This window comes from Miniopterus schreibersii (assembly GCF_964146895.1).
Source record: "Miniopterus schreibersii genome assembly, chromosome: X".
Taxonomy (NCBI): Eukaryota; Metazoa; Chordata; class Mammalia; order Chiroptera; family Miniopteridae; genus Miniopterus; species Miniopterus schreibersii.
The window spans coordinates 49,343,813-49,409,959 of record NC_138104.1 but is presented as its reverse complement, the minus strand read 5'-3'; the positions used below and the strand labels follow the sequence as shown (position 1 = coordinate 49,409,959).

Sequence of the window (66,147 nt, the reverse complement as noted above, 5' to 3'; positions counted from 1 at the left end):
ACAAATATTCCAAAAATGTACTTAAACCACAAAAGACCCCGAACAGCCACAGAAACCTTGAGAAAATAGAACACAACATTAGAAGTATCACACTACCTGATATCAAATTATACTACAAAGCCACTGTAATCAAAACAACCTGGTACTGGCATAAGAACAGGCATATTGATAAATTGAATAAAACAGAGAACTGAGAAATAAACCCAAACCTTTATGGTCAATTAATATTTGGTAAAGGATGAGCAAACATACAATTTGGTAAAGATAGTCTATTCAATAAACGGTGTTGGGGAAATTGGACAGATATGTGCAAAAAATTAAAACTAAACAATTTTCTTACACCATACACAAGAAAACACTAAAAATGGGTTAAAGACTTACATGTAAGACTCAAAACCATAAAAGTCTTAGATGAAAACATAGGCAGTAAAATCTCAAACATTTCTCATAGCAATATTTTTTTCTGATATATCTCCTTGGGCAAGGGAAACAAAAGAAAAATAAACAGATGAGACTACATCAAACTAAAAGTTTTTTCACAGCAAAAGAAACCATCAACAAAATAAAAAGACAAGCCATTGAATGAGAGAACATATTCTCCAATAAGACATCTGTTAAGCGGTTAATTTCCAAAATTTATAAAGAATGTATACAACTCAACACCAAGACAAACAATCCAATTTAAAAATGAGCAAAGAACCTGAACAGACACTTCTCCAAAGAGGAAATACGGATGGCCAATAGACATATGAAAAGTGCACAAAGTCACTAATCATCAGAGAAATGCAAATTAAAACCACAGAAAGATATCACTTAATGCCTGTCAGAATGGCTATAATCAACAAACAAGCGCTGGTGAGAAAGTGGAGAAAAGGGAATCCTCTCATGCACTGTTGGTGAGAATGCAGATTGGTGCAGTCACTCTGGAAAACAACATGGAATTTCCTCAAAAAATTAAAAATGGAACTGCCTATGACCCAGCAATTCTACTTCTGGGAACCCAAAGGAACCCAAAACACTGATTCAAAAAAATATATGTACCCCTATGTTCATTGCAGCACTATTCCAATAGTCAAGATTTGGAAGCAGGTGAAGTGGCCATCAATATATTAGTGGATTAAAAAGGCTGTGTTCTATTTACACAATAGGATACTACTCAGCTGTAAAAAAGGAAATCTTACCTTTTTCGACAGCATGAATGGACCTGGAGCATATTTTGCTAAGTGGAATAAGCTAGTCAGAGAAAGACAAATAACATATAATTTCACTTATATATAGAATCTAGTGGACAAAATGAACAAACAAAATAGAAACTGAATCATAGATACAAAGAATAGACTGGCCACTGCCAGAGGAGAAGGGGATTGAGGTACTGATTGAAAAAGTTGAAGGGATTAAACAAACAAACAAACAAAAACACTTAGACACAGACAACAGTACAGTAATTACCAGAGGGAAAGTGGGTGGAGGAAGGTAGAAGAGAGTAAAGAGGGAATAATGGGGTGAAAGAAATGTTGGTGGTGAAAAGGCACCAGGTGTTAGAGCAGTGGAGTCAGATCAGACCTTGGTTTAGAAACCTTTGTACTTGAGTTTTGGCTAAGAAAGAATTCAGAAGTTAAGACTCAAAGTATAAGAGAAAGTTTATATAGGATGTCACAGAGGTAGAAGTGAGATGTAGAAGAAATGGGCTCAGGAAACAAATTACAGAGGCAAAAAAAGGGCCCTTGGAGCTTTGGAGAAAGAGAGAGGCAAGGAAAATGCACCTGGGGGTGGGGGAAGGCATGGGTGTGTTCCATAGAGAGAACTGCACTAGATCCTCTGTCTTATGGGTATTTATCTGGAGGTCTGAGGGTAAGATCCCAATAGAATATTCATCAGATTTCCACCTGTGTCCTTTCAGGGTCATGGTCTCTACTGATTGGTTGGTGCCAGGAAGGAGGGTCATTAGTCAATGCAGATGTCAGCCATGTCATTCCTTGTCTGGTTTTGCTGGTTTTCTGGGCCTGAGCTGAAACACAGCTGAGGCCTAGATGTTATCCCTAGGGATTAATGCTTCAGGGAATGGTTCTGCAAGGGCCCACATGGAAGTTGCATGAGGCCACTGTTTGTCCCCTTGTTCCTCCTCCAAGGGGGTCTATTTCATGACTAGTGACATGCCATGAGAGGAAAGGTCAGTGTCTTGGCAATGGAATTCATGTTTTTTCACAGGATCTCAGAGAAAACTTTCCAGGGACCCATATATGGGAGATTGTGGCATGGTAAGATTTATTTGTGGTGTCAGATGCAAAATTAAATGAGTGCCCCTGGGTTTCCAATATCTTATCTCTGTCCATCCCTTGCCTTCATCAGGCCCGGAAATAGGGCCAATGTCTAGAGATTCTGTGCCATATTAAAGGTTAGTCTTTGTAGCCCACACGGTCTGCCATGGGCCACAGGCAGCTGCTAGACCCACATGGCTACTATGAAACGAGTGAATGCTCAAAGCGAATATGTGTTAGTGATGCCATTATAATAATCTGGAATGATACCATTATAATAATCTGGTTATTATTTAACAGAAAGGAGTAAAGGGAAGACTAAATAATATAGGCGTACCATCTGTACAGCTTTGCTAGAAAGCTGTAATTTAACACTGAGAGTCAGTCCCTACCCAATTGATGGAGGAAGGGATTGGAAAAAGGCAATTAAGACGCATGCCCAGTAAAGTCTGAATGATGTGGGAAAGTGCTTACTTCTCAGTTACCCTGGGAACAAGTCCGTGTCCAGCATAGGTGTGCCACTGCAAGGGCATGAAACTTGAATATTTAAACTCCTGGACAAAGGAGCACTGTCTCTTGGCTCTTGGCCCTCTAGCTTTCTTGGGACTCCTGTTGCAGGGGACACATTTCCCTGTATTCACCCATGTGGCTCATGAATATGTTATACTCCAAACGTGGACTGATGGACTTTAATTAGCTTGATACTGAACTGGACCCCATTGCAACATGGAACAGAAGCTCTAGACACTGGCTTTGCTTTTGGCTCTATTGAAACCTCAGCTGCATGCACCTCTTTCAGGACTGGCTTAAGGTACATGGGACTTTGCCACCCAAGAAATGTAACTACACACATATTGTCTTTTACCACATCTCATTCTCCCATGGGAGCTTCTGAAAATGCTTATTTCAGCTATATCCCAAGAACACACTCCCACAAGTGATGGGGAAATCTGGCCCACTAATTTCTCCAGCAACATTACCAGGCAAGAGAGGGAGTTTCTTTGTTAAGCTTAGGAAGAATATCAGGCTTGGGAAGAATCTGGAGGTTTTTCAAAATAACCAATCAACTTCCCAACCTTTTGCAGGATTTTGATATGTCTACCTCCTAACCAATCTATTTTGTACATCTTTCAGGGTTTTGTCTCTTAACCAATCTTATCCTTTCCCCGGGTTAGATTGATGGGCCTCTATGGTCGCCATCTTTGCTCCTGTTGGGCATTACCTCCAACTTCATTGTTTTATCCCTTCTCCCAGTGATCTGTGGAGAACACACCAGTGGTTCCCTGGGGAGTGTGTGAAGCTGTAACTTTCTGGTAAAGCAAGCAGGCTTGTGCTCCCTAGTTTATTATGCTTAATGATATTAGATGGGTCAGGTACAAAAGCCAGGTACAGAAACTAGGGTACAGAAACTCACCAGGGCAGGAATCCCCAGATGTCTAACAAGGGGGGAAACTGGGAAGATAAGAACCTTGTCCCCAGGGTAATCTATCCTCCCATAGCATATCACTGGTCACACTGTTTCAGACCCTCTGAATGTTCCTCCCTAAAGATAAGATCTAGGCCTAGATTGTCATATTTCAGCTCCAGGCCCAGATAAGTGGTGAAACCAGGCCAGAGGCACCCTGGCTTACTCAGGACCATACACATGACCTCCTTCCCGGGCATTGACCATTCAGTGGAGACCGCAATGCAGCAAGAGCACACCTGGAAAGCTGGTGAATATTCTATTGAGACACTCTCCTGAGACCTCCCCTCAGATTCCCAGCTGCAGGAAAGAGAAAAATACGCTCAGGACAAAGGATCCAGTCCAGAGCCATCTCCATCCCTCCAAGGGAACCCCATGAAACTTTCAAAATGGGAGCAATGGGCATCAGCAGCTTATCTGGGCTTACCCCCTGGACCTGTCTGTATGGTCCCAGAACCTACTTCCAAGGTCCCCTTCTCTCTCTCTGACTTCTCAGTGAGCCAAAACAGCCAGGACTAAGCTCTCCTGTTACTTCTTTCTTGTTTCACTGTCCCAAGTGTATATTTGCTGTCATCATGGACCCAATACCCTTTGGCTCAGTGCTGTGTAGTCCTTCCTTTTGGATATCCCCATCCCTTTTTAATAAATTTAATTTTTCTTTATTCACCTGTCTGCGACGGCTACTTAGCCTACCCATGCACCACCAACATTAACTTCTCAAATGTCTGATTTCCTTTGCTCCCTTCTTTAGTAATACTTAGCTACCTATGCTAACAAGGGGAGGGTCTGAGCCTCATGACCAGCAACATGCTATGGGAGGAAAGGTTACCCTGGGGGCAAGGTCCTTGTTTTCCCAGTTGCTAGGCACCCGGGGCTTTCCACTCTGGTGACCCCCAGTACCTGGCCTATCATTCCTTACTCTGCTCATGTCTGTTAACTGCCTACCACAGGAGACTTGACTTTGTGTGGTAAACACATGATACAATATATGGATGATGTATTATAGAATTGTACACTTGAAACCTATATAATTTTATTAACCAATGTCACCCCAATAAACTCAATAAATAAAAGAAAAAAATAAGTGAATTTCTTGCAAGACTGTGAAGCAGGAAGAAGTCATGGTAAGGAACAACACACTTGGATAAACAGTGGGGAATAATTATACAAATTAACATTTAATGTTCTCTTTTTAAAAAAGATCAGTATCTTAAAGTCATTAAATTTTAAAGACATTTTAAAGCATTTTAAAGAAATTACATTTAACAAATATTATAACACTATTATTACCTTTTTAAACAAAAAAGTAAAATTCTAACAGTTAAGCTGTGTTTTTATACTTTAAACTTTCAGAATAAACAGAAAAAAACAAACAAAAAACAAACCTATGGTAATACATGACAAATCAAAGTCAAATACTCTGTTCCTGATTGAAGTGTACAACTCATGGAAACTCTGAATTTATAGAAACCAAAATTTTAATTTTCTTTGCCCACAATATCCTCTAAAGGGAATGCTTTCTTAAACAACTGGGTGATGCTGACGAACAGTTCTACCTCTCATTAGAGGTAAATGATTTTGTTTTTTTCCTGTTTTACTGAATAAACTACGTTATTTCCTCTTGTAACTGTACAAGTCCGCAGTTCTCTACAGGATATCTTGGTAGAAAGGGTAAGGTTCTTGGCTTTCTCTTCATACATTAAAAAATAGAACTAAATAATCTCTCTGAATTTAAAATGACTGTGAATTTCAGCTGCCTCCACTGCAAATGTAATCCTGAATCTGCTAATATCTTACTTTTAAGGGATGTATTGTTATGAAGAATGGAGACTACAGTGAGGTAATATTTATTTATATACATCTGAAGTTTAAATGATTAAAATGTTCACTGAAACTGCTGCATGCTTTGTATAAGGAAATGTTGTCTAGATGCAAAGTTCCTTTCTCCACAATTTAGTATGCAATTGACATAAACTAAGAATCCTGACTTAAACATTGCTCCTGGCAAATTGATGTTAAATTTAAGATAATGGTTGATTAAACATATTTCTGTTAGTGTGAGCAGTGGAGGGGAAAAAACTCAAAAATTTAAATCCAGAGTTTTGTCAACCAAATTAGGCAGCGTTCAAATGATAAATACATTTAAATGCCTAAATCTTTTAGTAAGATGAGACTTGACCTGTTTCCTTGATTGGGACATTTTTCATGCAAGTGTTCAGGGGTGGGACATGAGAGCTTCAAATAGCACAAAAAGATTTTTATCAAGCCCAAGAACCTAGCACAGCTCTCAAATCTCAGAGGGGTGGATTCTCAATTTATGATAAACATTTCCTTGGATGTATTTTTTAATTTCAGAAAATGGGAAACATTTTAAGAAGGAGATCCAAGTGTTGTGCTTTCTTTGTTAGGAAGAATTTTTTCTGTTTTCCTTACTTGAAATAATAAAAAGACTGTTGCCTTTTATAAAAGCCTGCTAATTTCACATTTGGAGTTTGATTTTTAAGTATGTAAGATTATTCAGAATATGTAAAAATTATATACATCTGAAGTTAGTGCAAGTCATCTAAGATATCAGTGAGATCTATGGTTATTGATATCTTCAGTGTATTTTTTTATGTATTGAATTCCCTCAGATTAAACAGTTGGAGATACTAAATTCCCTCTTAGTAAAAGGTGGCTCAATAAAGATTTTTACAGTGAAATATTAGGATAAAGACTTTATTGTGTGTACTGCTAGATTTATTTTCCAGGAACAAAATGTAACTAACAGCTGTAGACTGCATGAGCATGACTCACAGGATGGCACTAACTCCATATTATGGTTGCCAAATGGCACCATATGCTGGATATTGAAAGCAGCTCTACCTAATCTTTTTGACCACAAGTATAGGTGGGGCTTTTCCTCCATCAAAGCAGTTCCAAAGTGGCTGAGACTTGGGACAGTGTATGAAACTCAGGGAGGCAATGCAGCTGCAGGGCTTTAGGAACTTCCAGAAGAGCTGAGATCAGCAGCGTTCCTTGGAATGATCTTCCCCAGAAATTGTGTTTTGGCAGGACTATGAAGAAAGGACCTCCTCAGCAGATTTAGCAGCTCTGGATTGAATCTTTTCTTCCCAATCTACTCCCCTTCCCTCACCCATCTAGCAAGTTAACTGAGGAGAAGGCTAATTATTTAACCAGCTTCTGAAGCTGGGTGGGAGGAGGGAGGAAATGAATCACCTCTGTATCCCTAACAGCAAAGTTTAGTCTAAAGCTTGTTCTTAGAAAGGACTAGGTGTTTACTGAATTGTAGAGTCCTAGGGTGAGGGAGGGTTCTGTTGGCTGACTTTACTGAGGTCTTGCTTACTGCAGTTGTGAATGCGACTGTCCTAGAAGAGTGAGAACTTTTTTTTTTTTAAATATATCTTTATTGATTTCAGAGAGAGGAAAGGAGAGAGAGAGAGATAGAAACATCAATGATGAGAGAGTCACTGATAGAGCCCGCAACCCGGGCATGTGCCCTGACCAGGAATTGAACTCCAATCACCTGGATCCCCAGGTCAATGCTCAACCCCTGAGCCACACCCGGCCCAGCATAGAAGAATGAGAAATTAATCATTAGTGCTTGAGACAGTTTTCCACTTGGTCAAAATTTTTGCTTAAGATTGAGAAATAACACTTGCATATAATTTCTGGGAGTATTAAAGGATAGCATACTACTAGAATTAGATTTACAAACTGGCCACTGCTTAAGCCTTTTATTTTAAGACTGAGAGAAGGCACCCCCAACCCAATGTGCCGCCTAGTTTTAACTGTGTGTCTGATTCTAACCAGAAATGAAACTATTAGTAATCTATTACCAGAAGTTACTTACTGCGTCACTAAATTCCTATTTTTTGAGCTATAAATGTTCCTGAGCGTGGTAAAGGCTAAAGTAAAGACAATACAGTGAATGCATTTATGAGCTTAATTTATCAACCAGCTGCTAGATTTTCTCAAACAAGGAATGCTGGCACTTCAGAAGGTACTAGTTTATTGAAAAGAGGACAATGGGAGGAAAAGAGAATACAATACAGTGTAAAGGAAAGGGAAGTTTGCTAACTTCATACACCATGCCTATTTATTAGCCAGAAGTGTATAATATACATGTTTTATACCTATGAACATAACAATGAATAGCCCAGAGAGCGCGCAGTGACAATCATGGGGTTAACACTTCTTTTCTGGCTTTAGACTGGAACAATGTTTCTGTATTACTGTGGGCTACAAAGTTGGTTTGGATTTACCATCAAATTTCCTGAATGTCTCCTGAGAGCTGACTCTGACAGGAGATTCAGTTCATTGGCTGCGGAATAAGCATATTTTCTTTTTTCTCGGAGAGGCTTCTGAAGGATTTTTAATTGTATTTGCTAATGCCAGAGAGCAACGTGTATGTCAAACAAAACCAAGCAGAAACCTATTTCTTAATTGTGGATCAATATTCATAAGAATGAATAGTATGGGAAGTCAGGAATTGGTAGATCATAAGATAATTTTCTCCACAGTGTGTTATATATGAAAAACATGAGATAAGTGCTTTTTGATTGATTTCCTCATGGATCCAGGCAATTGTGCTTTAGCACATCTCAAGAGGAAGTCTTTTTTTAACCTTTTGTTTTGAAATATTTTTATAAAAAATTATAAAAATTATAAAAATAGTATAGAGCATCCCTATATACCCTTTACACAGCTTTCCTCAAAGATAAGATCTTACAAAACTATAGCACATTACCAAAAACATGAAACTGACATTAGTATAATACTATTTAATGAAACTACAGGCCACATTTAGATTCTGCCAATTTTTACATGGACTAATTTGTGCGTATATGTATAATTCTATGAAATTTTATAACATATATATTTGTGTAGCCACCACCACAATCAAGATTCAGAATTGTTCCATGACCCACCACAAAAAAACAAACAAACAATAAAAAAACAGAAAACAAAAAATACCTTTGTGCTACATCTTTACCATACAATTCTCATCCCTAAAATTCTGGCAACTACTGATATGTTGTTTTCCATCTCTATAATTCTGTCATTTTGAGAATATTATATAAATGTAAACTTTTTTCAGATTGGATTTTTTTCATTTAGCATAATGTCCTTGAGACCTATGCAAGCTGTTGTGTGATTCAATAGTCGGTTCATTTTTATGGCTGAGTAGTACTCCATTTTACAGATATACCACAGTTGTTTATTCATTTACCCAATGAAGGGCATTTGGGTTGTTTTCATTTTGGGGATATTACAAATAAAGTTGCTATAAAAATTAATGTACAAGTTTTTGTGTGGACAGACATATTTTGATTTCTCTTCAGTATTGACCTAGGTTATACAGTAAGTGAATGTTTAGTTTTATAAAAACTGCAAAGTGTTTCTTAGAAGGTACCATTTACCATTCTTAACAGCAATCATAATAGATTGAGTTCTTAATCCTAGTCAGCACTTTTTGCTGTCTGTCCTTTTTTATTTTTATAGTACATTCTAAAAGGTATGTTCTAGTGTCCCATTGTAGTTTCAAATCACATTTTCCTAAAGGCTGTTGATGTTGAATATCTTTTAATATGCTCTTCAGTGAATTGTCTGTTTATGTCCTTTGTGAATTTTCTGAGTTTTTTGTTTTGTTACTGTTAACATTTGAGAGTTCTTTTTTTGTGTGTGTATAGGTAAAATTCTTTTTAAAAATTTAATTTAGTGGGTTGATATTGGTTTGAAAGACCATATAGGCTTCAAGTACACAACTAAATAAAATATAATCTACACTCTGCATCGTGCACACAAGAAAAGTCTCATTCTGTCCCCATTTTCCCCCTTTGCCCACCTCCACCTACCCCTACTCCCCTTTCCCTCTGGCTATCCCCACACTGTTGTCTGAGACTATGAGATATATATATATATATATAAATAATTTCCAGGGTGATGCAAAAGAAGGTTTATCGTTATGAGTATTTGAAACACAGAGTATATTCTTGTATTATTTCTTATTATTTATTATATTATTTTCAATACTAACAACTGTAAACCTACTTTTGCCTTACCCTGCATATGTGTGTGTTTGTCAAATCCTTTCACTTTCTTTCATCTAGTCCCCCAACACCCCTCCCATCTGACAGCTGTAAGTTTGTTTCATGTATCCATGTCTCTGTTTCTATTTTGTCAGTTTATTTTGTTCATTAGATTCTACATATAAGTGAAATCATATGGTATTTGTCTTTCTCTGACTAATTTATTTCACTTAGCATAATAATTTCCAGGTCCATCTATGCTGTTGCAAAAGGTAAGATTTCCTTTTTTTTTTTTTTAAATATAACCAAGTAGAATTCCACTGTGTAAATGTACCACAGTTGTGGTTTTTTATCCACTGATCTATTAAAGGGCACTTAGGATGTTTCCATATATTCGCTATTGTAAGTAATGTTGCAATGAAGATAGAGGTGCATACATTATTTCTGATTTGTGTTTGGGGATTCTTAGGATATATTCCCAGAAGTGGGATCACTAGGTCAAAAGACAGTTCCATTTTTAATATTTTGAGGAAACTCCACACTGTTTTCCACAGTGACTGCACTAGTCTGCATTCCCACCAACAGTGCAGGAGGGTTCCCTTTTCTCCACATCCTTGGCAGCACTTGCTGTTTGTTGATTTATTGATAGTAGCTATTCTAGCAGGTGTAAGGTGATATATCATTGTGGTTTTAATTTGCATCTCTCTGATGATTAGTGACATTGAGAATTTTTTCATATGTCTATTGGCCATCTGTATGTCCTCTTTGGAAAACTATCTATTCTGTTCCTTGGCCCATTTTTTAATATTAATTGATTTTTTCTTTCTGGTGTTGAGTTGTAAAAGTTCTTTATACTTTTTGGAAGTTAACCCCTTAACAGATATATCATTGGCAAATATGTTCTCCCATTTAGTGGGTTCCATTTTCATTTTGTTGATGGTTTCTTTTGCTGTGTACTCACATTTGTTTATTTATTTATATTTTGTTCCCCTTGCCCTAGGAGATATATTGGCAAAAATATTGTTATGAGAGATGTCTCAGATTTTACGCCCTCTGTTTCGTCTAGGGTTTTCATTTTTTCATGACTTCCATTTAAGTCTTTTATCCATTTTGAGTTTATTTTTGTGTATGGTGTAAGTTGGTGGTCTAGTTTTATGTTTTTGCATGTACCTGTCCAATTTTCCTCACACCATTTACTGAAGAGAGTGTCTTTACTCCATCATATGTTCTTGCCTCTTGTGTGAAATATTAATGGACCATAAAGGCGTGGGTTTTTTCTCAGCTCTCTGTTTTGTTCCCTTGATCTACATGCCTGTTGTTATGCCTGTACCTGGCTGTTTTAATTGCAATGACCTTGTAGGATAATTTGATACCAGGTATTGCTACATATCCAACTTTGTTCTTTCTCAACATTGCTGAGGGCTATTCAGAATCTTTTTTGGTTCAATATAAATTTTTGGAATATTTTTTCTAGATCTATAAAATTCTTCATTGGTATTTAATAAGAATTGTGTTGAATCTATAGATCGATTTGAGTAGTATGGACATTTTAATGATGTTTATTCTTCCAATCCATGAATACAATATTGTATGTGCTTCCACTTGTTTCTATCTTCCTGTTTTGTTCCTCTGTGTCTTATAATTTTCCCAGTACAAATATTATACCTCCTCGGTTAAATTTATTCCTAGGTACTTTATTTTTTTAATTGCAATAATAAATGGGATTGTTTACTTAATTTCTCCTTCTGATAGTTCATTATTGGTGTGTAAAAATGCCACCAATTTCTGAATATTAATTTTGTATCCTGCTAATTTGCTGAGTTCATTTGTTAGATTTAGTAGTGTTTTGGTGGAATCTTTAAGATTTTCTATATACAATATCATGTCATCTGTGAACAATGAGAATTTTACTTCTTTGTTTCCAATTTGGATGCCCTTTATTTCTTCATTTTGTCTGATTGCTGCTGCTAGGACTTCTTGTCCTATGTTGAATAAGAGTGGTGAAAGTGTACATCCCTGTCCTGTTCCTGATATTGGGGGAAACACTTTTAGCTTTTGCGCAGTGAGTACAATGTTGGCTGTGAGTTTGTCCTATATGGCCTTTATTGTGTTGAGGTATGATCTCTCTATTCCCAGTTTGCTGAGAGATTTTATCAAAAATGGGTGCTGGGGCCCGGCCAGGCATGGTTCAGTGGTCAAATATCCACCTAAGATGCAGGAGATTGCAATTCCATTCCCAGTCAGGGCACATGCATGGGTTGCGAGCTCGATCCCCAGTCGTGGGCATGCAGGAGGCAACCTATCAATGACAACTCTCTATCATTGATGTTTCTATCTCTCTCTCCCTTCCTTTCTTTGAAATCAATAAAAATATATTTTTTTAAAAATGGTGATGAATTTTATCAAATGCTTTTTATGCATCTATTGATATAATGGTGATTTTTATCCTTTTTAAAAAATTTACTTTTATTTTTTTTAATTTTGATTTTTTGTGTGAGATGGTTTCATTATTTATTTATTTACTTATTTTATTTATTTATTTTTATTGTTGAAAATATTACAGATGTCCCGTTTTTACCCCCATTGATCCCCTCTACCCCGCATCCGTTCCACCCCTAAGCCTTCCCCATACCAATGTCTGTGTCCATAGGTTATGCTTATAAACATATAAGTTCTTTGATTAATCTCTCCCCACCAACTCCCCCACCCCTGCCTCACCTTCCCTCTGAGATCACTCAGTCTGTTCCATGCTTCTATGCCTCTGGATCTGTTTTGTTCATCAGTTTATTTTGTTTTTTACATTCCACATATAAGTGAGGTCATGTGGTACTTGTCTTTCTCTGACTGGCTTATTTCACTTAACATAATACTCTCCAGTTCCTTCCATGCTACCTCAAAAGATAAGAGGTCCTTCTTTTTCACAGCTGCAAAAAATTTACTTTTATTGTTGAGAGTATTACAGATGTCTTCCATTTTCCCCCCTTTCCCCTTCTCCACCAAGCTGCCGCTCCAACCTAGGCCTTCAGCTCACTGTTGTCTGTGTCTATGGACTATGCATATATGCATATAAGTTCTTTGGTTATTTTCTTCCCGCCCCCTCCCCCTTCCCTCTAAGATCTGTTAGTCTGTTCCACGCTTCCATTTCTCTGTACCTATTTTGTTCATTGGTTTATTTTTTTCATTAGGTTATACATTTTAAATGCGATGTATCATGTTTATGAATCTGCAAATTACCAATTTCACATTCCTGGAATAAATCTTACTTGACCATTGTGTATGATCTTTTTTAATGTATCATTGGACCTAGTTTGCTAATATTTTGTTGAGGATTTTAACATGTATGTTCATTGAGGATATTGGCCTATAATTTTCTTTCTTTGTAGTGTCTTTATCTGGTTTTGGAAATAGGATAATGTTGTCCTCATAAAAAGAGCTTGGAAGTCTTCTCTCCTCTGGAATTTTTTGGAGAAGTTTGAGAAAGATAAAAGTTAATTCTTTGAATGTTTGGTAAAACTTGCCTCTGAAGCCATCAGGCCCAGGACTTTAATTTGCTGGGAGTGTTTTGATTACTGCTTCCAATTTTGTTAGTTGTAATTGGTCTATTCAGGTTTTCTAATTCTTTCTGATTCAACTTCAAAAACTTTTATGTTTGTAGAAATTTGTTCATTTCATCCAGGTTGTCCAATCTGTTGGCATATCATTGTCCATAGTATTTATTTACAATCCTTTTTATATCTTTGGAGTGAGTTGTTACTTCTCCTCTTTCATTTCTGACTTTAGTTATTTGGGTCCTCTCGCTATTTTTTCTGAAGAGTCTGGTTAAATGATCATGAATCTTGTTTACCTTTTCAAAACCAGCTCTTGGTCTCATTGATCTTTTTATTTTTTTTAATATATCTTTATTGATTTCAGAGAGAGGAAGGGAGAGGAAGAGAGAGAGAGATAGAAACATCAATGATGAGAGAGTCATTGATCGAGCCCACAACCCGGGCATGTGCCCTGACTGGGAATCGAACCCCGATGGCCTGGATCCTAGGTCGATGCTCAACAGCTGAGCCACACCCGGCTGGGCTCATTGATCTTTTTTATTTTTACTTTTTCTAGTTTCTATGTAATTTATTTCCACTCTAATCTTTATCATTTCTTTCACTCTACTTTCACTGGGCTTTTTGTTTTTCTTTTTCTAGTTCTTTTAGGTATGGGGTTAGATTGTTTATTAGAGTGTTTTCTTGTTTCTTGAGGTAGGCTGGTAATTCTACAAACTTCACTCTCAGGATTGCTTTCCTTGTATCCTATAGATTTGGGGTTATTGTGTGTTAATTTTTATTTGTTTCCAGGTAACTTTTGATTTCTTCATTGTTCTCATTGTTAACCCATTAATTGTTTATTAACATGTTGTTTAGCTTCCATGTGTTTGAATGTTATTCAGTTTTTTTCCATTGTAATTGATATCTAGTATGATACCATTGTGGTTAGAGTAGATGCTTGATATAATTTCAATTTTCTTAATTTTGTTTAGACCTCTTTTATGTCCTCACATATGTTCTATCTTTGAGAAAGTTCCACGTGCACTTGAGAGGAATATATTTTCTGCTGCTTTGGGATAAAATGTTCTGTAGATCTCAAATCCGTTCAATCAAGTTTGTTGTTTAAGGTTGCTGTTTCTTTGTTGTTTTGCTGTCTGGAAGATATATCCTTTGATTTAAGTAGGGTGTTAAAATCCCTTAATATGACTGTATTATTGTTCATCTCTCTCTTAATGTCCACCAAGATTTTCTTTATATATGTTGAGTGCATATGTTTACAAGGGTTTGATCCTCTTGTTGTATTGATCTCCTTAGTATTATGTAGTGACTTTCTTTTTCTCTTGTTATGTCCTTTGTTTTGAAATCTATTTTGTCTGATATAAGTATTGCTCTCCTAGCTTTTTAAAAATTTCCATTTGCATGGAATATTTTTTCCATCCTTTCACTTTCAGTCTATGTGTGTCTTTTGTTCTAAGGTGGGTCTCTTGTAGACAGTATATATACGGGTCATGTTTTCTTATCCATTCAGCTACCCTATGTCTTTTGATTCATGCATTTAATTTTTTTACATTTATAATTATTATTGATAGGTACTCATTTATTGTCATTTTATTCTTTATATCTATGGTCTTCTCATTATATTTTTCTTTTTTTCTTTTTCTTTTTAAAGTAGCCCCTTTAACAATTCTTGCAATACTGGTTTGCTGGTAATGAACTCCTTTAGTTTTTTTTTTTTTTTTTGATCTGGGAAGCTCTTTATTTCACTTTCAATTTTAAATGATAGCTTGCTGGATAGGGTAGTCTTGTTTTTAAGCCCTTGCTTTTTATTCCTTTGAATTTTTCATGTCAATCCTTTCTGGCCTGAAGTGTTTCTGTTGAGAATTTAGCTGGCAGCCTTATGGGAGCTCCCTTGTAGGTAACTAACTTTCTTTCTCTTGCTTCTTTTTTATTGTTGTTAATCCTCACCTGAAGATATTTTTTCTATTGATTTTCAGAGAGAGTGGAAGGGAGAGAGGGGGAGAGAGATTGATGTGAGAAAGACACATCAATTGGTTGCCTCCTGCACACACCCCAGTTGGAGCCAGGGATTGATCTTGTAACTCAGGTAAGTGCCCTTGACCAAGAATCAAACCCATGACCCTTCATTGCATGGCTGATGCTCTATCCACATTGGCCAGGGCTCTCTTGCTGTTTTTAAGATTCTCTTTTTGTGTTTAAGCTTTGGAATTTCAGTTATGGTGTGTCTTGCTGTGGGTCTCTTTGGGTTCATCATGATTGGGACTCTCTGTGTTTCCTGAACTTGTGTGACTTTTTCCTTCACTAGTTTAGGGAAATTTTCAGCCATTATTCCTTCAAAGTGATTTTCTATCCCTTACTCACTCTCTTCTTCTGATATCCCTATGATGTGGATGTTGTCACACTTGATTTTTCCCCCAGAGGTCCCTTAGACTTTAATTCCTTTTGGATATGTGGTTTGCAAACATTTTCACCAAGTCTGTGGTTTGTCTTTTTATTCTCTTCATAAGGTCTTCAATAAAGGTAAGTTTTAATTTTTAATGATGTTGAACATGTTGATTTTGTTTATTTTGGGGTTCATTCTTTGGTGGCATGTCTAAGAACATTTTACCAAGCCCTTGACCCTGAAGTTTTTCTGTCTCATCTAAAAATTTTATAATTTTTAAATTAGATATATGATTTATTTTTTTGGTAATTTTATATAAGATGTGAGCTTTAGATCAACTTTAGTTTATTTTTTATTTGTTTTTAAATGTATTTTAATTGTACCAACATAATTTGTTGACAAACTATTCTTTCTTTATTAAATTTTGTACCTTCATAAAATATCAGTGTGCTTTGTAAAAATATCAGTGTGGCTCTATTTTTATTTTCTATTGTTTCATAATCTATGTATCTCATCCTCCACTCTCTTGATTACTTTTCCCATATCGTTAGCCTTAAAATTAGGTACTGTGATTCTTTCAACTTTAGTTTTGTTTTTCATAATTGTTTTAGCTCCTTTGTCTTTCCACATGAATGTTAGAAAAAAGTTGTCTATATCTAAATAATACACTCTAGGATTTCAAGCATAATGCTGTTAAACCTCTTTCTTATGTTGAATTGTGAAATTAATGAACATTTTGTGTCTATCCACTTATTTAAGTATTTGATTGCTTTCATCAATGCTTTATAGTTTTCAGCATGCAATGCTTGTAACACATTTTGTTACATTTATACCCAAGTATTCCTTGTTTTTTGAACTATTGCAAATGCAACTGTATTTTAATTTCCACATGTTTTTTGCTTCTTTATAGAAATATAACTGACTCGTGTGCTTTGACCTTGTATCTAATGACCTTACTAAATTCACTTATTAGCTCTAAAATATTTTTAGGTAGAATTCTTGATATTTTCTACATGTACCATCATATTGCCTAAAAATAGGGATAGTTTTATATTTTTATTTCACTCTGTATTTCCCTTATTTTTTTTTTTTCTTGCTTTATTGCCCTGGCTAGAATTTCCATTAGTATCTTGAATAAGAGAGGTAAGAGTACACATTCTTTCCTTGTTGCTGAATTTAGAGAGAAAGGGTTTAAGTCTTTCACCAGTATATATAATGTTAAATATAGGTTTTTTAGAGTCTATCAAGTCAGGTAGGTTCCCTTTATTCCTAGTTTTTCATGAGGTTTTAAACTGAATGGGTGTTAGACTTTGTCAAATGTTTATCTGCATTAGTTGATATGTTCATGTTAATATAATGGATTATATTGCTTGATTTTAGAATACTGAACCAACCTTGTATTTGTTTAATAAGTTGTATGTATTTATGCTGTATGCTTCTTTATATAATGATGGATTCAATTTGATAATATTTTGTTGATAATTGTACATATGTAATCATGAAAGGTATTGGTCTGTAGTCTTATTTTTTCTTCTGTATTGTCTTTGTCTGGTTTTAATATCAAGGAAATGAGTTGGAAAGTATTCCCTCTGGTTTGTGGAAGTGTTGTGTAGACTTGGTATTATTTCTTTATTAAATGTTTAGTACAGTTTGTCTGTGAACTGATCTGGGCCAGAAGATTAATTTTTGAAGTTTTTAAATTACAATTCAGATTTCTTTAATAGTTATAAGACTATTCATATTATTTGTTTTATCTTGGGAAAGTTTAGTCATTTGCACTTTACAAGACATTGGCATATTTCATCTAACTTGTCAAACTTAAATGCACAGAATTGTTCATAGTATTACCCTATTAGACTTTTGATGTCTGCAAGGTCTACAACAGCATCCTTTTTTAAAAATTTATATTTATTGCCCAGCTGGGTGTAGCTCAGTGGTTGAGCCTCGACCTAAGATCCAGGCGATCAGGGTTCGATTCCCAGCCAGGGCACATGCCCGGGTTGTGGGCTCGATCCCCAGTCGGGGGCGTGCAAGAGGCAGCCAATCAATGACTCTCTCATCACTGATGTTTCTATCTCTCTCTCCCTCTCCTTTCCTCTCTCTGAAATCAATAAAGACATATTAAAAAAAAATTTATATTTATTGTTGAAAGAATTACAGATATCTCCTTTCTTCTTCCATTAATCCCTTCTACCTTGCACCCCCGCCCCGCCCCAGGCCTTCACCACACTGTTTTCTGTGTCCATGGGTTATGCATATATGCATAAAAATTATTTAGTTAATCTCTCTTCCCACCCCACCCCCCCAATCCCACCTTCCCTCTGAGTTTCATCAGTCTGTTTCATGCTTCGATGTCACTGGATATATTTTGTTCATCAGTTTATTTTGTTTTTTAGATTCCACATATAAGTGAGATCATGTGATATTTGTCTTTCTCAGCAGCACCCATTTTTGATAAAAACTCTCAGCAAAGTGGAAATAGAGGGAACATACCTCAGCATAAGAAAGGCTATATACAACAAACGTACAGCCAATGGGCAAAAACTAAAACCAGTTCTTTTAAAATCTGTGCGAGGCCCTGATGTAGACCTCCAAGGAAGGGCTCCAGATACCCCAGTTCTGACCTGCAACTCCTCCTCCCTTTTAGTCTGCACTTGGCTGGTTGTGTGGACAGGTTTAGGGAATGCAAATGCAGACGGCCCCTTGTTGGAAGTGGTGCAGGATCTCAGCCTTCAAGAAGAGAGCTGATCACTTGCCCTACAGCTCAGGGGGCACCACACCAGAGTTCTTGAAAGGAGGCTCCTAGTGGGTCACACCAGATTTCACAGTTCTGATTTGTGACCCATTTACCAGTGAACCTGCCCCTGTAAGATGGTGCAGGTGGGGTTTGGAGTGATAGCACAAGGTTGCCCCTCTGGTTGGAGTTGCTCTGGCTCTTGTGGGGGGGATGTCCTAGTGAAGGTCTCTGATGAGTGGTTCTAAACAACCAGTTCTGGTTTGTAAAAGGGTTATGGATCTGCCTTTGGCTTGTCATGCTGGCAGGTTTTGGAATGAAAATTCAGGCTTTGGGAATGCAAATTGAGATGGTCCCTTATTGAGGGTGGTGCAAGTGCTTGGCCCTCAAGAAGGGAGCTAGGCACTTGCCCTACAGCTCAGGGTCATCCCACCAGAGCTCCTGAAGGGAAGCTCCTCTGAGATGCACCAGGTTTTACAGTTCTGATTTGTGACCGCTTTTCCAAGTGAGTGTGCCCCTGCAGTACAGTGCAGGTGGGTTTTGGAGTGGTATAGCACAAGTCTGCCCTCTCTGCATGGGACTGCTTCAGCTCCCATGGTGGTAATAGAGAGCCTGTCATCCTGCAGCTCAGTCAGTGGCCCTGGTGCAGGCATCTGACAGGGAGGGAAGTGGGGGACGACAAGACACAATGTCCCAGTTCTGGTTTGTACTTTGTTCATGCTGTGGATCTACTTTAGCTTGTGGTACAGGCCGCTTTTGGAATGCAAATCCAGGCTTTGGGAATGCAAATTCAAGTGGTCCCTCACTGGGGGTGGTGCAGGACCTTAGCTGGTTAGTTAGCTGCTGGCTTTCTGGTTTGGTGTTGCCCAGCCAAGGAACTTGAAGGGAGGTTTGCAAGTGCACACCTCCTGTTATTAGGCAGTTTCCTGTAGCCTGGACTCCTGCCCAGGTCACCTTCCTTTGAGGATTGTGCCCTCATACCCCATGGGAGGGAAGATCGGCTCTAATTCCCCAGCCACTCTGTTCAGTGTTCCTCTAAGGCTATCTATAGTTTCTCCAGAGAAAAAAAGCACTGTTCAGGTTCCTTTTGGGTACAGCCTACAATTCTTTATGCCAGACTCAAGCTTGGCAAGATGGTGTTGCCAGTATTTGGAAGACAGTGTTAGTGCACTTTCTCCAGCTGGTCCTGTAAGAATAAAATTTCTGGACCCTGGGAGATGGTGTCTGGGGAAAGTGTGGCATGTTGGCTCGGAACTGGGAACTCAGAAACCTGCCTTCCTGATCTCCAGTGCTATGCCACCCTGATCTCCTCCTTCTGGTTTCTGTATGCACTGAGTCTTTTTCCCTCTACCAAAGCCCCGGGTTAGTGCCTGAAAACAAGTCCCTCGGTGGCCTTCAGGGAGAATTCCCTGGATTCAGGCAGACTCTCTCCCCTTTCCAGTAGGCCAATTCCCCATTTGTTCTTTGCTGCCAAATGTTATGTAGGCTCTTCTTTCAGGTCCTGGTGTTCTGGGTTGGTGGGCATGGCATGGGATTGTTGCCCTTCTTTCCTCTGCGGGGGCTTTTGCAGCTACAATATTTCTCTGGCTAATGTTGCCTCTAGGTGCAGGGACCAACCCTTTCAGGGCCTCTGCTCCTCTTACCAGTCTCTGTGTAGCTTCTTTTTTTCACTCCTTGGATATAATACTCCTGTTCAGGTGTCTTTCTGTTGTTAATTCAGGTTAATTTTTCTTAGTTTTAGCTGTATCTCAGGTTCGGCACCCGGAGCAGGTGTATATTGCTTTCACCTATTCTGCCACCATCTTTAATCTCTCCTCAATCTGTTTTTAAAAACACTGCATTTGTCCTGAAATATCTGGAAAGAACTAATCCCTCTTGTAACAGTTCACTGTCAAGGCTAGTACTCTAAAATCTGGCATAGGTTTATTTCTGAAAGTTTGAATTATTATTATATAATTACAAAAATATGGTTTTCATATTAGAATTTCTTGGAAAAATAAAAATTGCTCTCTAGTGGTAGACAAGAGATTCATGGTTCAGTTTTTGCGAGTAATTCTCTGTGCGAATTTTGAAAATTTAATTTCTTTGGTTTTTTTTGCTTTTGTTTCCTCATCTATAAAAAGTGACAAGGTCAGCCCGGCCAGGCATGGCTCAGCAGTTGAGCATTGGCTTAGTGTCTCATCACTGATGTTTCTATCTCTCTCTCTTTCTCCATTCCTCTCTCTGAAATCAATAAAGATATATTTTTTAAAAAAGTGACACGGTCAGAAGATCTTTTTTTTTTTTTAAATATATCTTTATTGATTTCAGAGAGAGGAAAGGAGAGGGAGAGAGAGAGACAGAAACATCAATGATGAGAGAGTCATTGATTGGCTGCAACCCGCAACCCAGGCATGTGCCCTGACCGGGAGTCGAACCCTGATCGCCTGGATCCTAGGTCGACGCTTAACCGCTGAGCCACGCCCGGCTGGGCAAGGTCAGAAGATCTTGATGAACCATAGCAGCTCCAGTATTCTAGGAATCTATAATGAATTTAGAAGTCAACCTTGAAGGACTCTATAAGAAAATATGGATGCTAAAAATATCCAAACTCTTTAAAATACCCTTTAAAGGATTCTTCTGTGGTTACATAGAAGGTTGTTGATACTCCTCTCCTTTAGTATGGTTTCTCTCTTAATTAAATTTGAAAACAAATTATGTGTTAAATACCAAGATATTTGAATGTTGGTATACCTCTGACACCTGGTGGTCAAATCAAGCATCGCAGCTAAATTCTAATTACCCAGACACTCATTCCACTCTTTTCAAAGGAACTTTTCCCCCTTGATTTATTCATTCATCATTCACTCAACAAACACTTAGTGGATACCAACTATGTTCAAGACACTTTATTATGGAAGAGAAGAAGAAATAATAATGAGTTGGGTTTGTTTTTTGTTTTTTGTTTTTTTAATCTTCACCCGAAGATATTTTTTCCATTGCTCTTTCAGAGAGAGTGGAAGGGGAGGGGAAGAGAGCGAGAGAGAGAGCGAGAGATCAATGTAAGAGAGACACATCAGTTGGTTGCCTCCCACACATGGCCCAACCAGAGCTGAAGATTGACCCTTGCAAGCCAGGTACATGCCCTTGGCCGGAATCGAACCTTGGACCCTTTACTCCACTGGCCTATGCTCTAACCATTGAGCAAAATTGGCCTGGGCAATAATGAGTTTTTTTATTTGTATGAGCTTGCAATCTATTTAGGGCAACAGAATATACTCCATGGTAAAGCAAATAACCAAAGCATGCTAGGTATACTAAGTACACTCTCACTAAAGAAAATGATCAAAACTATGAATGCTATGCTTCCACAGGATTGACCTGTGGTTTGGAGAGGTCAGAGAAGGCTTCTTGGAGGAAGTGGGCCTTCCCTTTCTTGGGGCTTCAGTTTCTCCATCTGTAAAATTGTGGATATTTTATTGTTGCATAGGATTTCTGTGAGTGATTGACAGACAGAGTATGTATAAAGTACTTAGTATAGCACCTTGCACACCTTGCACAGGTAGTCATTCAGTGATTATTAACTGTTATAATAAAATCAAAGATAATCAGGGAAGACTTCATGTATATTTTATTCCATAAATTTTATTTCAAAAATAATTCAGGTTCAAGCTTATATGTTTTTTTCTTTAAACTGACTATATACAGCATGAGATTAATTATTTTAGTGGATAAACAAACCACAAAAATGATAGTGTTGGCTACATTTATAGTTTGCTAGAGAAACTGGTCAGTTCAGCAAAATAGTCAGCTCAGTTAAAATAACATTCAAAGTAGTTGTTTACTTAAATGAGCTGATTGTTTGATTGCAATGAAGTGTCAGTTAGTAAATACAGTCTATTTGAAAGTCCCATGTCATCAGTGCCAAAGCATCAAATAAGCTGTTTGGCATTTGTGAGCTGTGTGTGGGTTAACCGAATCTTAAAACATTTTAATTGGATGTGTTTGGAGTTGAGTAGACACTTTCTCTGACTCTATGTTGCTTTCAGTAGTTAAGGCTGAGTTTGTCTCATTTTCCCATTAATTACATAAAATGTGAAGCAAACTAACTGCCTTTGCAAGCAATAAAAAATACAAGGAAACATTAAAATCTCATTTATCTTTTATTTTTTTTCTAAATTAGATGCATAAGTCATATTTCCTAAAAAATATCAAACATTTGGGTTGTTAAACTGCCATTTTCAAGGTTAAAATAGGTAGTAATATAGTGGCTTTTTGCCAAAAGCAATAATGTTCTGATAAAAAAAAAGAAAAAGAAAAAGAAAAAAACAAGAACAGACAATGTCATTTTATAAATGAATATCTAACTTGAATTAAGGAAAGATTTGAGAGAGGACAAGATTGCTGTCTCAGATATTTCAAATGTTTGCAGTGTTTCATGTATAACAGGACTTTATTTGGCTTTGGTAGGCAGAACTGTGTTGAAATGAAAGGGACACAGATTTTGACTCACTAGACATTTCTCCAAAGAAGTCATACAGATGGCCAACAAACATATGAAAACATGCTCAGTATCACTAATCATAGTGGAAAAGCAAATGAAAACCACAACGAGATATCACCTCACACCTGTAAGAATGGCTAATAATAAAAAGTCAACAGACGGCAAATGTTGGTGAGAATGTGGAGAAATGGGAACACCAGCACACTGTTGGTCATATTGTAAGTTGGGGCAGCTACTATTGGAAAAAGAATGGAGGTTCCTCAAATTATTAAATTAGAACTACCATATGATTCATATATAAACTACCATATATTTCATTTATATTAAAAATGAAAAAAAAAGATACATGCACCTCAGTGTTCATGTTAGCATTATTGACAACAGCCAAGATATGAAAGCAGCCTTTGTGTCCATTCAGCCATAAAAATAATGAAATCTTGCCATTTGCAACAATATGGATGGACCTAGAAAGTATTATGCTAAATGAAATAAGTCAGAGAAAGACAAATACTGTATAATTTCACTTATATGTGGAATGTACTAAACAAAAATAAATAAATAAACTCATAGATACAGAGAACAAACAGAGGGTCACCAAATGAGAGGGGGGCTAAGAGGATAGGCAAAAAATTGAAAGGGATTAATAAGTACATATTGGTAGTTACAGAAGAGTCATGGGGATGTAAAGTACAGCATAGGGAATATAGTCAATAATACTGTAATAACTATGTATGGTGCCAGATCGGTATGAGATTTATAGAAGTGCATAAATATTTAATGATTATGTTATACACTTGAAACTAACATAATATTGTATGCCAACTACACTTTAAACTATTTTAAAAATTTAATCATCCACATTAATAACTTTTAACTGAGCTTGCCCTGAGAGTTGAAGTAGAAATAGTCCCTTCTGTTGCATCTACCATCAGATACCCTCCAGTTCTTCACATACTCTGGTAGTTTCTTAAAATGGTTGCAAGGATAGTCTCAATACATGTGAATGTCTGAAGCTACTATAATTCTGTAAGTAAACACAAATCTTTAAAATAACAGAAGCTCCTGGAATGTGCCATGACTAATAAGCAGAACTAATTTTGCCCTCAGCCAAATTCTGAAAGAGGCAAAGGTAATCTGAATTGCACCATCTTTTTCAAGGCTCTATCCTTCCAAACCTGGTGACCTGGCAGCCATTCCCAGGTTTTTATCCTATGTTTCATTTCCAAAGTTTCATAGACTAACCTGCAACTACTTAATCCCTGATAAGATTGCAGTTAAAAATGAATTAAATTTTCTTTCTCCCAGAGTTGATGATTGGGAAATAAGCTAGATTTCCAATTTAAATACAGATGGAGACACCTGTAAAGCTGAAATGTGGAACCCCACAAGCAGTTAGAATGTATGTTTGGGGCTATTTCTTAATGAGGTCTTGTTTATTGATTATCTCTACAAGTTTGATTATTCCCTCTGACTACAAAGGGGAAAATCTGACTGAGCTTATTGCCAAAATAGTGATCCTTTTGATTCCTGAAAATATCTTCCAAAATACTGTTATCCATTTATAGATTGGCATGATATTTTTAGTTTACACAGAAAAGGCTTTTTGAAAATTCACACTTGAATACTTATTTAGTAGGAAGCAAATATATTTGTATATCTGAATATGAGCTGACATGCCTTTGATGCTATTTTTACTCTATTTTGGGCAGAAATCATCACTCTGATGCTTTCCTTAAGGAAGAAACATAAATCCTCAAGATGGGAAGTAACAGCATAAACAGTACAAGAGCAAAGTGCACTGATCTTCAAATGCCATTTCAGTACACTCTCTATGCAACCACCTACATCCTCATATTCATCCCTGGTCTTCTGGCCAACAGTGCAGCCTTGTGGGTTCTGTGCCGCTTCATCAGCAAGAAAAATAAAGCCATCATTTTCATGATCAACCTCTCTGTAGCTGACCTTGCTCATGTGCTCTCCTTACCCCTCCGGATTTACTACTACATCAGCCACCAGTGGCCTTTCCAGAGGACCCTTTGCCTGCTGTGCTTCTACCTGAAGTATCTCAACATGTATGCCAGCATTTGCTTCCTGACCTGTATCAGCCTTCAGAGGTGCTTCTTTCTCCTCAAACCCTTCAGGGCCAGAGACTGGAAGCGTAGGTACGACGTGGGCATCAGTGCTGCCATCTGGGTTATTGTGGGCACTGCCTGTTTGCCACTTCCAATTCTGAGAAGTACAGACTTAGCCAACAACACAGAATTCTGCTTTGCAGATTTAGGGCTTCAACACATTAGTATGGCTTCTTCCATTGGCATGGTAACTGTAGCTGAACTTGGGGGGTTTGTATTACCTGTTATAATTATTAGTTATTGCACATGGAAAACCAGAAAATCTTTACGGGAATTCCAAGTTCCCCATCAGAATATGAAAGAAAGAAAAAAGGCTTTGTGGATGGTCCTGATGTGTGCAGTGGTGTTCATTGTGTGTTTTACCCCTTACCACCTCAACTTCCCACTTTTTATGATGGTGAAGCAACATGTCTTTTCAAACTGCTTTTTTATCAAGAGTACTCTATGTTTCCACATCATTTCCCTGTGTCTTGCAAATCTGAATTGCTGTCTTGATCCAGTTGTGTATTATTTTATGACCTCAGAATTTCGTGATAGATTTTCAGAACATGGTGGCATGATTTTTCAATCATGTGTGAGATGCAAGGACAGTGTTTTGGAAATTCATCACAAGAAGGAGGATCTTCAAACTATCTCTCTTGAATTTTTGGATGATTCCAAGACAACATTATGAAATAATTAGGGAAAATGATCTATATGCTCTGTTAGTTTAGCTATGTCACCTTGAAGATTTTTCTTAAAAAATGATGTTGTTGACTGCCTTAACGAAACATGGCCCCCTCTCCTTCATTCTCAAAATTACTCTTGAAGGAGTTATTCATGCCTATATTTTCTGTCCAAATGGAAACATACTGTTTTATGGAGCACATAAGAAAATGTTTTTCTTGCCCGGCCAGGCATGGCTCAGCGGTTGAGCGTCGACCTAGGATCCAGGCGATCCGGGTTCGATTCACGATCAGGGCACATGCCCAGGTTGAGGGCCTGATCCCCAGTTGGGGGCGTGCAGAGGGAGCTGATCAATGACTCTCTCATCATTGATGTTTCTATCTCTCTCTCTCCTTTCCTCTCTCTGAAATCAATAAAGATATATAAAAGAAAAAGAAAAAAATATATATATTTAAATATATCTTTATTGACTTCAGAGAGAGGAAAGGAGAGGGAGAGAAAGAGAGATAGAAACATCAATGATGAGAGAGTCATTGATCGGCTGCAGCCCGCAACCCGGGCATGTGCCCTGACGGGGAATTAAACCCTGATCTCCTGGATCCTAGGTCGATGCTCAACTGCTGAGCCATGCCTGGCTGGGTGAAAATATTTTTCTTTACAGAAATTGAAGAGCAACTGAATTAAATGCACAACTGTTCCTCAGCAATGGGTCCAATCTTTTCACCTTCTCCTACAAGAAACAAAAAAACAAAACACACAACAAAATGTAAATTGAAAACAGGTAGATATAGGTGACTTTTTTAAATGTTTAAAAATGTACATGAGAGCAATATGACCCTAGCTTTATTTAAAAAATAACACACTACTTAAACAACGTAGATTAAAGATGAAAGGTTTATTAATATTAATAGGAGTTATGATAATTGATATTTTTATAATTGGAAATAACTATGAGACTTTTACTTTTTCCTCTTGGGGAAAGAAACAATTAAAATTCATCCCAAGTATCTCATATGTATCAAGAGTTTCACACAGAACACAGACACCTTAAACACAGAATACAATCGTGTTCTAACATATTGCACAAAATTCAGATTTTCAGGGCTTGCAATGAAAGCCCTTTGCTTCAGTATGTGTGATGTGCTCCATGCTTTCATATATTGGCACTCATTCAGAAAATATTTTGTTTAATTTTTTCATTAAAATCAATTGTGCCTCGGTCTGCCTAGATTAATTCACCTATGTACAGCCTTAGTCAAAATCTTGCTTGATAGGTTTAAACAATGAAGACTACACACATGCATATAGTTTTTCAGGTGGACCTCATTTCTCACAGGTAATGATATATGTAAAGAAAACATTGGTGTGTTGAATCTTATTGTAAATGGAAAATGAAAAATTGCTATTTCAATAATTACTGTGGTTAAATCATTTTGTAATACAAATCACTTCCATTGGAAAATTCAAAAGAAAATTTCACATATCAGTTTTTATTAAAATAGTATTTTAAAAAGCAGTGGTTAGTTTTATCAAAATACAGTCATGCAATGAATAACAATGCTTTAGTCAATGATGGGTTGCATATATGATGGTCGTCTCATAAGATTATAATGGGGTCAAAAAATTCTTATTGCCTAGTAACATTGTAGCCATTATAATATCATAGTGCAATGCATTACTCATGTGCTTGTGGTGATGCTGTTGTAAACAAACCTATATGCTACCAGTCATATAAAAACATGGAACATACAATTTTGTACAGTACATAATACTTGACAATGATAATAAATGACTATGTTACTGGTTTATGTATTCACCATACTATTTTTTACCATTATTTTAGAGTGTAGCCTTTCTACTTATGAAAAAAATGTTTGCTATAAACCAGTATTTCATGTTGCACTGGCAGCAGGCTTATACATATCGTGTTTACCATATCTCTTGATTGCATTATTTTTTCTTGCACTTGATTTAATCATGTGTTATGTGTTGTTTTTGTTGTATTATAAAATGCTGTATAGGCTTGTAGCCTAGGAGCAATAAGGTATACCATACAGCCTAGGTGTGTAGTAGACTCTATCACCTAGGTTTGTGTAAGTGCATGCTATGATGTTCCACAATGACAAAATTGCTTAATGATGCATTAATGATGCATTAGTGAGAAATGCTCAATGATACATTTCTCAGAATATTATCTTATCTCTATATGATCAGAAATTGACAAAATATTTTATTCGTGTGAAATTTTTTTTTTTTTTTAGAGAGAGGAAAGGAGAGGGAGATACAGAGATAGAAACATCAATGATGAGAGAGTCATTGATCGAGCCCACAACCCGGGCATGTGCCCTGACAGGGAATCGAACCCGATTGCCTGGATCCTAGGTTGACTCTCAACCGCTGAGCCATGCCCGGCCGGGCTCCTGTGAAATTTTTGTAATAGTGATTGCTTATCTAAACACAAACAGATAACATTTACCACAGGGGTATTACAAAAAACAACAAAAAAAAACCCACGGAGACACAAAAACAAAAAAACAACAACAAAAAAAACAAGGGGGAAGCTCAAATTCTCTGAAGTCATTTAAGAATCTGCATTTTAGATAGTTGTATCCTATAGAAATGATTGAGTATCTCTTTTAGTACCTAAATATTTAAAACACCATTTTACATGGAAATGTTTCTAAATTGTACTCCTTCCTACTCACTTAAGCAGTTTGTTTTATATAAGAGGACATGGTGTATGAAAGAAGTATTGATTCAGATTCAGAGGACTAGGATCTTAGTTTCAGGCCTTTCACTAATGAGCTATGTGACTTTGCATAAGTTACTTCTCTTTGGTTTTCATTGTTATTAACTGTTCATAAGGGAGTTAGGATAGATGATCTTAATTTGAGACATACTTTTTAGAATGTGCTTTCTAAACTCCAAAAACCTTTACAAATGATTGTTTTTGTTATTATTAGTATTAGCATTGTTGTTAATATTTAAGAAGAGCTTCAACTCTAACATTTAATGTAATCTTTTCAGGATGACTGAGGGTCATTTTTATAAAAATCAGTTATTGTACTGTACACATTTTGTTCTCTCAGGGCGATTGAAATCTGTAGTATTGTTTGTACCTACACTAAATTAGCCCTATAAATTTTTATATATATTTGATTTTATAAGAGCTTCTTTCTCCACCATTTAAGGCTATTTGTTCATATTGTCATTGTCAGTGGGAATCTCTAATAAATTCCTTATAATTTTAATTAGTACTTTCTATTATTTTATGGCTTTGAAAATACACTAATTAAGCTAGTTATAACAGAGTTTAAATTGAACAAATATGAATAAAAGCCTGATTATTTTATTTTACTTGGAGAGGATATGCATGGAAAAGGGAAAATCTCCTATGGAACAAAGTGTATGGGTTTTGGTTTATGTATTTTATGACATATATTTTGGTTATGCAGGACTATTTTTATTTTGCTTCCTTCCTGGTTCTGTTAGCTGTGTTTGTATAGCTAAGGTTGCCAGGTATTTGAATTCCAGTTCCCTGAGATGTGACTAGCTGTTTATGACAACAAAAATTTCTTGGAATATAATATTGCATATATATATATATATATATATATATATATATATATATATATATATACACACACACACACACACACACACACACACTCCCACATAAAGTTATTTATATGTATTTCAATATATTTATATATAAAGTTTACATATATATAAAGTTATATATGTATTTATATATAAATTTATTTAGATATGTATTTAAATATATTTATATATATAAATTTCCAAAATCTTTACTTGTTTCTCTTATGGAGGTGTTATGTTCTCCATAACTGTCTTAATAAAATATCTGCTCACTCTGGCCATTGTGCCCTCTCTCTTTAAGACCACTTGGTAGAAATTCCCTATATCTTTGAAGTTTGTTTTGTTTTGTTTTATTTGTTTTAGATTTTTTCTGAATGGGCTTTTTTTTTTTAATTGCTGAAAGTATTACAGATGTCCCCCTTTCCCCCCATTGATCCCCTCCACCCCGCATACCAAAGTCTGTGTCCATGAGTTATGCTTATAAACATATAAGTTCTTTGATTAATCTCTCTCTACCTACTCTCCCATCCCTACCTTCCCTTTGAGATCCCTCACTCTGTTCCCTGCTTCTATGTCCCTGCATCTATTTTGTTCATCAGTTAATTTTGTTTATTACATTCCACATATGAGTGACATCATGTGGTACTTGTCTTTCTCTGACTGGCTTATTTCACTTAACATAATACTCTCCAGTTCCCTCCATGCTGTCCCAAAGGATAAGAGATCCTTCTTTTTTACAGCTGCGTAGTATTCCACGGTGTAAATGTACCACAACTTTTTTATCCATTCATCTACTGATGGGCACTTGGGCTGTATCCAGATCTTAGCTATTGTAAATTGTGCTGCTATGAGCATAGGGGTGCATAAGTTCTTTCTGATTGGTGTTTCGGGTTTCTTAAGATATATTCCTAGAAGTGGGATCACTGGGTCAAATGGGAGTTCAATTTTTAATTTTTTGAGGAAACTCCATACTGCTTTCTATAGTGGCTGCAACAGTCTGTATTCCCACCAGCAGTGTTCTAGGGTGCACTTTTCTCCACACCATCTCCAGCACTTGTAGTTCATTGATTTGTTGATGGTAGCTGTTCTGACAGGTGTGAAGTGATTCCTCATTGTGGTTTTAATTTGCATCTCTCGGATGATTAGTGACTTTGAGCGTTTTTTCATGTCTCTTGACCATCTGTATGTACTCTTTGGAGAAGTTTCTATTCAGGTCCTTTGCCTATTTTTTAGTTGGATTGTTTGTCTTTCTTTTGTTAAGTTGTATGAGTTCCTTATGTATTTTGGATATTAATCCTCTATCAGATATGTCATCGGCAAATGTGTTCTCTCATACAGTGGGCTCCCTTTTGTTTTGTTGATGGTTTGTTTTGCTCTGTAGAAGCTTTTTATTTTTATGTAATCCCATTGGTTTATTTTCTTGTTTCTCTTGCCCTGGGAGATGTATCAGCAAACATATTGCTATGTGAGATGTCTGAGATTTTGCTGCCTACATTTTCTTCTAGGATTTTTATGGTTTCACTTGTCTTTGAAGTTTTGTGTGAGACACCTTATTTTTTTTGAAGTTGGCCCTTTGTTATCATGATTAATAAAATTTTTCCAAAATATTTGGAGACTGGCATACCAATTCTCCTGAAGTTACCAAAATTCTCCAAATAGCTCCAGTTTACTCCTACTTCTATCGAGGGACAGAGGTGCTGTCACGTTGATCTAGTATTTCTGGGGCAAGGGAAATATTCAACTGCATATCTCCACTCCCTGTTTACCACAGCATTGGAGTGCAGGAGTTCCAATAATGGCAACCTTAAGTCTACAACTGTAAATGATTGATAATAATTAGATAGACTTGGACTCTAATACTATCTCTGCCTTTTCTTAACTATATGACTTTTAGCAAGACATTTTACCATTCTGAAGCTGTTTCTTCATGTGCAGTATGGTGATAATAGTCTCTGCCCTTTCTGCTTCACAATTCTTGTAAAAAAAATCCAATAAAAAATATAGATGAGAATTGTTTTTAAACTATAATGAATATTTAAACACAAGGACACAGGAAGAAGTAATACTGAGAAAAAAATCAGGGAAGGGAGATAAAATGTTCCTCTCAACCAATAAAAACACAGTGGGCATTATTAAAGATTTTAAACAACTTATTAGCATAGGGAATATGAAGGTTTGAAACAGTTTGCAGGGTTAAGGCAATACTAGTTGAGTCCCCTGAGGGTAGCAGAAGGAGCTATTTATCTTGTCCCCTGCCATGAGTTAGTTAGGTCTAGCCTTTCAGAGAAGTGAGTTATGATTAGGGTTAAGGATGTCTGAATAAATGAAATACCAAAAATTGTCAATAACCTTAGGGAAACAATAAAAATAGAATAGAGCAGTCAGTGCCTCCTATATGTGAATTTTGTAGATGGAAGGCAAAGTCTCCAGAACTTTAGGAAGGAATGGATTTGAAACAAACTTACAATCACTGATTTAGTTATACATATTGGATAATCAAATCCACATAAATATAAAATATACAAAAACTCAAAGTCTCTTAAAAAACATTAAACATACACACTTCTGCCTTTGCTCACACTGTTTCTCTATCATGTATACTTTTGCTTCTCTTGTGTATTTAGCCTTACAAATTATTTAATATTTATCTAAAATCTTACTTCACTGTAAAACCACATCATCTCCTCTATTCAGTAAAGTCCTTGAGGGTACCCATCAAAGACAGCATAATATGTTGTACTCTGTAAGATATTGAAATTGAAGCTAATTTCTTATAGGGATATTAAGACTTTAGTAGTTAGTTTCTCTTGCTAGATTAATTAAGATTTGCATATTTCTTTCTCTTTGGGAGACTACATTTTGGATATAAATCAGAGTCTATGGATATACAGTAATCATATAGTTAATCTAATTTTACCAGCATCATGCAAATAGTAGGTGATTAATAAATGTTTGTTGAGTCACTTAAAAAAATGTATAGTGATTAGTTAGGTAGCCAAAAGAATAGTTCCTATAAAGTTAATATCAATAAATGTCACTTTTAACTAAGTAACCATATTACAGTAGACTCTGACTTTGGTAATTCTGTAAAATATATTGACAAGCTGATTTTTAAATATTAAACATTAAAAATGTTTCTGGAAGTTTGATTCCTTTTTGTTTTGATATTGTAGTTGTTGCTATTAGCAAAGATTATGTATGCCCTCTTTTCTCAGTAGGGAATTGGAGGTATGAAAGAGTAGGTGCAAAATAAAGATAACATTTCACAAGATCGATTATTTTTCCCTCTATTATCTACATTCCTAATTCTTTTATTTCCAAAGGATTCAATCCAAAGTGTTGATAAGTCAGACCTGGTGAACTTCATCCAAGTTTTTTATAGTGCCAAAACCCTCCTCTTGCTCTTGCTACCACTCTGTCTTCTCTGGTCCGTTCTTCTTGGCCTGTTGTGGCTTCCTAGTTAGATTCTCATTGTATATCTGTGGGCTTGTTCCAACTAGAAGTCAATGAGATTTACTGCCTTGATCATTTTTTAAACTGGCTTAATAGAAGAGCAACTCTGGGAAGGAGGAGAAGGTCATAAATGACCACATCAGCCTAGCCCCAGAATGGGAGAGGTCATACAAGGAAACTTAACTTTTGTTATTGGTTATCCGTAGCTTATAGACTGGTTAATATGGATATCAAATTTTATTTAATATCAATTCAATATGTCTTCTTTGGCAGCCGCTACCAACGGCATAAAAACTCAGACTCCTTGCCCTGGCCAGTATAGCTCAGTTGGTTGGTATACTAGAAGGTGGCAGTTTTAATTCCCGGTCAGGGCACAGGGCACAGGGCACATACTTGGTTGCAGTTTTGCTCCCAGGTCGAAGTTTATGCAGAGGCAACCGATTGACCTCTCTCTCTCTCTCTCTCTCTCTCTCTCTCTCTCTCTCTCTCTCCCTTTCTCCCTCCCTCCATTCTTCCTTTCCCCTTCCTCTCTCTAAGACCAATTAAAAATGTTCTTATTTAAAACAAACAAACAACAAAAAACCCACACTCCTTTACCCAACCCCACCTACACCCATTTCTCCACCCCAGACAAATTACTTTCTTCACTCTGTCCCAGTCTTTTTCATTTATTTGCCTCCTGAACCCTCTTCCCAGAAGACACCTTCTACTCCTCAAACCTATTAAAATTCCAGTGTCCTCTACCTTACATCCCACCTGATTCATAAATATAGCTCTATTCTTATCACACTCTGTGATCTCTTCCCTTTGTGCCACACCTATTATACTTTGCATACCTGGCATAAAATCTAAATTAGAAATTAGAAAGAATACTTAGAATTTGCCTCTATATAACAAGAGTTTAAGAGCAGCAATCCAGGTGGGAAGAATCAGAGACTAGAGGGAGTTTCTTAGGAGATCTGACATTTGAAGAATCAAGAAAATGCTATTTGTCAATGTTATAGAATGAAGGAGTAAGACTTGATGAACACCCCCCCACCACACCCCATACCATTCCTTGATCTATCCACTGTCAAATGTCCTCATTTCAGGAGAAGAAGCAGAGAGATCCAAAGTATTGTCAGAGTCTTATAGTAAGTGATCCCACAGTAAGTGGTGTTAGAATAAGAATTCATATCCAGATATCCTGATTCCTAGTCCTGTTCTCATTCTACCACCCCACGGTACCTTTTGAGTTATTTATTCAACTTTATGCATATGTTATTTTTATTTTATTACTTAAATTCTGAGTTTCCTAAAGGCAGGAATTTAGTTATATTTATTTCTACTTCTTAAAACATAGATTATCACAGAACTTGGGCCCAAGGTAAATGATTTATAAATAGTTGCTGATTGATTTTGTTGGTATGTAAGTGGTTTACTTTTGCTTTATAATGATTCAACTTTTACTAATTTAAAAATAACAAAACACCAGGAGACTAAATAGAGTGTTCTATGTATCTATACCAGAATTGTGAAGCAAACATGGTCACTTACTATCTTTTAAACCTTGGGTAAGTCACTGTTCCTCTCTGGGCTTTGATTTCTTCATTTTTGAAACCATGGGATGCAATACATGCTTTCTAAGCTCCCTTTCAACTCATTACAATAAAGCTAATTTCTCATTTTAAATTGTTTTTCATAAATCTCATTCACATAAGGATTTAATACTTCAATTACCAAGATAAGGCATAACTGCTATCTTAACAATATGCAAAACACAAAGTTCACATTAGATTAGGTTTAGCTGATCAAACACCAGAATGATGAATCAAACCTCACTCTTCCAAACAAGTTATTTTCACTTTACTATTTTTGTTTCCTAATAGAAAGTAATTATTTAGTTCTACCTTTCCTTGGGCATTAAATTTGTTCAGTCCTGGGCTTAAATATCAGTTTCACCATTAACTATTTGACTTTGAATGAGTTACTTGATCTCTCTATGATTTTGTTTCCTTACTAGGAATTGAAGCTAAAAAGTTCATACCCTGTAGGATAGTCATGAAGGTAAAAAGAAAATATACATGAAAACCCTTAGTATAATGTATGGAGCCTTGTAGGTGTGCAAAATATAGTAGTAATGGCAATCAATCGATATCATGTGCAGTTGGTACTACTAAAGAGTTGACTTTTTATTGCATCTTTCTTGTTTGATTCTAATACTGCATGCAATCAATCTTCAGTTAAGCTTACAGTTTGGAACTTGGAATAAACTCTCCCCCCTCAGCATACAGCCTACCAGCTAAGGTTTAAGATCTACATGAGACAGAGGAGAAGAAATTAAAAGTTAGATGTCAGAAGGGGTGTTTAGAAATGGCTCAAATGAAATAGAAGCATATGAGAAAATTGTAAGAAGTCAAAAGAATTTTTATGAGCTGGCTTTCAACACATGCAAATCCTCTACTTCTCTGCATAAAAAGAACACTGAATATCTAACAGCAAATGCTGATTTATGAACACATCTAATCTTGGTCTTATTCAGATAAGCTCTGGGTGAGATAACTATTTCCATGGAAATTGGAACTTACTCTCATTTAAATTTCTGAATTCTACTACCAGTAATTATTTCTTTATGTCTTGGTTTGGCTCAATTTACAAACTGATAATTTGATGTTTAACTGGTACTCAAAATTTGACTCAGGATGTCTATAGACAGAGCTGTAATGAGTCAAGTTTAAAAAGAAGGAAGAAGAAGAAGAAGAAGAGAGAGAGAGAGAGGAGAGAGAGAGAGAGAGAGAGAGAGAGAGAGAGAGAGAGAGAGAGAGAGAGAGAGAGACTTGAAAAAGTAAATAAAGTTGTAGAAAGAAATCAATTCACCAGAGCTCCCTCCACCCTAACCTTGAAAATTCACCTTGAGCTAGAAAAATGGCAATAACTGCCTGGCTAGTCATGGCTCAGAGATTGAGCATCAATCCAGGATCCAGGAGATCGTGGTTTGATTCTTGGTCAGGGCACACGCCTGGGTTGCAGGCTTGATCCTCAGTTGGGGGCATGCAAGAGGCAGCCGATCAATGATTACTCCCTTATCACTGATGTTTCTATCTCTCTCTCCCTCTCCCTTCCTCTCTCTGAAATCAATAAAGACATATTTTTTAAAAATTGCAATAACTTACCACAATGAGAACATGGATTGTTTATAGTCCTCCAGACCTGCATTCTAACCTGTTTCTGTTCCCTTTCTGGCCCCGATTCTGTTACTCATAAACATGTTCTGGCAGTTGGATTTGCTGATGATTATGAGAGAAAGTATTGCTGTTATAAAGGAAAGAGCACTGGTCTGGGAGTTAAGAGACCCAAGGTCTAATCCATACTCTGCTGCTTATTTGCTGTGACCTGACACATATCATTAACTCATTCTGCGGCTTAGTTTCCTTTTCTGTTAAATGAGAGGGTTGGACTTTATAGTCTCTTAGGACCTTTACAGTTATGTCATTCAGTGACTCTAAAAAGTAATAGCAGACTTATTAAGGAAAGTCCAAGTGAACTAATGCAAGTATGCAGGGTATGGGGAAGTACAAAGTCTCTAGGATAGAAGAGTGAAGGTTACAAAAGTTTACAATTTCAAAAAGCAAAGATTAAAAGATGATATATTTTATGCCTGTTGCTACTAAAGCCTGGCCCCCTCATTTACCCCCCACTTATCTACATCTATATTGACCATAAGGAGTTGTACTATAATGAAAGGAACACTAGAGAGATGCAAACAGGGACCAGACCCATGTCCAGTTAAACTGGGAAGTAGAAAATGCATATCTATCTTCTTCCTTTTCTCTTTCCATAAAGTTCTACTAAAGTTAGCTTCAAAACACCAATGTAAAGAGCAGGTTTCAAAACAATGTACACATTATAATTTTATTTTTTATATAAGTAAAGGAAAGCGAATACACTAGAGTCATAATAATGGTAATATCAGAGCAAATATAATTTTCATTTCTTTTCGGTGCTTTTATATATTTTCCAAATTCTTTTACTATGTTTTATCTTGTATCTGTATACTTAATCACTAGAACCCATTTTTAATTGATATCTCAAAGTATCATTTTTTAAAATTATGAGTCAAGTCATGTAAATCTATAGCTTATAGATGTATTTATATCACACTTGTAATACAGTTTTTCTTTACTGCAGTAAAAAAAAGGGGGGGCAGAGGACATGAATAGACATTTCTCCAAAGAAGACATACAGATGGTTAACAGGTACATGAAATGATGCTCAACATCACTCATCATCAGGAAAATGCAAATCAGAATCAAAATGAGATATCACCTCACACTGTCAGAATGGCTATTGTCAATTAAAAAAACAAGTGTTGGTGAGGAAGTGAAGAAAAGGGAACACTCCTGCACTCTTGGTAAGACTGAAACTTGTACAGCCACTATGGAAAAGAGCATGGAGATTCTTTTTTTCTTGTTTATTGTTCAAAATATTACAGATGTTCCCTTTTTCTTCCCATTGGTCCCTTCCACCCCACACCTATACCCTTCCCCAGCTCCTCACCACACTATTGTCTGTGTCCTTGAGTTATGCATATAAGTACATAAATTCCTTGGTTAATCTCTCCCCACCCACCTATCACCTCCACCTTCCCTCTGAGATACATCAATCTGATCGATGCTTTCATGTCACAGAATCTATTTTGTTCATCAGTATATTAAGTTCTTTAGATTCCACATATAAGTGAGATCATGTGATATTTGCCTTTCTCTGCCTGGCTTATTTTGCTTAGCATAATATACTCCAGCTCCATCCATACTGTCCCAAAGGGTAGGAGACTCTTCTTCTTTATGGCTGCATAGTATTCATGGGGTATATGTCCCACAGCATTTTTATCCACTCATCTACTGATGGGCACTTGGACTGTTTCTAGATCTTAGCTATTATAAATTCCACTTCTATGAAATAGGGGTGCATATATTTTTTCTGATTAGTGTTTCAGTGTTCTTAGGATATATTCCTAGAAGTGGGATCACTGGATTAAAAGACACTTCCATTTTTAATTTTTTGAGGAACCTCTATACTGTTTTCCATACTGGCTGCACCAGTCTGCATTCCCACCAGCAGTGGACCAGTTTTCTCTTTTCTCCACATCCTTGCTAGCACAAGTCGTTTGCTAATTTCTTGACAGTAACCATTCTGAAAAGTGTGAAGTGATACCTCACTGTCATTTTAATTTGCATCTCTCTGATGGTTATCAATGTTGAGCATTTTTTTCTTTTTTTCTCTTTTATTTATTTATTTTTTAAAAATATCTTTATTGTTGAAAGTATTACAGGTGTCCCATTTCCCCCCCGAATTGTCCCCCTCCACCTTGCTCCCATCCCTTCCCCAGGCCTTCACCCCATTATTGTCTGTATCCATGGGTTATACATATATTCATGTAATTCTTTGTTTAATCCCTTCCCACCCTCCATCCCCCTTCCCTCTGAAATATGATCGTTTGTTGCATGTGTCAATGTCTCTGGATCTATTTCATTTGTCAGATTCTTTTGTTCATTAGCTTCTTTTTAAAGAAGATTCTTCAACATTTCCTGTAGTGCTGGTCTGATGGTGATGAACTCCTTTAGCTTTTCCTTGTCTGAGAAGCTCTTTATCTGACCTTCAGTTATAAATGATAGTTTTGCTGGGTAGAGTATTCTTGGTTGTAGGCTCTTGCTTTTCATTACTTTGAATATTTCTTACCACTCCCTTCTGGCCTGCAAGGTTTCTGTTAAGAAATCATCTGACAGTCGTATGGGTGCTCCCTTGTAGGTAACTAATTGCTTTTCTCTTGCTGTTTTTAAGATTCTCTCTTTGTTTTTAACCTTTGGCATTTTAATTATGATGTGTCTTGCTGTGGGCCTCTTTGAGTTCTTATTGTTTGCAACTCTCTGTGCTCCCTGGACTTGCACGTCTATTTCTTTCCCCAGGTAGGGGAAGTTTTCTGTAATTGTTTTTTCAAATAGGTTTTCAATTTCTTGCTCTCTTTCTTCTCCTTCTTTCATCCCAATAATGCAAATGTTGGGCAGCTGGAAGTTGTCCCAGAGACTCCTTATACTATCTTCATATTTCTGGATTCTTTTTGCTCCTCTGGTTGGGTGCTTTTTATTTCATCATGCTCCAAATTGCTGATTTGATTCTCAGCATCCTCTACTCTACTGTTGATTCCCTGTAAATTATTCTTCATTTCAGTTTGTGCGACCATCTTTTCTGATAGATACTTTCTTAGGTCATCGATGGTCTCACTTGCATGGATGGTCTCACCTACTTTCATAACAGTCTTACTAAGATCTTTGAGCATCCTTATAATTATAATTCTGAACTCTGTATCTAGTAGTTTGCTTGGTTCTATTTCATTTAGTTCCTTTTCTGGAGACTTCTTCTGTTCTTTCCTTTGTGACATGTTTCTTTCCTTCCACATTTTGGCTGCTTCCAGGTGTTTGTTTCTATGTATTAGGTAGAGCTGTTATGTCTCCTGGAATTTATAGAGTGGATTGTGTAGTAGATGTCCTGTAGGGTCCAGTGGTTCAGCCTCCCCAGTCACCTTAGTTGGGCCTTCTAGATGCTCCCCTGTGTGGGCTGTGTGCTCTGACCTGTTGTAATAAAGCTTTGGTTGCTGTTGGCTTCACTGGGAGAAATTGACCTCCAGGCAAATCGGCTGTGAGGACCAGCTGCAACTACAGCCAAAGAGCTGCTGTGCTAGAGACACTCCTGTGGAACAGGATTTACTTCAGTGGAGCTTTGGTATTCACCAAGTGCATCCCTTGAGTGTGTCACTCGTGGATGTGGTAGGGTTGTAATCCAGTGTGGTCAAGTCTGACTTTGAGATGCACTGTCTCTGGGGCCTCTTGGGAGGTGCAAAGTCAGTCTCTGCCACTGCCTTGCTCAGGACTACCCAGCATGAGTTACACAGCAAACCATAGTTGGCTGCTACTTGTGCTGGGCTTAGAGGTGACCAGGAGAGGCCAATCTATGAACCAATGCAAGCTGCCACTAGTGCCAAGCCTGGGGCCACTTATCAAGCTGTGTGGAGCATGCTGCTGCTTGTTTGAGAGATTTTTAAGAAAGTCCTAAGTATGAGGCATGAGAGGCCCCCTTGCATAGAAAAGCCACTGAAAATAGCTTGGATGAGCTTGCAGGTAGGGAGGGATGGGGTCTCCGGGAATCACCAGGGCAGGGTCAAAGGTGTGACTCAGGTGTTGGAGATTCAAATATGGTGCCTGCCTGCTGGCTCGGGGGGGGGGGGGGTAGTAGGGAGAGGAGGACTCACCAAAGGAGCAATGGCCTCTGCCAGCTCTTCTGTTTGGGAGAAAGTTCCCTTCCAACTCTCGCCCCGATTTCAGGCAGGTTAGTTCCTTCTCAAATGTCCCAGGTTCCTTTCAAGCTGCTGGCCAGTGCTGGAGCTAAGAGGGAGCGAGTTGAGTGAGTCCATGTGCGGGCCCTTTAAGAGAAAAGCCTGGGACTCCCACAGCTTCCATGTCCCTCAGCACCAGCCGTCAGGAGCTGGTTTCTACTGCCCAAAGTTGTGGGGATCTCTCTTCCTGGCCCTGGAACCCTGGGCAGGGGCCTGATGTGGGGCTGGGATCTCTCACTTCTCCGGGAAAACCTCCACCACTGAAATGTCTCTCCAGGTTTTAAACCATGGCACTGGGTGTGGGCCTGTGGCCTAGTCTCCAGGATTCAGCCCAGATCCACCCATGTCTCTGCTCCTCCTACTAATCTGGATGCTTCTTCAGTTCTTTGGTTGTAGGACGTCTGTTCAGCTAGATTTCAGGAGGTTCTTAGTGATGGTTGTTTTGTATTTTAGTTGTCATTTTGATGTGGTTGTAGAAGGCGAGGGGTACAGCTGTTACTTATGCAGCCATCTTGTTTCTCCTCCAAAAAATTTTGAAAGAGGTTTGAGAGAGAGAAACTGACTCTAGGCTAGGACCTGGGCTTGACCAAGCCGAGAAGGACAGAAGAGTCCAGCCAAAGTCTGGCCTGCTCTGGACTTCCCTAACCCAGGGACCCCTGTCTGGGAAGTTTGAACATTTTTTCATATGTCTCTTGGCCTTGTATATGTCCTCTTTGGAGAAGTGTCTATTCAAGTCCTTTACCCATTTTTTAATTGGATTGTTTTTCTTCCTCTTGTTGAGGTGTATGAGTTCTTGGTACACTTTGGAGATTAGCACCTTATCAGGTACATCCTTGACAAATATGTTCTCGCATAATGTAGGGTTCCTTTCTATTTTGAGGCTGATTTCTTTTGCTGTGCAGATTTTTAGTGTGATGTAGTCCCACATGTTTATTTTTTCTTTAGTTTTTTTTGCCTTAGGAGATATATCAATGAAAATTCCACTACATGAGATGTCTGTGACTTTACTGCCTATCTTTTCTTCCAGGATTTTTATGGTTTTGTGACTTACATTTAAGTCTTTTATTTATTTTGAATTTATTCTTGTGTGTGGAGTTAGTTGGTGATGTAGTTTCACTTTTTTGCTTGTACCTGTCCAAATTTCCCAGCACCATTTATTGAAGAGACTGTCTTTACTCCATTGTATGCTCTTGCCTTCTTTGTCAAATATTAACTCACCATAATGGCATGGGTCTATTTCCAGGGACTCTGTTCTGTTCCATTGATCTATATGTCTGTTGTTGTACCAATACCAGGCTGTTTTGATTATGATGGCTTTGTAGTTCATTTTGATATCTGATAAAGTGATCCCTCTAGCACTTCCACTTTCTCAAGATGACTGTGCCTATTCGGGGTCTTTTGGGTTCCATATAAATTTTTGGGATGTTTGTTCTAGCTCTGTGAAAATCCTGTAGGTATTTTAATAGGAATTGCACTGAATCTATAGATTGCTTTCAGTAGTATGGACATTTTAATGATATTAATTCTTCTAATCCATGAGCATGGTATATTCTTCCACTTGTTTAAATCTTCCTTTATTTCTTTTTCTGGTGTCCTGAAGTTTTCCAAGTACAGGTCTTTTACATCATTGGTCAAGTGTACTCTAAGGTATCTTATTTTTTAGTTGCAATGGTAAATGGTATTTCTTTTTTTTTTTTTTTTTAGTTTCTATTTATGAAAGATCATTGTTGGTGTATTACAATGCTGGTGATTTCTGGATGTTAATTTTGTATTCATCTACCTTGCTGAATACATTTTTCAAATCTAGTAATACTTTGGTGGAATCTTTAGGGTTTTCTATGTACAATATCATGTCATCTGCAAATAATTACAGTTTTACTTCCTCCTTTCCAATTTGGATACCATTTATGTTTTCTTTCTGTCTGATGGCTTTGGCAAGGACTTCCAATACTATGTTGAATAAGAGTGGTGAAAGTGGACATCTCTGTTTTGTTCCTGTTTTTAAGGGAAATGGTTTTAGTTTTTGACCATTGAGTATGATGTTGGCCATAGATTTGTCATTTATGGCCTGCATTATGTTCCGGCATGTTCCTTCTATTCGCACTTTGCAGAGGTTTTTGTTGTTTTTTTTTTTGTTTGTTTTTATCAAAAATGGGTGCTAGATTTTGTTGAATGCTTTTTCTGCATCTATTGATATGATCATATGATTTTTTTGTCCATTTTGTTTATGTGATCTATTGTATTTATTGATTTGTGTGTATTATACCAGCTTTGAACCCCTGGAATAAATCCCACTTGGTCCTGCTTTATGATTTTTTTAATGTATTGCTGGATCTGGTTTGCTAGTATTTTGTTGAGAATTTTAGCATCTATATTCACCAGGGATATTGGCCTGTAATTCTCTTTCTTTGTAGTGTCTTTATCTAGTTTTGGTATTAGGATGATGCTGGCATCATAAAAAGAGCTGGGGAGTTTTCCCTCCTCTTTAAATTTCTGGAAAAGTTTGAGAAGAATAGGTTTTAATTCTTCTTTGAATGTTTGATAAAACTCACATGTAAATCCATCTGATCCCAGGCTTTTGTTTGCTGGGACCTTTTTGATTACTGCTTCAATTTCATTATTTTTTGTCAGCCTATTCAGAATTTCTGATTCTTTCTGATTCAACTTTGGAATATTTTATGCTTCTAGGAATTTGTTCATTTCACCCAGGTTGTCCAGTGTGTTGGCATATAGTTGCTTATAGTATTTTCTTACAATCCTTTGTATTTCTGTTGGGTGAGTTGTTATATCATGTCTTTCATTTCTGATTTTATCTATTCGGGTCCTCTCTCTTTGTGTCTTGGTGAGTCTGGCTAAAGGTTCATCAATCTTATTTATCATTTCAAAGAACCAGCTCCTGGTTTCATTGATTTTTTTTGTGTGTTTCTTTTTAGCCTCTATGTTATTAATTTTGCTCTGATCTTTATTATTTCTTTCCTTCTTCGTCCTTGGGGTTTCCTTGCTCTTTTCTTTCTAATTCTTTTAGTTGTTGTATTAGATGGTTTAGTAGAGCTTATTCTTGTTTCTTGAGGTATGCTTGCATTGCTATGAACTTTCCTCTCATGACTGCTTTCACTGTGTCCCATCAATTTTGGGTTGTTGTCTGTTCAGCTTTGTTTTTTTTCTGGAAGTGTTTGATTTATTCCTTGATCTCATTGGTAACCTATTCATTGTTTGATAATATGCTATTTAGCCTCCATGTGTTTGAATATTTTTGTTTTTTTATAGTGGTTGATTTCTAGTTTCATGTCATTGTGATTTGAGAAGATGCTTGATTTCAGTCTTTTTGTATTTGTAGAGACTTGCCTTGTGTCCTAACATGTGATCTATTTTTGAGAATGTTCTATGTGTGCTTGAGAAGAATGTGTATTCGGCTGCTTTGGGATGAAGTGTTTTGTAAACATCAGTTAAATCCATTAGATCTAGTGTGTCATTTAAGGTTTGTTTCCTTGTTAATTTTTTGACTTGATGATCTGTCCAATGCTGACAGAAGGGTTTTAAAGTCCCCCACTATGATTGTGCTGCTATTGATCTCTCCCTTAAAGCTGACCAAGAATTTTTTTATATACTTAGGTGCTTCTATATTGGGTGCATATATATTTATAAGGGTTATTTCCTCTTCTTTGATTGATCCCTTTAGTGTTATGTAGTGACCTTCTTTGTCTCTTGTTACAGTCTTTATTTTGAGGTCTATTTTGTCAGAATTAAGTATTGCTACTACAGGTTTTTTTTTTGTTTTTTTTTAATTTTCATTTGCATAGAATATTTTTTCCATCGCTTCACTTTCAGCCTGTGTGAGTCTTTTGTTCTCTGGTGGGTCTCTTGTAGGCCGCATAGATATGGGTCCTGTTTTCTTTTCCATTGAGCTACCCTATGTCTTTTATTTGAAGCATTTATTCCTTTTACATTCAAGGTTATCATTGATATATGCTTATTTAATGCTATTTTTCCCTTTTATAGTAATGTACCTTTCTTTCAATATTTCTTCTTCTTAAAGCAGTCCTTTTAGCATTTCTTGCAATGCTGGTTTAGTGGTACTGAACTCCTTTAGCCTTCTTTTGTCTGGGAAGCTCTTTATTTCATCTTCAATTTTAAATGTTAGCATTGCTGGATAAAACAGTTTTGGTTGCATGTTCTTGCTTTTCATTACTTTGAGAACTTCATTCGACTCTCTTCTGGCTTGAAGTGTTTCTGTTGAGAAATCAGCTGTCAGTCTTATGGGGTTTCCTTGTAGATCTTTGCTTGTCTGTCTCTCTGTTGTAGCCCTTAATCTCTATTTGTCTTTAACATTTCCATTTTAATCATGTTGTGTCTCAGAGTGGGTCTTTTTTGGTTATTCTTGTTTGGAATCCTCTATGCTTCCTGAACTTGTGTGGTTTTCTCCCTCCAGAGTGTAGGGAAGTTTTCTGTCCTTATTTCCTCCATCAAGTTCTCCATCCCTTGCTGACTTTTCTCTCCCTCTCATAACCCTATGATGTGAATATTGTTTGCCTTCATGTTGCCCCAAAGCTCCCTTTAGACTGTCCACATGCTTTTTAATTGTTTTTTTTCTTTTTGTTGCTTTGATTGAGTGGGGTTTTTTTTCTACGTTGTCTTCTAAGTCACTTAATCTATCTTCTGCTTCATTGAGCTTACTTTTCATTCCTTTAGCTTGCTCTTGATATCAGTTATAGTATTCTTCATTTCTGCCTGGTTCTTATTCATGATATCTAGCTATTTTTTGATGTTTTCACTAAGTTCCTGGACCTTTCCATTAAGTGTCTTATTGTTCTCAATTTCCTTGAACATCTTTATATCCACTACTATGAACTCTATTTTGATAACTTGTTTAACTCCATCTTATCAAGGTCTTTTTCTGGCGATTTTTCCTTTTCTTTAGTTTGGGGGTTGTTTCTTTGTCTCCTCATTTTAGTGACTCTTAGTGTTTGTATCTTTATATTAGATATATTTACTGTCTCCTCGTCTTGCAAGGTGAGATTTTATTGTGTATGTCCAGTGGAGCACAGAGTTGTGTTTTCCTTATACTTCTGACTTTTTTGCTTTAGGCATGTCCCTTTTGTGGATGTCCCTTTTGTAGGGTCTTTGTGCTCTCCTCTTGTGTTTGGGTTAGATTGTTGTTGACCCATTCTTGGGAAGAATCTCCTCTGAGGTTTACTAACTGTGTGGCTCAGCCCCAACCACCTTGTGAGAGCTGTTGTATAGGTGCTGGCAACGCAAAAGAAAACACAACCTAACTTTCAGGAAACAAGCAGCATCTTACAAAATATCCTGACAATCACAATGAAAACATCCCAAGAGAAAGTAGAATTGGGAGAGCAAAGCCAGAACACAAATGCTAAAGAGAAAAAAAATAGAGAGAGAGAAAAGGATATTTTTGCTAATAGTAAAATAATAATAATAATAAAATAAAATAAAAAGTAAAAAATAGAGAAGCTACTGGGAGATAAAAGGGCCAGGGAATTGATTCTGAAAGAAGGGCTAACAAAAAATTAAGGGTAGAGAATAAGAATAGAAAAATAGTTGAAAAAGAAAAAAATAAAATAGTGAAATGGAAACAAACAAAGAAACAAAATGACAGGAAGACAGAGAATAAAAGGGAAGAAAGAGAATAGAAAGAAAAAAAAAATTTATGCCAATGCCACAAGAAGAGTGAGAGAGATAAAGCAAGGGCAGAGAGGGAGTCCATAAGAGATATGGGAGAAACAACAGACAAAAGCAGTAAACTTATTGATTATGATGATAATATCCTAGTAATTAAGCAGAAAATATCAAGAAAATCTTGATAATAGAACAAAAAACAAAACAAAACAAAGCAAAAAAAAAAAATAAAACATTAAAAGCAATTAAAAATTTAAAAAGATAAATTTTTTTTTCTTTTTTCTAAGAAAAAAGTCAATCAGTTAAGTTTCATTTGGGCAGCTTATGTTGTCTGAGGTTCACTGTTTTGTATGCTGGTTTTGGTTCTCCTGGGAGGTACTTGTGTATCAGCCAATGTCAGGTGCTGTCTAGGTTTGGCTTTGGTGTTCTTAGGTAGTTGGCTGATCTGGGGCTCTCTGTGGACCACCTCCATTGTTAGCTATTTTGCTTACCCCTTGTGGTTGCTTGGTCTTACTCCAAAATCTTCTGAAGAGACTTTAGGGTGCAGGCTGCTTCTTTAGTCTCTGCTTCAAGGCCAACTCCTCAGTCTCTATCCTCCAATTGTAGTTCCCCATACAATGGATCGCTGCAGTTTCAGATTGAATTCAGTCTGTTGCCTTTTCTATATGGGCAGTTTCAGTGTCCTGTGCTCAATGGGTTCGATTAAAAAAAATTCTGGTGTGCACTTGGCCTGCCCAGTTCCCAGAAGGGGTTTTAAGTTTTTCTTCCATTTCCCAAACAATAGTCCCTGAGAGTCTTATTCTTGTATTCTCATCCTATGAGCTGTTTTCCCTTCTCCCTCATGACTGTGCCTTGTGGTGTTTATTGGGGCTTCAGTGAGCTGAACCAGCCCTTTTCCTGCTGGGGCTGGTGCTTCAAGCCTGCAGGAGAGCTAGGTGTGCTTCACCCCTCCTATCCCAGATCTGGTTGGCTGATCTCACAGGGCTTTCATTTTAAACTGTCCACTATACAGGCACAAATCCCAGCTTTCCCTGGTCTGTCTCCCTAATGCAAACCAGGAAGGTGAGAGCCTGTTCAACAAGCAAAAGCTCAAAAATGCACAAAGCAGCACATAGGCAGAGAACCTGCCTTATGTTTCCAGTCACCCCTGCAGCTTAGAATCAAGCAGGAGGGGTCACAAAGTCAGCCCTATGCAGCTCCCCTGCACAGTTGATCTCAGTAAAGATGGGAAAGCTTTTTGTTCACTATCTCGGCTCCCCTCAGTAAAATCCTTGATTCGCTGCATGGGCAGCTCTGGCGGCTGGAGTCCAGATCCACCCCACTGGCAGCTCCAGTCCTTCTATGGAGGTGGGAGGGCTCTCTTCCCCTTTCCCACACCACACAGTTTAAATGCTTTCTGGGGTTCTACATAATGCCTTATAGAAAAGCAGAGGATCCTTGTAGGTGGCTGCTCAGTGCAGCCTTCTAGCCCCTTTATTTTGGAAAGCCACACACTGTGGGACAGTCTTTCCCATGGTCAGCACCCAGGGTGAAAAACTCCTGCCCTGTCTGCAGCCATTAGATGTAATGTTTTATTGGGAAGGTACAGTCCTCTCCTTGCCTGCAAACTATTCCTCTGGCTCCCTCTGCCTGCCCTGCATGGTCTCTCCTTCCCTTCTCCTCCTCTTTGGGTTTGAGATCCCAGCTTTTGGATGCCAGTTCACACTGCCAAGGAGAGGGAGCTTTGCAGCATCTAACCCTCTGGCCTTGGACCCCAGCACTGGCTTCAGGGGGACTTCCCCTTTCTATGGACTCCCTCTCTTATCATACTCTATGATGTTTCTTTAGTGCTCTTTACTCGAAATATGTCCACTCAGATATATTTCTTTTTTTTTTTTTTTTTTTTACCAAGCTGTTTGTGCAGTATTTTACCAGTAAATTGAGTCCGTGTCAGAGTGCTGCTATCTTCCCTCCTCCCTATGGCGGTTCTTCAAAAAACTAAAAATAGAACCACCATATGACCTAGAAATTCCACTTGTTATTTATCCAAAGAAAATAAAAGCACTACTTTGAAAAGAAATGCACTCTTATGTTTATTGCAACATTATTTACAATAGTCATGATATGAAAGCAATCTAGGTGTTCATTGGTATATGAAAGGATAAAAAAAGTCACACACACACAGAAAATTACTCAGCAATAAAAAAAATGAAATCTTGTCATTTGTCACAACATGGACAGACATAGCGAAATAAGTCAGACAGAGAAACACAAACACTGCATGATTTCACTTATATGTGGAATCTAAACAAAATAAACATCAAACCAAAAACAGACTCATAGAAACAGACAGAGGGGAGTGTGTTAGAGGATTGGTTAAGAAGGTGAAGGGGAATATAGTCAATAATATTGTAATAGCTATGTGTGGTGTCTAATGGGTACTACATTTATTGGGTGATCACTTTGAAAGTTATATAAATGTCAAATCACTATGGTGTACATGTGTACCTGAAACTAATATAATATTAAATGTTAATTGTAATAAAAAATAAAATATATATATTTCAAAATGGTGAAGGGGAATATAGTCAATAATATTGTGACAATATTGCATGGTGACAGATGGTAATATAAATGTTGAATCTCTATATTGTATACCTGAAATTACTATAATATTGTATGCCAACTATACTTCAAAAAAACACAAAAGAGTCCATGATTTAGCCCCTCACTTTTTCTGGGAACTAATTTCCTATTATGTTCTCTTCCTGGTCTACCCTATTTAAGCTCTTTTTTCAACTGAAGCCCACTTCCACTTCAAGACTGTTGCTTGAAATGCTCTTCCTGCAAATTTTCAGATGATTTATTTTCATTCTTTTTAAAAAAATACATTTTTATTGTTCGTCTGGGAGAGGCTCAGAAGTTGAGCATCGACCTAGGATTCAGGAGATCGTGGTTCGATTCCCAGTCAGTGCATATGCCCGGGTTTCGGGGCATGCAGGAGGCAGCCAATCAATGATGACTCTCTCATCATTGATGTTTCTATCTCTCTTTCTCCTTCTCCCTTCCTCTCTCTGAAACCAGTTGAGATATATTTAAAAAAATTTTTAAACAAACATTTTTATTGATTTCAAAAAGAGGAAGGGAGAGGGAGAGGGAGAGAGAGAGATAGAAACATCAGTGATGAGAGAGTCATTGGTCCTTTGCCTCTTGCATGCTCCCTGCTGGGGATCGAGCCCACAACCTGGGCATGTGCCCTGACAGGGAATCGAACCTCAATCTCTTGGATCCTAGGTAGATGCTCAACCGCTGAGCCATGCCAGCTGGGTGATTTATTTTCATTCTTATTTTCAGTTTCAAAGTGAACAAAACACAGAGGACTCTCTTGGCCTCCCTCCACGGTTTACATTAATCTCTCTTGTTCTTCTACACAGTGCCCGGTACCCTTTCTATATAATATTTGCATGATGTGTAATATATTGAAATATAAATTTATTTCTCTGTCCCCCTCTAATCTGTAAGCTCCTTGAGGGTAGGGGTCATATCCCTCTTGTTCACCACTGTATCTCCAGTGTCTACCACTATGCATGGAACATATTTGGAGCTCAATAATGACTGTTGAGTAAATAACTGAATGAATAACTCAGTGAATCAATGTGTATTACTTTTGTAAGAAAAAAGTGAAGAGCACAACTGTGGTGAGAATTACACTTTTGCAGGGCATCCTTGGTGGTTTTTGTCCCCATTATAAAGGACAAAAACATTCCTGACAACAAACTGAATGTAAAGAATGCACCTTCTTTCTTCACAATATACTTGCTATATTTTTGTGCATCCTAAGTGGGCTTCCTGCTGGATTCATTGATTCTTGCTATCTATTATACCTTACTAATCAATGATTAGGCCACACTTTTCTTGAGTTTCTGACAAAGTGAATAAATTGCATAGGGAGAAATGAGGTTAGAACCCTGCAGGCTAGGCTTTATGTTATTTTCTGTTATGACAAATGGCAGAGAAGTTGGCAATGCCAGCAAGGTTGTTTAAGAACTTCAAGGTCTCACAATTTCTTTGCCTTGTTCTCTATACTCAAAGACAAACTGGAGATAAAAGTGAATATTTGAGAACCCTGAAGCCAACATGGATAAGATGCATAATCAAGTGTTACTTGTGGAAAGCACTTTTTAATGAGCAACTTTATTCTTACTCAGACCACTTGGGTTCATTTATTTTGCTGCAGAGATCTATGTACATAAAAAAAAGTTTGGCTGCATTAAAAAAATAAATGATAATTTCAATCATACCACCTATACTTCTTTTGTCTACATAAGTCAATATTAACCTGATATTCACAGAGATTTTTAAAAATCAATCTTCATGATTCTTTTGAGTTCTTATGTCTATATATGATAAAGTTGTTTGTTGTGTGCATATATCACACTTCTCACCATCTTTTTAATTTTAACCACATGCTTACCATGAGTCATCATTTAGTATATTTTTCTCCAAATTGACTCATGACTTATTTCTTAAATAAATTTAAATTTTAAACTTTATATTACTACCATAAATGGAAAATTAGTATTTTTTTTACAAAAACATAGAAGGCAATATTTTAAAAAAATGTAATAAAGTCAAAACATTGAAATTATAATTTTTTTCAGACACTCTGCCTGATCAAAACTCTGAACCTTAGGCATGCTCTATGATAAAATGGGAAATTATCAAGTGTTATATAGACACTAAAGACTAGAGCCAGATACTTTATCTTTGATATAATCAGAAATATTGAAACAAATTGAGGAAGAAATGTTTTCCTAACTCTGTGATTTATTATACTTAATACTGAGCTTATGTCACACCTGACAATTTCATATTGTAGTGAACACTCTTGAAATTTATTCTGTAACTTGTGTCTTGCTCCAGAGCAACATCCCCATGTCTTATGTGACAGTGTCAACAGAGAGAATCTGTAGAGAATTCTTTTTGTTTCCTGAGACCCAAGCACTCTATAGTTGGGGTGAAGACTACTCTATTCCACTGCTACCAAGAAATCATGGACAGGGTTACACAAATACTTTTTTATCTAGGGTTTCAGTATTAAGCTCAGTATGTTGTCTATTGTAAAGCACTTAGGGTCTAGGGCAGTAGGTACTATTATAATTAACTAATGGAACATAATGAAAATAAGCACTATTGATAGCACCAGTTTGCAAGGAGAGTTATTCTTGTTAAATTAAGGCCTGACTAGTACATTTTTCCTTTGGGAATTTTATCTGCAAAAAATCTGATTTTTAAAAATAATTATCTCTGTACAGACATAACCAAGAATTTTCCTAAGATTTGTTTCAGCTATTTCATCTTCAATATTCTAAAAGCATCAAGATGTAAATGCTTCAAAATCAAGCTTCACTGTAAATGCTCTTGATATATTACAATAATAAAAATAAAATAACTTATTTATCAATTGCTTAATATATACCAGAGACTTTTTGTACCTCATTTCATTTACTTTATATAACAACCTTATCTGAAAGGCTCAAAAATATTTGAATAGGTAATGATATTCTAATAATACGATTCAATGTTACAATAACTATAAGGTGGTTGGTATCACCCCACTCTTACTAATGGGAATAGTGCTGCTCCATGTCCATGTTCTTACCACTATAAATTACCACTATGAATTTGGGGATCAGACACACCTGGATCCAAACTTTAGCTTTACCACTCTCTGCTTGGATATCCTGGGTTATTAAGTTCTCTGAATTTACATTTCTTTCTTTATAAAATACTCTTTAACAAAGATGATTGTGGGCTCAACTGAAATTGTGTGTCTTTGTGCAATAGTAAGTGGGCAATAAATGTCAGTGTTTTTCTTCTTTGTCTCCTTTGTTTCTAGGTGACTCTTCAATGCAGTTAAAATAAATAAATTCCATTTACATGATTTTTGAGAAGTGTTTTGTACTGAGTTAGAATATCTTTATGTCTATAGCACTTAGAGCTAGATTTCTGCATCTGAACACTTATTATGTTGTTTATGAAATGTTTCTGGCTGTGACTCATGCCTCACCAAATAGCTGTCAAGCTCTTACAGAGCAATAATCATATCCTGTGCTTCTTTGAATTCTACCTGGAGCATAATGCAGGGTTGGGAATATTGGATTATGGTGAAGGGCAAAGGGCACATAAAGGGAGCTGCTAATATCTCTATCGATTGTATAATCTTAACATTTCTGATTCTGTTTTCTTACTTTTAAAATAGTGGTGATAGCATATCTACCTACCTCCTAGCCTGAATGACATAATGCATATAATGTATCAAGCACAGTGACCAATACATTGTAATGGAGTTATTATAAAGTTCAGTTATCAATGAAGGCATAAGAATTAATCTAATCCAAACCTTCTAAGATATTAATAATAACCCTATGAATGTTGTAAGGCAAATATTCTTTATTTCTTTGTATTCTGACACTATTATCAGAGTGATTATTAATAATTATTGCCATTACAGCATTGTTAGACAATCTCTGAAATATCTTATTTTGCATTATTTCAAATATCTTGGCGGCAGGATGACTAGTATTCTGTCTTTCTTATAATTAAGTAAATGGCACTGTATGGAAAAAATTCTGAATCAATTATCTTCTTTGTTTCAGGTTACAGACTCATTAAATCGCTGAGCAATAAACGTTGGTTACTAGTCATAAACCACTGGCAAAAACAGGATATAACATCACTTCCTTGGGTTTAAAACAAAAATCCCCTACAAGAGTAACTAGTACAATCAAAGTGAATAAGTGAGTCCAGACACTTAAATCTCATTATTATTTAGTTGGTAATGAAAAAAATACAGGTTTGGAAATTTATAGGGTAATATATTTATCAGAGAGGTATGCCATTATGAAGAGATAATCTCAATCTTTCAAACCTATCCTACTTGTTCTACCTTACCCTGTTCAAAGTAAGATTTTGTTCCCACTTTTGATAGAGTGGGTAAAGTGAATAAAGAAGGCAAGGCAAGTACCCGTTATACACATTAAAGTTTAAAGTATGCAGATTGGCATGCAAGCCACTGGGATAAACACATGCTATGCTATTTGGGACCTATAACCCCCCAAAATGAGTCTTCTTTTTTACCTATTTTGACCACATGGCTTTTTTTGCCCATTTAGTTAATCAATAAGCCTTAAATTAGTTTATTATGGACTGTGTGTTCTTCAAGAGCTTACTTACCATCTCATTAAGAGGAGAGTTATACCCAGAAAAAAAAAATCAAAAACTACAAACATTGCAAATGAGGATAAAACAATCCTAAAGTTTAGGAGATTGGTAATTATTGGACCCGATGGAAATTAGAGACTTTGAAGGATAAAGGACAGTTATGTTTTGGATGAGCAGAAGAACATATATTTTCCCATTTCACAGACTATTTAGGTATTCCTATTAGAATTAGTTGATCAATGTGTTGAGCACACACTAACTGTTTTGTTTTGTTTTGTTTTGTTTTACTCATGTCTCTCCACTTGTATGCACTTCAAATATCTAAACATATAAGCCTGATAGACAAAAGTTTATGAATTAAAATCAACTTATGTTGTAATATAACTCCAAACACATATCAAACTAAACAAAGAAACCTTGACCACTTTCTTCAAATCAATGAGCTTAATTGTTATGCTTTAATCCTTAATATGAGACCTCATGAAAACATTCTCTATAGCACTCATCACTAACTGCATTTACATCAGTCTCTTCCTCAAGCACAGCTGAACATTCCACTAAACAATGTTCAACCTTGGCAGGCAGCTTAAATACAGAAACAATCGCCTCTTTAATTTTAAAATCAGCAATAGATTGAGCACTCAGAGAAACCTGATTGCAATTTGAGAAGCTGCAACACTTCAAACTCTGTATCCCAGAGGTCCAAGCCTGCAATTAGAGAACTCTGAGCAATCAACCAACTGAATTCTCCCAGAGAGAATATAAGAGTTCAGGCCAAAATATGAAACCCAGTAAGTGCCTTACATATCAATTTTAACCTTGAAATTTGCAGTAACTGAAAGAGAAATTTTATGTCTGGGTAAACAAGAAAAACCAAATAAATTCCATGATAATGGACTTTCTGTAAATTCCTGAAAATTGAGTTTAAGAAATCCAAGAAAAATTACCCTAATGGTTAAAGTCACTCGGGCAAAAATTTCATTTCCTTCAATGAGCCATCACAAGACAGGAAGGAAGTTTTAGAAAAATAAAGCCAAGGTATTTTCTCTGAGCTCTACATCCCTTTCAAAAATTAAAAAAAACAGAACCCAGAAAATAAACATTTACATTAACTATACTTTCATCTGAGTGCGAAAAGCCTGACATTTGAGGCATGTTACCTCCCCAGTCACTACAAGCCTTGACCACTTTCTCCAAAACAATGAGATAAATTGTTAGGAGATTTCAGAAGGCTACACTTGTATTTTTGCTTTGGCCAATGCTCCAGGAAATCATGCAAAAATATGGTTTCTCTTTCCCCCAATTTTCAGAGTTTTATTCCTCCTTCCTTGTTCCCCTTAAGCTACTTTTGCTTCCTGTTCTTATTTCAGCTCCACACTCTTCCCTAAGATGCTAATCACTAAGAACATTTTGCCCATCAAAGGAGACTTTCATTTCAATACACACACACACCTCCCCCCTCCACACAAATTCTATTTAACATATATTGTATGTAAGGTCTCTTGCTTCATTTGTACTGGGATAAATGTTTCAAACAAAGGCACAGGGGGTGGTGGAGGGATTTAGCACACAAAAAAAGAAAGAAAGAAAAAGAGAAAAAGACTCAGGGACATGGACAACAGTGCAGTGATTGCTGGGAGGAGGAGGGTTGGAAGGAAGTGGAGGAAAGTATAGGGGGGATAAATGGTGATGAAGAGAGACTTGACTTGAGGTGAAGAACACACAATATAGTGTACAGATGATGTGTTATAGAATTGTACACCTGAAACATATATAATTTTATTAATCAATGTCACCTCAATAAACTCAATAAAAGGGGGAAAAAAACCAAAGGTACAGTCATGTGTGTCTGTGCACGTATGCAGGCACACATGGGCACACACACAGAAAGTCTTACTTGGGGATACTTCAAATACTTAAGGCAAGTCGAATAAATACTTGTTGTGGTACCTTTTTGGTGAATCTGGCCACACACTTTGGTTGTTCTAAAAGAGGTCTACATTAGAAAGATTGAAACCCAAAATTTGTGTTTCTGAGAATTAAGGTTGTCCCCTCATCATTCACTATGAGTATGTGTTGAGATAATAAATAAGCCCTTTGTTTGTACTAATAAATTGTCTGGCTTCTCCAGTTAAAGGATTCCTCTCACCCAGCAGGGCGTGGCTCAGCGGTTGAGGGTCGACCTAGGATCCAGGCGATCAGGGTTCAAATCTAGGTCAGGGCACATGCCTGGGTTGTGGGCTGCAGCCGATCAATGACTCTCTCATCATTGATATTTCTATCTCTCTCTCTCCCTCTCCCCTCGTCTCTCTGAAATCAATAAAGATATATTTTTTTAAAAAAGGAATAAGATACACCTTATTAAAAAAATAACATAAAATAAAGGATTCCTCTCTTCATCATCCCAATTAGTAATGATTTGAGGTGGCCAGAGTTATTTGCGCTATCCTACATAAAGAGTATGTGTCAAGACAATCCCTTTAAAATATATTTAACAATAGTGACAATCCATTTTATCACCATTTATAATCATGTCGTAAGCATGTAGTATATGCAGGGTAAAGTACTGAATACTTTTAAATTTGTATTCAAAACATTAGCTAAGGTGAGCACACATAACTATAAAGTAAGAGTGGTGCAGGTATTTTTATCTCCATTTGACAAATGAGAAAAAAATGTCCAGAAAAACCTCACCTATGTTTTCAATTCCAGAGGTTAATTGTGCTATGTCTGAGACTGTTAAACAGTTTAGCCCTTTACATAGGATCTTAAATAAGACTTGTATTAGAATTAACTATATACATCATCTACAGTTTCTGCAGTTACTCAATAAGCAAGATCTCAAAACCACATACTTTGCTTTAAAGGAATGTGCACTACACAGTTGAAGGAAGAAGGTTCTGATCTAGATAAAGGTATATGTGAGATTTTCAGTTTCCAATAAGTGTAAATCCTGAAGTAGAAAAGAAGGGCCTATGAGGAATTGCACGAATGGAAAAAGAAAGCAGCTCACAGCTGTGGGAGAAATTTAGGCTTATGCATCAAGCTTGGAATTTCACAGTTCTGAGGCCAAATTTGCAGAGACTGTAGCTGGAACTGACTGATGGGAGTGAAGCATGGTGAATGCATGCCTTGAGCTCTATGTGCTGCTGGAAAAATTTGCCCCAGGTGGGAAGCCTTTCCAAACCAAACCCACCCAGGGGACAGAGATGAAAAAAACCTCAAAGATTTAGTACATTTCAGAAATTTGCGGAGTTGAAAGTGGCCTCAGAAATCATGTAATCTAACACCTTCTTTTTGTAGATGAATAAACAGGCGTGGGTGGATGGAGTTAGGGGTAACTAGGTTACACACTGAGTTAGTGGGAGAGCCCAGCATAGCACTCTTTGTATTTCTTTCTATTCACCCGACTTCAAAGACAACTATAGCCTGGTAGCAAGAAAACAGCAGTCTGAGCTGAGGCACTCTGCATGTAAAGGGAGCCTCCATTAGAAAAGATTACTGTCTGATTTCAGTTTTATAGATTATCTACAAAATATGTTTCCCTACTTTTCAGTTGCCTGGAGAAACTAAAAAGTGAATGACCTAGATGTGCCTGTGTGCAGAGGGGAAGAATACAAATACCAAGGAGAAGACAAGAAAACTTTTCGTAGCAAGGGAAACAGCAGTACACAGCTGTGGGATAACAGAAGAGTTATAAATCATGCTTGGAATTTCACAGCCTTGGGTCCAAATTTGTAAGAGCTGTATCTTATCCTGGGAATAGTGAGTAGAGTGTGAGAAACATGTATCCCTGTGTGCCCAGAGCACCAAGGAGGAGAGGGCTATGAGGTTGTTGTGGGGGGCATCTTTCAAAAAGCCTCTTCAATGTTTGATATTTTACCAATCTCAAATAATTAAAATGTGCATTTTATTGTAAATTGCCTGAAGGCAAGAAACATTATGTTGAAAAAACTAAAAGTCAGCAATCAAGAGTGATTGAAACTGCATAAAGAAAACTTGGGTGCAGGTATCTTTCCACATCCTTTAAGCATTTCAATGAATCTTCTCTTACATCACTTCTCTCACATTCTATATCCCCATTTTGCCTTTTCACTAGTGAAATTTTCCTTCTTCCGCCCTCAACCCATTCAGCCTTCTCTAAAACCCTCAAAATTCCTAGATACTTCTCAGACCATAACTACCAGCCTCCAAATCTAAATTTTCATTCTCTCAAAGCAGCTGATTATAAGAACTTATAGCAAGATTTGGATCACTGGTCAAACAAACTATACCCCTGAAGCCTGGTTTATATCTTAAATTAGGTTCATTGACTCAAAGGAATGTTTCTTTAAATGAGGAGTTGGCAAACTTTTTCTGGAATGGGCCAGCTAGTAAATTCTTAAGACAGTTAATGTAAGAAACGTCCAAATCTCTAAGATTTTTTATGAGTTTATTTGAGCCAAACTGATGACAATTGCCAGGAAGCAAAATCTCAACAGATTGAAAACATGCTCCAGAGAATGGCAGTTTTGCACCTTATTTTATACATTACAATTAAAGGAGGAAGTATAAGAGGGCTACATAAAATTCACTGGTGATAGATTAGGAAGGTGGAAAAAAGCAAAACGGAGAAATCTCTGGGATTGTATAAAATGTAAAACAAATAGACAAATACTTCTTTACATAGGTGGGTACAGGATAGTTAACAGTCAACAATCAACATGATAACAATAACAATGAGGGTATTTGTGGTCTCCTGCTCTAGTAGAAGATTGTGCCCTGAAGGGTCTGGAAAAAGAAAATTATCCTGACATTCCAAAGGTATGTAATTATAGATGCAAAAAGATGATACACAGACTCAGTTAAAGTAAAGATTGACCTCTGTCAAAGAAAATACCATGCTCAGCTACCATGACCTGCTTTTAGTAAGATAGTTTTAATTTCAGACCACCCTATGTGGTTACTTTAGGTCTCTGAGTTTGTAAGGCCTCCCCTGAGCTTGCCAGGTCTAGTAGGTGGCCTCTTTTTCATCCCAAAGTCTTTCCAGTACATATGATCTCTGTTGCAACTACTCAACTCTGACTTTGAGTGCAAAAGTAGGCACAGACATACATACATTAATGAATGAGCTCACACATGAATAAGCATAGCTGTATTGCAATAAAACTTTAGTTATAAAAACAGGTTGGTGCCTGGCCGGGTAGTTCAGTTGGTTAGAACATCATCCTGATACACCAAGGTTGTGGGTTCAACCCCCCATCAGGGCACATACAGGAATTAACCAATGAATGCATAAATAAGTGGAACAACAAATTTATATTTCTCTTGCCGTCTCCCACTCTCTCTCTCCCTTCTCCCCCTCTCTAAAATCAATTTTTAAAAAAAAAAAATTAAAAAACAGGCTAGTAGTACAGAGAGCTCAGTAGACTTTCCCCCTAGAGCAGCAAGAGTTTAACTAATAAAATTAAATCATCTGAAAATTGTAAAACATTTATCCAAGAAAATCTACTAAATCTCAGCGATAAGAGTTAGAGTCTGTGGCATTTGTGCTATGAACTTTTCCCATTCTCTGCTCTCCCCAACTGTGTTATGGTAGCTTTACTCTGCTCACTCCACAGTTTTACTTGACAGGAGCAGATATATGCTTATCTCATGCCCTTTCCCAGATCTATATTGCTTAAGCTTTATTCACAGCAGACATGGCTGAGAGAGCTGGAGGTTCTCTCAGCCACCCACCTCCTACTCATAGGACTACAGTCTTACCCCATCAATGGCAAAGCCTATTGCGCCTGATTGACCTTACCCCAGTTTGCTTATAGGACAGAGATTAAACTCTGGGCAAAGCAAAATGAGAAAATTGGAGGTTATTGTACTACCCCCTTCCAGAACCCATTGGTAAAGTAAGCACATCACTTCAAGAGAAGCAGTATGCTGTCTCCACCTTCAGGTCCTTGCAACACCTCAGAAGATCTGCTCAAGGGAAGAGACAAGCTACAAGGACAACTCTGTCTGGGGAGACTGATTTTTGGAACAGAGAGTGAAGAACATAATGCCTAGAGGCCTTGAAAAAAGAATGCAGATTTTGATGGAGAGAAATTAAGAGCAGCCAGTATCTCTAATATAAGAAAAAAAACCCAGAGCAGCTAGAAATTTAATAGACATACCTGGAGAAAGAAACAGCCAAGAAGAACCCTCCTGGGATCAGTCAAAGTAGGTGTTGGGAAAGCTATGTTCATGTAGTACTCATGAGCAATCAGAGCAAGACATGGGACAGGCTTGAAAGCACTCCCCAAGCCACATACATGTCAACCAACAAAAGGCAAAAGCCTTATTGGCTCAAGGGGCCACTGAACCTCTGAACAAACACTGGTGAAATAATAAACTATTCTGTCCCCAGGGTGACTCCTAAGAATCTAAAAAATAAATAAGATCCCATTTAGCTCTATTGTTCTAGAAAGCTGCACATACTCAAGGTTATATGACCACATAAGGAATTTTTCTCAGAGGCAGCAAAGAATGGAACTTCTGAGATGTTAATCCTAGGCTAAAGTGACACAAAATCCAAGTTCCCTGAACTGTAGAAACAGATTCAAAGCCATACACAGTAACAGGGAAAAATATAACTGGTTTAATGAACTTAAACACAATCTTTGACAAATGAGTGATTTATGATGAAGCAGGGGTGAACCAGAGAAACCAGACTAAGAAGACAGACTAGAAGTTTAAAAAAAGTGAGAATAATCTTAGAAAGGACGTCAGAGTCTACACACTGGAGGAAAAATAAACTTCACAGAAGTAGTTCTGCCAAGTCACTAAAAAAATTTATAAAACAATTAAATAAACAACAAAAATGAGCCCCAACAAAGGAAGGGGCTCAGTATACTGAATTGCTACAATGTATTATCTGTCCAGTTTTCAACAAAAATACAAAATAAGTAGAGAAATGTGAAAATATGCACAGGGAAATTTAAGCAATAGAAAGAACATTTGAGAGGACCCAGATGTTTGACTTCACAAAGATGTCAAAGCAGCTCCTATAAATATTTAAAGAACTAAAAGAACAATTTTAATGAGTTAAAGTAAGTTATACAAATGATATATTATCATATAAATAATATCGCTAAAGAGGTAAAGATAAAAATAATGGAAAATCTGAAGATGAAAAATACAAAAAGCAACGTGAAAAATTCAGTAGAAAGGCTTAAGAGTACATTTAGTTTTAGATAAAAGAATCAGCAAACTTGAAGATAGATCAATAGAGATTATGCAATCTGAAGAACAGAAAAAAAAGGAATGAAGAAAGGTGAACTGTCTCAGATAAGAGTGAAACATGATGAAGCAGATTAACATATGCATAATGGAAATAGCAGAAGGAGGGGAAAGGAATTAAAGGACAGAAAAAAATATTTTAAAAAGTGGTGGTCATAAACTTCACCAATTTGGTGAAAAACACTAATCTTCATGTCAAAAAAAAAATTCTTTTAAACCTTCTAAATCAGAAAAACACAAAGAAGTCCACAACCAGACACATAGTGAAACACTTTGAAAGACAAAGATAAAATCATGTAAGCAGCAAAAGGAAAAAAATAATGTACAGGGAGCCACAATAAGATTAACAACTGACTTCACATGAAATATAATGAAAGCCACAAAGCAGTGAGACAATATACTCATAAGTGCTGATCCTTTGTCTTTTGGTGATGTTTGTGGAAACTTCTTTTCCATTTCTGATTTTGTTTATTAGAGTCTTCTCTCTTTTTTTGTTAGTGAGTCTAGCCAGAAGTTTGTCACTTTTATTAATCTTTTCAAAGAACCAGCTCTTTGTTGCATTAATATTTTGTATAGTCGTTTGTTCTCTATTTCATTCAATTCTGCTCTAATTTTTACTCTTTCTTTCCTTCTGTTCACTTTGGGCTTCTTTGTCCTTCTTTTTCTAGTTCTTTAAGATGTGATGTTAGGTTGTTTACCTGGGATTTCTCTTGTTTCTCAAGATAGGCCTGTGATGACATAAATTTCCCTTTTATTACTGCTTTCACTTCATCCCAGAAGTTTTGAATGTTATTTTGTCATTTTCATTTGTCTCCATATATCTTTTGATCTCACCTTTTATTCCTTCTTTGACCCAGTAATTTTTTAATCTCCAAAAATTTGTGGGGTTTTTAACTTCCTTTTCACAGTTGATTCTAATTTCAAAGCACTGTGGTCAGAAAACATGCTTGGTATGATTACAGTCTTAAAATTTTTGAGGCTAGTTTTGTGTGCTCACATATGCTCTATCCTTGAGAATTTCCAAGTGCACTAGAGAAGAATGTATAACCTGATGTTCTGGGATGAAAGGCTCTGTAAACATCCATTTGGTGTATCGTGTTATTTAAGGCCAATATTTCTTTATTAATTTTCTGTTTAGATGATCTATCTATAGTTGTCAATGGGGTATTTAGTTCCCCTACTATGATTGTGTTTTTGTCAGTTTCTTCCTCAGTTCTGTTAGTAGTTGCTTCATATATTTTGGTGCTTCCTGACTGCGTGCATATATATGGAGAAGTGTTAGGTCTCTTTAATGTAGTGGCCCCTTTATCATCATAAAATGTCCATCTTTGTCTCTTGTTACCATTGTTATTTCAAACTATATTTTATCAAATATAAGTATGGCTACACCTGCTTTTCTGTGAATGACATTTGCTTGGAGAATCATCTTCTACCCTTTCACTTTGAGTCTATATTTGTCTTTGCACCTAAGATGTGTCTCCTGAAGGCAGTGTATATTTTTGTTTGTTTCTTTATATTTTTAACCAATTTGCTACTCTGTGCCCTTTTATTGGCTAGTTCAGTCAATTTACATTTAGGGTCATTATCACTGTATGAGGGTTTCCTATAGCCATTTTAACTTTTGTTTTCTGGTAGCTCTGTGACTCCATTAGTACTTTTCCTTTGTGTTTCTGTCTCTTGTTTTTGTTTGGTGGTATTCCATATATTTCCTCTGTTTCCCCTTTTTTTAAGTTTATGCATCTAGTGTTAAGTGTTGTTTGTGTGTGTGTGTGTGTGTGTGTGTGTATGTGTGTGTGGTTACCGTTAAGTTTATGTAAAAGAAATTTTCATATATACAGTCATCCTTTTGATTGCATCTCACCCCCCCCTTTTGTAAATTCAAATTTTACCCCTACCCTCTTTATGTTTTTATTGTCACACTTTAATCCTTTTTATGATGTGAGTTTGTTGGGTATCTTACTTGTAGTTCTGTGACCTTTTTTTTTTCTTTGTTTCAGGTAAAATAACCCCTTGAATATTTCCTGCAATGAAGTCTTCTGGTGGAAAATTTCCTCAGCTTCTTTATGTCTTCATAAGTCTTCATTTCTCATTCATATCTAAAGGAAAACATTGTTGGATATATTATTTTTGTCTGGTAATTTCTGTCTTTCAGTAGTTTGAATATTGTTTTCACTCTCTTGTGTCTTGTAGAGTTTCTGCTGAGAAGTCCCATTATAATCTAATGGGCTTTCCTCTATAGGTTACTTTCTTCTTCCCTGTGGCTACCTTGAGAATTATTTCTTGTTATTATTATTATTATTTTGCTAGTCAATGCTATTTTATTTATTTGCTTGTTTGATTTATCTTTATTGTTGAAAGTATTACAGATGTCCTCTTTCTTCCCTCATTGACCCATTCTATCCTTCACCTTCCCAGCCCCAGGTCTTTTGACAGTTTTAATAAAATGTGCCTTGGAGAAGGCCTTTTTGGACTGAGGTAATTAGGTGTTCTGTTTGCTTCTTGGATTCGAGGATCCAGCTTTCTCCATAGGACTGGAAAGCCCTCATCAACTATTTGTTTGAATAGGCTCTCCCTTCCCTTCTCCCTCTATTCTTCTTCTGGCATGCCTGTTATTCTATATGCCACCAATTCAATAACCTAGAGTAAATGGATAAGGTCCTAGAAATATTTAACTTTCCTAGACTGAATCATGAAGAATTGAAAATTCTAAATAGAGCAATCAACAGTGAGGAAGTTAAAACAACTATTAAAATCTTCCCCCAAAAGTAAAAGTCCAAGACTATATGGATTCACTAGTGAATACTAACAAACATTCAAAGATTTGATACCTATCCTTCTCAAACTCTTCCAAAATATTGAAAAAGAGATGACACTTCCTACCACATTTGATGAGTCCAGCCTAACCCTAATACCAAAACCTGGCAAGAATAACACACACAAAAAGCTACAGATCAATATCTTTAATGAATACAGATTTAAAAATCCTAAACAAAATACTAACAAATCAAATACAATACATTAAAAAATAATACAGATCAAAATTACAACTAAACTTCAGAACAACCATCATTCAGAACCACCTGAAATCTAGCTGAATGGAAGTCTTACAACTAAGGATATAAAGAAGTAACAATAATAGTGGTAGGAAGGGTGGAGACATGGAAGAAGCTGGCTCCACACCCACAAAATTAGGGGCTTATTTAGGTTTCAGAGGTCCCCCGTGAGTAGTGAGGGGTCTTAGCCCTACACCACGTCCCCTAGCCCAGGGTTTAAGTGGCAAAAAGAGAAGTCCCCATAACTTCTGGCTGAAAAAACCCACAGGGATTTTGGCTAACAGAGATGAAGAGCTGCTGGAGTCCCAAGCAGTTCCTCTTAAAGGGCCCATAAGGAATTTACTTGGACACACTCCTTCTGAGCTCCAGCACTGGAGAAGTAGCTTGAAAGGCTCCAGGGACATATAAGAGGAACTGAAGTATCTGGCATCAGAGTGAGAGCTAGAGGAGCATCTTTATCCCAGAAAAAAGTGCTGGGAGAGGCCATAGTATTTTTCTGAGCCCTGCCTGCACAGGCAGGCACCATATCTAAATCTCCATCAACCTGGCTATTCCTATTTTTCTCATCAGGTAATTCCCTGAGACCCTCCCCCACCCATATTATGGGCTCACTTAAGCTATTTCCAGTGGCTTTTCCATATGAATAACCTGTCTTGGTTCATACTTCAGACTTTCTTAAAATCTCTCAAACAAGTAGCATCTGGCCTTGGCATGCTCTATACCTCTTGCTGCGTTGTCCCAGGCCTGGCACTAATAGCAGCTGTCCTCATTTTATAGCTTGGCCTCACTTGGGGACTTTTAAGCCTTGCACAAAAAGCAGCCATCTGCAGATCACTTTGTAATTCATATCAGGTGACCCCAGGCAGCACACAGGTAGTGGCTCCCATTATCCTGCATCTCCAGGGAAGTCCCAGAGCCAGCACATGTGGTAGACAGCTTCAGACCACATTGAAACACCACCCAACCACTCAAACAAGTGCCACACTCAAGGGGTGTACTTAGCATGCACCATAGCTCCACTGAAGTAAGTCCTGCTCTGTAAGGTAGGCCCCTGCCCAGCTGATCCCTACAACGTTTGCAACCAGCCCTTGCAGCTGAACAGTGTGGGAGTAAACCCCACCCATTAACATGCCAAAAGCAATCAAGGTTTGACTCTACAATAAGAGGTTGTACACAGCCCAAGAAGTGTGGGGTTCACCTGGAGTGCCCAGCTCGGGTGAATAGGACCGCTAGACCTTACAAGACACCTACTACATTAGGCCACCCAGGAAACATAACAGCTCACTTAATTCACAGAAACAAACACAAGAAGGAGATAAAGAAACTTGTACCAAATGAAAGAAAGGAATAAAACTCCAAAAAACTAAACAAAATGAAGGTAAGAAATATACTAGATGCAGAATTTAAAACAGTGGTTATAAAGACGCTCAATTAACTTAGGGAAAAAGTAGATGAACTCAGAGAGAAACTCAACAGCATTAAAAACAACAACATGGAAATCAAAACAGAACCAGTCATAAATGAAGGATACAGTAACTGAAATTAAGAATAATTTACCAGGAATCAACAGTAGAGCAGGTGAAACTGAGAGTCAAATCAGTAATTTGGAATATAAGGAAACAAAAAACACCGAATTGTAACAGTAAAAAGAAAAAAGAATCCAAAAAAAATTAAGATAGTGTTAGGAATGTCTGAGACAACTTCAAGTGTAGCAATATTCACAACTTTGGGGTGACAGAAGGAGAAGAGAGAGTGAAAAAGAAATTAAAAACCTATTTGAAAAAGTACTGACAGAAAACTTCCATAACTGGTGAAGGAAATAAACATACAAGTCTAAGAAGTACAGAGAATCCCAAACAAGATGAACTCAAAAAGACCCACACAAAGACACATCAAAATTAAAATGCAAAAGGTTCAAACAAAGAGAGAATCTTGAAAGCAGCAAGAGAAAAAGTTAGTTACCTACAAGGGAGCTTCCATAAGACAGTAGGTGATTTATCAACAGAAATTTTCAGACCAGAAGGGAGTGACAAGAAATATCCAAAGCGATGAAAAGCAAGGACCTACAATGAAGATTAATCTACACAGCAAAAAGTAATCATTTAGAATCAAAGGACATATGAAGATCTTCATAGGCACACACACACAAAAAATCTAAAAGAGTTTATCACCACCGAATTAGTATTACATGAAGTGTTAAAGGGTCTTCTTTAAGAAGAAGAAGAAGAAAAGATCAATAATATGGACAATAAAATGGCAAAAATGCATATCTATAAACAATTGAATCTAAAAAACAAAATAGCCAGAACAAGCAGAACAGAAGCAGACTTTTAGATACAGAGAACATTTTGATGGTTGCCAGGTGGAAGGAGTGTTGGGGGGATGGGTGAAAAAGATGAAGGAATTAAGAAGTACAAACTGGTAGTTACAGAGTAGTCATGGTGATATAAAGTACAGCATAGGGAATACAGTCAATAATATACTAATAACTGTGTATTGTGTCAGATGGGTACAAGATTCATTGGAAAGATCATTTAGTAAGTTATATAATGTCTAATCACTGGGGCGCACATTTGAAACTAATAATTACTTTAACAAAGGATAAAAATCATGATCCTATAAATAGATGCAAAAAGGCATTTGATAAAATAAAATATCCATTTATAATTAAAATGCTCAATAAAATGGCTATAGAAGGAAAGCATCTCAACATAATGAAGGCCATATATAACAAACACTCAGCTAATATCTTACTCAATGGTGAAAAACTAAAAGCTTCCCTCTAAAATTAGAAGAAAGAAAAGCATGTCCACTTTCACCACCCTCATTCAACACAGTGCTAGAAGTCCTAGACAGAGCAATCAGGCAAGAGAAAGAAATAAA

General features: G+C 36.9%; 1 pseudogene across 1 annotated transcript; it reads left to right on the top strand.

The window, feature by feature from the left end:
* Positions 1 to 5,513: 5,513 nt before the first annotated feature.
* LOC308551225 (putative P2Y purinoceptor 10 pseudogene) lies at positions 5,514 to 26,031 on the top strand (annotated as a pseudogene). The gene is made up of 2 exons (XR_014000606.1): positions 5,514 to 5,563; positions 24,610 to 26,031. The product of XR_014000606.1 is annotated as a putative P2Y purinoceptor 10 pseudogene (transcript).
* Positions 26,032 to 66,147: the final 40,116 nt, after the last annotated feature.